Below are 71,736 nucleotides of genomic sequence, written 5' to 3' on the forward strand. Positions count from 1 at the left end.
TAATGAAAGGTTAGGGACAAGCACCTAACTGCTCATCTGTGGATTGGCAATAGAGGCAAACAGTGGATTTTTTACCCATATACTGGTTTTTGTTCTGCACACTTTAAATTTGTCAATTTTCACAGCTTTCAGCTATGAATATGAAACAAATAAATCTTGAGCCTTTCGTGAACAATGTAATTAAAATGTAATGTAATGTAAAACTTGCTTAGACAGTGCTTGGTGGAACATAAACATCCCTTCCACTCAAAAACACAAACTGGAATAGGCTGACGCCCCTAAAAAAATTGATCAAGTAAGAATCAATTTTTTTTGTTCAGGGCCACCTTTTTGTGGCCCTGAACAAACCTCACACTTTTTGAACTTGGTATGTGACTTTTGGCTAAGCAGTTGTTTATTCATCCCCCTAGAGATGAGTAGCAGCAGTTATCTCTCTTAGAGAAAGGAGCTGCTGTCCCTGCAAACCTGCACAATGCCAAGAGACGTGAGGCATAGCTCTGGTGGGTGGTAGTAAGTTTGGCAACAGACAGACTGTGATGCAGCAGCCAGGGGACAAAAGCAGCAATGTGATGTGAAGAGATAACCTGGTTCAAACTCTCAACTGTTCAAGGGATTTTGGTGTGTTCTCTCTGTATCAGCAGGTATTTGTGCTAGATCATCTATTGCCTCTCACCCTCGTGCTAGTTAAAAACTTGAACTCATTCTTGTTGTCCACTTTGGTTACTTTGTCAAGCATATGACCATCTATATGTCAAAAAACCACCAGGTCCAGGTGGGTAAACTGATAGGTCACAGATTTGGAATGAAAAATTAAGACCTAAGAGGCAAGGTCAACCAGACTGTGTTTAGAAAAAATTATAAATGCACTGTTAAGCTAGAGTACCGCCAATAGAGCTAATGAAATGATGCTAAGCTTTTTCAATTATCCAAATATTCTTTTTTTTTCTTGAAAGGGTAATTTATTCCTATAGACTTTCTGTTACAGGGTCATCTGCCCTCCGCTTGCTGATCAGCTGCCACGAGAGAAAGCTGAAGATGACAAACACTGTGTAGCTTCTTCTGCCATTTTGACAGGATGTGGCTGTGGGTTTAGACAAAAGACTCTTTTGTCTTTCCTCTGGGGTGGTGGGAGGGTGCATATTGTTGTGCCTTAGATTGTGAAACCAGGATCATGGTCCTATGTTGTTGGGCAAATTGGCTGGAGAGCCCTTTGAAAACCTGGTGTGCAAGAGGAAATACAAAGGAAGAAAACAAAACAGGGAATCAGCAAACAATTGGTCTGAATCATCTTTTCAAATCAATTTACTTTTACCACTGGAAAATGGTAATAAAAGAAAACCCGTGCACTTCTGGAGAGCTGGCAGCCAGGTCCTTGGCAGAGGAATGAACTCCCTGCAAGGCTGCAAGCAGAGAAAAGGAATGGACGTCTTTCCTAATAGCTGATACTGGCTAAAAACTCATAAACTAACCTACAGAGCATCTGAAGGGATCCAGAGGAGAAGTGTCATTTTTTAACATGGCATTGCTAGAAAATGGACAGAGTTGCTTGGTTTTTTAAAAATTATTATTTCTTTTGGCAATGAGTATTCTTCTTAAATAAAAACCTCCTTATTCTATAGACAGAACTTCTAATTGCATCATGCCAGTGGACTACTAGGTAATCTCATCTCAAATAAAGATCAGATTATGGTGATGTAATCATGAGAAAGATCAACTCAAAGGCAGCTGCAATGTGGGCTTGCAAAGAGAGTAGCACGGGTAAGCAATGTGGCTAAGATCCTTTTGAGAAACAGGAGACACGCTGCCTTCCCCTGTCAGCTCCATTTCATTTGTCCAGAGGAGGCTGTAAAGCAGTTGGTGTTGGGGGACATCATGTAGTAAAAGAACAGAAAATCACTGCAATGTTGTCCTGCTTTAAAAAATAAATTAATAGATTTGTCACTTTGAAAATGACTAAAAATACTAAGTATTAATAATGGATTTGTTGGATTGGCAATCTGCTAGCAAATGACCATCTCTGCGTGCCTTCCTCACAAAGTATGGTGCTCATCTGACCCACATCAGGCAGAGGGACTGGCCCAAGACCTGTGACAGAGAAGGATGACAGCAGGTGAGTGTTCCAAACACCAAAGGCGAGAGACATTTGCTATCCTGCTTGCAACCAAGGGAAGCATCTGTGTAGTTAAAACAAGTGCTGGTACATTAACCCATGTGAAACCATTAGCAGGGTCCATCTGTTTACTCAGGCCTCTTCGAGGGGGGAGAGCTGCTGTTTTACCTTTTTTTAAGCATGAATGGCAACATGATTCAATAGGGAATCAGGGAACTTTTGGTTGTTGCACCAATATTAAAGCTGCGAGGAACCGCATTTTAATCTTTCAGATAGGCAGAGAGGTTAACTGACAGCGGCTCTATTTCACAAACTAGAAAGCAAATACAGAAATCAGCTAGAACGAGTTAACCTTATTATAAAGAACTAAAAAAATACCTTCAATCACTATGTAACAAAAAAATTGAACAAATTATACTTTTTAGGTATATATGCCCATGCCCTTTCTTTTTAAGTACTGGTTCCCCAAACTAGAACTAGAACTAAAACTCCTCCTGATTCCAAGAGGGGTCTGGAGCAGCGTGTGCCAGAAGGCAGCTGTTTGTGCCGCGGTGGGAAAGCTGGGCACTGCACAGCTGGGTGCTGCACAGCCCTGCACGGGACTGACAACCCCTGTCGCAAAGAGCTTACATTTCAACTGCATGTCTGGGGATAACAGATGGGTCGAGATGGGAGACGATGAAAACAGTGGGATACTGGGACAGTCTCAAATCCCAGCTGCTTGCCCACTCTGTAATATTGCCAAGTTAAAATTTCACAGTCTTATTGTCACAGCAGAGTTTATGCTGTTTCTTCCTTATTGAGGAAGAGGAGCAGTGGGACATTTGTGCATGCTGCAAAAGGGCTTCAGGCTGCAATTTGCTGCTGAACCAGATAGTATTGTGATGGACACGATAAAAACTAAAGTTTTCTTCATGTTTCTTTGCAGCATGGAAAGGTGTTTGCAAGGCCGAGTTGTGTGCTCAGTGCTAGGGAATGGCCGAAGCCGGTATGCTGGGCACACAGTTCTGGTGGTCAGCCCTTTAACTCTGAGAAGAGACTGACATTCAGTAAGGGCTTCCATGGGCTTCTGACATTCAGTAAGGGTTTCCATGGGCTTCGGGAGGCGGCCAGGACGCATTTCCCACGAGGAACGAGAGTCTGAGGTGTAGCTGATGGCTTAATGCAGCCCCCAAGAGAAGTTGGCAAAATAAAAGTAAACTCTTCTGGCGAAACAGCCTCCACACCCAAGGACGCTTTTAGACGAGGGATTCAGAAACAAAAACCCCAAATGCCAGTACGGGGACAAGCGTGGTTCAAGGCACTCTGCAGTTGCTCCTAAAATTGCCCCAAGGCTGTGACTCACACTGAGCCACCACCGAAGCAGGGCGCAGCGCCTGGCCGCCGCTCCACCCCATGACCCGCCCGCCGCTCCCGGGGAAGGATGCCGGGCGACTCCCGAATCGCCGTCTCTCCGGACCTGTCGGTGCGGGAACCCCGGGAAGTTTTTTCTCGGCGCTTTCCCAAGCACGAGGCCCGGGCGGGACGCGGCACCTGGGGGCGGAGCGGCAGCGGGGCGGGCCCGGCCGCGGCCGGCGGGAGGAGCCGGGCCGGGGAGGGGGCGGCCCGGAGCGGCGCTGCCGGGATGGGAGCGTGAGAGGGGGCGCGCCCGCGGCCGGAGGAGCTGCGGTCTGAGCGGGGGCTGGTGCCGGCGGCCTCGGACCCGCCATGGAGCCGGTGACCAAGTGGAGCCCGAAGCAAGTGGTGGACTGGACTAAGGGTAAGAGGGAGCCGGCCCTGCCGTCTGGGCGCCGGGGGAACTTTCCGGCGGCATGCTGGGGGTGCCCCGCTGCCGCCTCGGCTCCTCTGCCTGGCGGGGCGGCTGCGGGGGGAACGCGGCCTTTGCCATCGGCAGCCCCGGCCCCGGCTGAGCCCCGGGACTCCCCGGCGTGGTGCTCGGGAGCTGGCGGCTTCCCGCCCCCTCCTGCCGGCGCTCCCCCGCGCCTGCTGGCGCCTGCTTCGCCTTGCGAGATTTTCGGTGTTGTTTTGGTTTTTTCTTTTTCTGACACTGGGAAAGAGAAAGTTTTGCAGCGAGACTGGCTAACTGCAGGTCCATGTGTATATATATATGTATCTGCAGTGGGGTCTCTACCCATGGCCCGGTCCCCTTCTCCCTGTGTTCGTCTTGGCCAGCCTGCTTGCATGGAGAGGGGGGTTAGCACGCTCCTTCAGGCAGGTAGGATCGTGAAATCAGAGTAGCTCACGTCGGAAAAGTCCTGCGAAAGTTAACTTTCAGCTTCTCAAGCGAAATCCATCCACAGTTCGAAAAAACTTCAGGTTTGGAAGTTAAGCGAGGAGTTTTTAAACTAGCTCAACTAAGTAAGAGCTCTTTATCCGGTTCGGATAAAGAGCGGTGATGGGACTGAAGCGCTGGGCTGCCGCTCGGAGAGGTGAATAGCGGCCCCTTCGTCCGCCAGTCTGTCCGTCCATCCCTCCCACCCCTCATCTCTCGGGTGTGTGCTTGTATCTCTCCCTCTCCTGCTCGCAAAAACGTCCTCCTGTGCTTCGACATTTCTCGGCAGTGCTGACATAGAAGCGAAAGCCTCAGCGGGACCGCGGTGTGCAGCCCGTCTACCCCTGCGCCCAGCCCCGGGGGCTCCAGGGGGGGCGGGATGGCTGCGGGCGCCCCGCTCCTGCCCGGGCATTTCGGCAGCGCTGGCGGTTCCGGGGCTTCCTCCGAGGGCAGGTTCAGCCTCGTGCTGTCATACTGCGCTTGGACCCTGCGAGCGCTTTCCGAGTGCCGACCGGGGTGTCGCAGTTCCCGCTCTACAGGGAATGAATCGAAAGGGAAGTGGAGCTATGAGTTAGGTGAGGGATTTATGGCTTCTGGAGCGCACGTCTCTCTTTTTTTTTTTTTTTTTTTTTTTTTTTTTTTTTTTTTTTTTGTGGCATTAGGTTTTAGTGTGATCCTCTTTGGTTACATAAAGTATTTTCGCAGGCTTAGCTGGAGTTTAATTTGATGAGAAGTTGGGAATGTCGTGAGGGGTGAAAGTTTGCCCGCGCTGGGAGCGGCGCTGGCTGGCTCGCAGCAGCCATTGCTGCCTGCCGTGCCTCGCTCGGGACCGGCGCGCTGCTCGCACTGCGTGCCTGCGGTCAGCGCTTGGCAGCGGCGCCGCTCCCAACTCCGGCGAGTTGGGAAAGCAGACTCGTGTTCTCAGACGGCCAGAGATGGATACTCCCAGCCCTCCTGAGCGTGAACATGTGCCTGAAGGGGCCGGTGCCAGTGAGGGACTGTCCAAGCAGCCTTTGTGAGGAGAGGATTCCACACAAACGTGCTGTGAAGTTATGCGTTAACATATAAATAACTTCCCCAGAATGATTTTTTTTTTTTTTTTTTTTTAATGCTTGGAATTGGTTTAAACAGGAGTGCATTGTTCCAATGAAATAAGCCTTTTGCTTTGGCATGTGGGATATTTATATAAAACTTTTCCCTCATTGTGTTTTTTCTCTTGGGTGCTGGAAGTTTGTTGTCTTGCCAGATTAAAGAGTAAATCTGCTAATCATTTTAAAAGCCTTTATAATTCTTAAGCATGCTTGGCTTCCTTTCTTGCATAATTTATTTTACTTGCAGGTTCCTTGAACAGGTAACTCTTCAGCTGGACCCTAAATTAGTGTTATGCAGAATGCTTTGAGGGCTGGCTGTAGTTGGGAGGTGGATCTTCTGACTAATGCAAACACGTGTACTTTGAAATGTAAAGGAATAAATTAAAGACTGCTGGTGACTTTTGTTTGTGCTGTTGTTTTTCAGTTTCTAGGTAAGCGTTGGACTTGTTTAGTACAGAGAGTCATTTTATGTCACTCCCTGCATGACAAGACTGTAATAAAGAAATGACATGTGGAAAATTTTTCTTTATGGTTATACTTTCATCTCTGAGCATGAAAATAGAGGCTTTAATAGCTAGCTAACAGCCTTGTTAGCACAATGTCTCATAGTTTATTTTCAACCTGAAGTAGTTATTTACTGTGTAGTTCACAACCACTGGGTTTCATGTTTGACCAAGACCAATTTAATTTTACCTTATGAATATTTCATTTAATTCTCAAGGTTAGTTTTATGAACAAGTGTTTTGAGGGGAGCTTAAGCTCTTTGTTGTCTTGCACGTGCCTACTGTGAGAAGTGATGCCATGATCTTAACTGAACTGGTTGAACTCTGGGCAAAATTATTTGGCTGGTGATATCTGCTGCCAGTAGTTAGTGCTGTGGTGCCGTGGAGATGTATTTTAGGAGCATGACGTAAAAAACTGCTGGGAGATGCCAGCTCTCAGTGGGGAGATTGGTTTTGCAGATTCTTACTTATCATACAATGATAAAAAATATCTTGGCAAAATGTAGAGAATGGTGGAAATAAGTGATCTAACTCAGTCGATATTAATGTTCAATGTGAAACTGAGCCCCTTCTCGCCCCGCCCCCCATCAAACTTTGATGAATTAAATATTCTTTTATAACTTTTCCAGACCAAAAGGAATCATGGAAACTTACCCTTTTCCGTGAAACAAACCCCTAAAAAGCAAAATCCCAAAATAGGCTGTATGACCACTGCTGGACAGCTTATTTGCTCCTGGTTAGCTTACTTTATTTTTTTTTTTGTTGCTTTTAAGTAACTTTTTTAACAAGGTAACTCTTGTTCTGAAGAGTTTTGCTCTGAGATTTTGAGATGTTCAGTCCTTGGAAAATACTGTAAGAAGCATTTATCTAGCATATAAAATGGAACCTATCAAGAAATAGTAAGCTAAACATAAATATTTTTAGATATTTGTAGTCAGGTTTTAAATAAAAAGGTCTTTGTTCATTGTTACCAACAACAGCTGATACAAAACACAGTTGCTTGTCTTCTCTTGCTAATTCAGACTAGAATGCTGCTATTTTTTGTGAACAAGGGTGTTTTTTCTGGCACAGGGTGCTGTACTGGCAATAGCAGGCTATGCAGCTAATAAGAGCTGGTCTAGTTAAACTGAAACTGCAGAGGAAGACTTGTGCTTTTATTGCCAACAATTTTCTGTGTATGTGAAGCATTTTTCAAGCAAGGATTTAACTACATCAATGTTTGAAAACAAGCTGATTTTTTTTTTTTTTTTGTATGAGCACCACCTCAATTCCTGTCTGAAGGAAGTGATGGTGTAGTTAAGGGTTTCTCTTACAGCACAATGGATTAAGATAGTATTTGGGGGCCATATTCAGCCATGCAAAGGTATGCATTTCCCTACCATGCTGTGTTGATTTACTTGTTTGTGCCTGGGCTGGTGTGGAGTTTGTGCTCTGTGAACTGTATTGTCTGCACTGTTTCCTAACTCTGCTGAGAAGATGTGTTTGAGGGTTTGTTTCTCTGGGTTGTTTTGAGTTGATCCTCGTTGTGGTACAGACTAATATCTGGATAGTGTTGTAGTTGAGCTGTGATCTTGCTTTTGTGCAGTGTAAGTATCCTGGGGGCTCAAAGTACTCACCTGTATATCACAGCACTCTCTTGTGTGCCTGAATTTCTTGGGAGTCCCTCAAGAGATATTCCTAGAGTTATTCAGCTTCTTGCAGGGCAGGCGAGTGGCCATAGAAGTTGCAGCACATTTGCAGTACACTGTATAAGAGTGACTCAGTTTTACTGGCATAATGACAATTGATGGTATGGTGAAACTTTTTCTGGTCTCTGAAGTCCCTGGCTACTGGAAACCCCTCAGCTAAGGTCATTCCTCAAAAGATGTGAGGAGGAGGAAAGCAGCATTTGTCATAGAGCTCCTGTGTGAGAAATATCACTGTTGTCTTAGAGACATTGCTGTGCCTCCTCTTTGTTTACTGTAGCCTGATCTGTCTCTTCCCCCTTTCCCCAGGCTTCACATGCTTGTGTGAGTTGTGACTTCAAGCAAAATTTTACACGGTAAAGACAAGTTTGACATGCTTGTGGTTAGAAGCCTCTGTTGTTGTGAGGCTCCATTACAGTCTGGCCTTTGTCACTGGAGCTGTAGGCTCGGCTGGCTGGGGATCACGCATCTGCTTCGGGCTCATTATTGCACTCCAGGTTCAGTTATTCCCTTTCTCAGTTGTTCATGGACATTACTTATTCCTGCATATGTCATGAAATACTCAGATTTCCATTCCTGGTAAAGCTGTTGGGCAGCTACATTTATAGGTGTGTCTGGGAGAAGAGGGAGAAATATGCTTATTTATTAATAGTTAGCAATTAATCGTGAGGGCCTGGTGTTCTTTTTTTAGAGCTATCTTGCTTACCCAGGGAGATTTCAACAAGGTCAGTCATGTTAACTGTGTGTGCTGGGAGCTGCAAACCAGAGCTGGATTTTAGAACAAGTTATGGGTGATGTCTAGCACCGGAGTTATTTTTTAGCTTTTCTTTTTAGGCATTCTCAAGAAACCCCTGGTATTTTGCTTTCAGTGAGGAATAGCAGGGAGAGCTGCCCATGCCTGGGATACAGAACAATCTCTTTCCTCTTTTCTAACCTTTTCTTGGTTACTTAAAAAATACTCTCTATGAGTATTTGTTAATTAGATCAGAGAATGGTATTGCATAACCACTCTTTGCACATCCAAGCTTGCCCATAATGTTTTACAAGCAAAAGGTAGAATATACTAAATACATCTATTTATATTTATTTGTGGGCTGAAACAAAGTAAAAACTAGTGCAACAAGTTTGTACTACTGCAGTCTTAAAGTTATTCATGCATTGTTGCTAAGATGAGTGAATACATATGAAAACGTTAATCAAAGTTCACCTCAGTGTTCTTGTGTTTAGATCACGTTTTCATGGGTTTTTCTGTGTTGAGCTTTCTTGAGCTGCTTATGGGTTGTGATTTTTTTTTTCCCCTTGATCTTTTTGTATTCACAGTCAGCTCTGTTTATTTGCCATTAATTGTTCAAACTACTATAATCAAATATCAGAAAGTCTAAAAGTTGAATGCCGTCAGCATAATGTTTGGAAAAGCAATATTTTAAGAGCTAAAAATTACAATAGACATTAATGGAAAGTTGATTGTAACGTCATAGAATGTAGTGAAACTGCCTAGCTAAAGGTGCAGGGATTGGCCACTGTGCAGGCTGCTTTTCTCCTTCCTTCTTTAAAACTTGAGGGTCAGGAAGTAATTAGTATCTGGTGTTGGACACTTCTATAGGAAAAGCCTCATTTTTGATGAAATATTGCTTGGGCTCCAGGTTTTCAGAACTCTTGTTATGTGTTCCTTCCTTGCACTTCTTGCCTGGAACCCTGTGTTTTCAGCGTGCAGAACTTCTTAAACGAGAATCATGCCTCTCCTTGTTTTTACACTCATTAGCACATTGCAAGAGCCACAGGAAGACAAAGCACAGGGCACTGGATAAAAATGTATGTTGAAATTTGCCATGATGATTTGTTTTCTTTAGTAAAAGACCCCAACAAAAAGCTGTTACTCAACATGTGCTACAGGATGAATTGCAGCTATGAGTGATGTGTGAATACAGCCCATTATCAAGTACTCAAAAGTATGTGGGGGTTTTTGGGTGGTGTTTGTTTGTTCTTTTTTGTTCCTTAAAACAAAATTTCTGTATTGCCTGGTTTGGAGCTCCTTTCAGGCGTGTCTAACAGATGATGGCTGGTCAGGATTAAGGAATTGCAGAAGAGGTAGTAAGACCGCTCAGTTTTTCCTCTGCTCCATCGTTTTAGGACAGGATTTTCACTGATGCTTCACACAGAAGGCATATTAATAAGTCTAAACAGTGTCTCTGGGAATTAAGTGAAAGATGTTGATTTCTGTATATTTTCCATAGAAGTGATGATGTTGTTCTGAATTTGCACCTTGTCTTTGCCTAATGGTATCACACATCCAAGCCTTGCCTTCCTAGAGGAATAGTGTATCTGCAGTATTTCTCCTTGCTCTGTCCTCCCCACACTCCAAATAAATTCTGTCAAAAGGAGGGGGGAGTGAGGTACTGGCATGGCAAGGCACATTTGAGGAGAGGAATGGAAGGGTGGACAGGAGTTAATTGAACTGGGGTCCCTATAGCAACCTCTCACACATTTATGGGAGTTCTTCAGGCCCCAGCTGCCTGTGGTGATGGGGTAGCTTAAGATTTTAGTGAGTTTGTACACAGGGCTGTTGTAAAATAAAGGAGATTCAAATAAAATTGCTGTTTGACTGTGGGTCTCTGGCTGATGTTAGACTTGGTATAGAGTCCTTGTGTCATTTGGGCTCTCATTACCAGAGTGGGATAACTTTGGAGTCTATCATTCAGGTCCCTGGGCCATGCTTCCTTTGCATGAGGAAATTGCCTGTGGATTTCCATATGCCTGCCTCAATCTTTTCAGAGCACAAGCAATGACATTTCACAGCTTGTAGGATCTGCAGGAGGTGCACTGAATCAGACTGATCTGTTTTGCTGGCTTTAAACATTCATTACCTATTAAAATAGATATTTATGGTATTGTGAAATGTAGCTAATTTTCATCAAGCATCACACATGCTGGACAAAACCAAGCATCTGGGTTTGATTTGGTGAGATCAAATCACTGACCTCTGTAACTCTGGTCTACAGTCTTGTGTTCAGCACCTGGCTGAATTCTGTTATAATAATCATCAGTTCTGTGTTAATTTCTAATATGTGCTCCTCTATACAACCTTTTGAATGAAGAATGTTCTTTGTCACTGTAATGACAAAATATATTTTTGGACTGTTCCTTAGACTAGTAGTTAGGTGGAGGTAAGCAAAGTGTATGGTGTGTTGTTGCAATCAAAGCTTTGTGGCATAAATGTGATCTTATCTTGCTCCTTGATCAAAGGAAAGACCTTAATTGGTGCTCATCAAGGGCTAAGGCTTCTGCTAAGCAAGTGTTGGTACATGCTTCTGGGCTAATCATCCTCATGTCTCTGTCTTGGGTGTGCAAAATGAATGCTGCTTAGGTTGCCTTCCTTTTATCATTGTGTTTATTTATCTCATAGTCTTGTTTTAGTGAAATGGAGTTGGCTGGGTGAATGCTTTATTAAAAGCTCTGCAATAAGCTCATTTTATCATTAAATCAAAGAGGCCTTACATGTGCTTTTCAGGCCAGAAGAGAAGGACTCAAAGTTTTGCAGGAGGCAGAAGGCTGTACCTGAGCAGGTATCTTAGCACTGCACCGCTGACTGTGTGTGCTTGGTCATACAGGTGGGGAGGGAGAAGGGATTAAAAAGGGATGACGACTTATTTCCCCTCCTCACCCCCCCAGTAGGACTTGTCCTATGTAGAGGGCTCTAAGAACAAGTTCAGACATGCCTGAGGAATGTGGCCTGAAAAACATGTAGTGGATGGAGATGTGCCCAGAGAGTATTGCAGAGGAAAAGTGGGAACCTACTGAAATACAGATACCTCCTCTGATGTGAAACCTTTTTTTTTCCTCCTTCCCTGTCTTGTTCTAGTCACTGCTTCACTGCATCCTGTGCAAGGTGTTGGATTCTGTTTGTATTCTGTCAATTTCACCAAACAGATTATGAAAGTATTGTGGCAAAAGTTACACTTAATAAGTGTTGACATTCCTAAGGTGAGCTGTAATGGAAACTTTGGAAGAAAGAGGAGACAAAAGATAGATATGCTATAAAATCTGTATGTTTGTAGTCTTTTTCATCCAAATTTGTAGTATGTCTTGTGGTATTTGGACTTTGTTTTTACTAGAGGGTGAAATGTTATACCTCTTGTGAAATACAATCCCTGTGTCAACATAAAAGCATTGTATTTGTTTCCTTGTATTTCAAAATAGTTCATCTCTTCTCTTAGCAATACCTACTTCACGTCATTTCAGAAAATAACATTGGATTAAATAAATCTGTGTGATTGAAACAAGGACTTGGAAATCAAACCTGTCAATAACATTTCTATATCTTGCTGGCTTTGGTTTTGTCTCTTCATGAGGAACTTACACACCATTAGGCATCACTGCACTAAAAAAAAAAAAAAAAAAGGTAAGAACATATTTTGCCCTCAGTTATGATTACGATTTAAAGATAATCTTGGAGGAACATGTAATATTGGTGTTTGGCTGAGGATGAGTTTCATTGCTTAATTGTGAGGGTAAGTGTGGGTTTGATGCAGCAGTGCCAAAGCTGGAGCATTCAAATGGACTGAGGTGGGTGCTGTCCTTCATAGCAGGTACTCTCTGCCAATGGGTGCTCTGAGGGGTGAGGGGATCTGTTTTTATGGTTGCTCTTATGACAAGTTTCATGCTAATTTAATATTTGGGACTAGGATACACCTAGGCTTTGGGACTAGGTGTACCAGAGTGATGCTGGCTGCTAGGATTCTGGCCAATTGTACTTTTATTCAAATTTTAAAACATCAAGAGAAGATGACAGCAGTAGAGCCTTGAGAAGCAAAGCCTCTGGGAGCTGATGAAGTGTTCTTTTGTTGCCTTATGCAATTCTTGTCTGAATTTAAAATTAACACATTGTTATCACGGTGTCCCTGGTGTTAACCCTTTTTTAATTTTATTCTATTTCATACAATAACATTGGACAAATAAATATATATTATATATGGTTGAAACAGGGACTTGGAAATCAAACCTGCCAAGAACATTTTTATGTCTTGCTGGTTTTGGTTTTATCTCCTCATAACACGTCTTTTTAGACCACAGCATGGTGTGTAAGTTCCAAGCTAGTTAGCATCTTTGGTGTATAAAATCATCTCTTCAGACAAGACAATTAGATAATCCCATTGGATGGTGCCATGGCAGTAGCAGCAATGTGTGCCATTTTTTATTGTAGTAAGATTATTGCTGCCTTCTCAAGGTGATGTATTTGGAGAGGAATTCTAGCTCTCAGTAGAGTCAGTCATGTGCTAGGCATGTCTGGAGACTTTTGCTGAGCTGCCTTTCATGGAAATGATAATTTCCAGGATGGTCAGGTTGTATGCACGCTTGCAAGTTTGCTCAAATTAACATGGCTTGGTTGCTGCTGAATGGACTGTGTGGTTTCTAACACTTGTAAAATTGAGCATAATGCATGTAAATTTTATTGTCCAATATCATCCTCAATTTTCCAAGGATTAAGAGAGCCTTGAAATGATAGTTGGAAACTTAATTTCTTTTGTGGCTTTACTGAATTATATTTTGCTCTTTATTATTCTACCCTGTTATTGGGTGTTCTCAAAAATGTGTTAACTTCTGAAAACTAATTTTCAGTTAAGATTTAAACTATTTTAATTCTGCCCTTTATCCCTCTAGCAGCTTTATTAGTCACATATGCATGGGTCTTCCCTTGAGATGCTTCTTGCACCTAGGAATTATGCACTGTCTGGAAGTTGCACCAAAAAAATTGTACTCTGTAACAGATTTAACAAGGAAAAAAGAAAAAAATAAAAAGAGCCCAAACCCAATTTAGCTGTGAGAAAGAGGCAAATAGCCATCAATCAAATTGCCTGACTTCCCAACAAACACCTGATGGTGCTTAATACCAGTGCAAATACCTGTGGCTTAAAAGTGTCAGGGACACTTGTCTGGAGCTTCTGCAGAGGGTGAGAAATATCTTGACACCACCCCACTAGGAGGGTAGAATATCTGCTCACACTCTTGCCTCTTCATCATCACAAAAAACGAGGATGTAGATGGACTGGCTGAGGTCTTTGTAGGACTCTTCCCTGCCCTCTCCTGTTCTACTTTTTGTCTGGGAAGGTGGTAGGTCTCCTGATCAGTTTAATGATATTTTAGACTTGCCTAGGTTTCAGACAGAGTCCTCAGCTTTGCCACTGATGATCTTAAGACACCTTTGGCTTTGTTATGGTTGGGGTGTTGCACTTGAACTCTGAGGTCTCTGCTGTTTTAGGAAGTAGCATCATAGCTAGGGCTGAAAGTTATGAAATAATGAAAATGGGTCAGGCAGCTAATTGCTTCAAGCAATTACTTTAGATGTTTAAAGTGATTATAAAATTATGGAGAAGCTCAAAAGATTTGGTGTTCAACTGCTCAGTTGATACACCTTGTTTTTTGACCAAGTTGTGACGTGCTTTGAAATGCCTTTTGTATTTGGTGCCTCAAGACAGTATGTCCTGGTTCATGGGCTGGGTAAAATAATGCAAGGAGTAACTTTTAAGAAGATAGAATTCCTAATGGAAATATTGCTGAGCTTTTTAAGGGGAAGTAATTTGTGCATCCAAGGAATGACAGCATCTCCTAGGAGATTCCAGTAGTGACTCCTGGGGATCTGTCCATGATGGAAAGGTGTATGCACCATCAGCTTCTTTCTGTTAATGTGTCATTCAGCTTGTAAATGTCATTCAGTTTGTCATTCATCAGCAGGTGCTGATGGCTGGTGATTCTCATGTGCCTGTTCTTATTCCTCCCCAGTGACTGTCAGACTGTAAGGTGCTAGGCATCCGTGTTTGGTAACCGAGTAGGAGGTTGTCATCCGAAAGCTTGGCTATCTGGCAAGTGCATCAGCTGTTGCCTTGCAGCAGGCTGCTCCCTGACTTGCTCATGGGTGGAACGGTAATCGCGGTGTTTGCAAGGGTGCACACACAAAGGAGAGGCAGATGTGAGTAATGGACCTTGCTGCAATCTGCCAAAACAGTTCCACATGGTGCTGCGAGAAGGCAGCCAAACCAGATTAAAGGGATCGCCCCATTTCTTCTTGGGAGATAAGAGACAGGCAGTTTTGCAATGTTTCTTTTTGTTTCCACTGTGGGAACAGGCAACAGAGTGTTAATCGCCTGAGTTCAATAAAAGGAGCTCTTGTGACTAATGAACTGCTTCTTCAGCCGCAGAAACCTTGCAACTTTCAAATGGCAAGCACTTAATTGTGTGGTGGCTGTAGGGCAGGAGGGGTTGTTGCTTCCTATTAGGCACATAAAGTTATCAGGAACACAAGGTTCATGTGCTAGACACACAAGTAATTTTGCTGCTTTTGGAAAATGAAATTACTTTGTGCTTGACCTGTTGAAGGATGTATTTATTTTTAGGGCTAGCAAAGACCAATAATGAATATAAAATTTATTCTTGCTGCAAAGATGTTGACTTTTTTTCCACACGGAAGGGTCATAACCTAATACAGCTGACAAGGCATGGAAGCAGCCACCTTCAGCAGGAGGCATGCTTTGGAGGGGACAGTGCTTTTGTGTTACCTGCAATTATCATGTAAATATTGTGATTAATATTAATATTGCATGTGATTGAATTCTGTGCTCCTACTTACTTTCATTTTATTCCTTTGGAAGTGTAATTCTCAATGCTATTGTGAAGTTCTTTACAACAATAAACCAGATGGGCAGAGGCTTGGCAATGAGAGGTACGTATGGGCTGATGAAAGTCCAGCTCCGGATAGAAAGGACTGAAGGTTGTTTTTTTCCTCCAGGTGGGATGGGTTGTCTGTTTTTCAGGTTGAGTTTTGCTTTGCCAGGAAGTTTTGATGTGCAGTTATCTCTAAAGGCTTTCCTTGCTAGGGGTTTTGGCAGGAAGGTGGATGGGGGTCTGGCCTGTCCCCTCTATCCATAAGCTCTCCAGGCCTCAGCAGTTTACTGTCTAGGACCAGGGACTGAGGAGCTGCTTTTAGCTCTGGCTTGCAAGTAAATGCATGCTTTTGGTTTCTGTGGCTCTCATTCCAGCATCTTTTCAGCAGGATTAGTGTGTGTGCATGAGATGGGTAACAGCAGCTGAAGTTTAGCGTCTGCAGACCAAGAGGTTGATGACAGTTTTATATCTCTTAGGACTGAAAACATTGGGCTAAAATAAATGTCTTTCATATTTCACATGAATGGGATGGGATGTCTAGAGAGAGTAACTTTGGGACAAGAAGACTTCCATGTTGCCATGTTTGTTATAGGCTTGTAATGTTCTGCTGTGGATTGCTTGCTTTTGAGATACTGCTACTTCTGTTGATTTGAAATAAACATTAAGAGGAAAATAATGCAAAGAAATTTTTTGTGCTTGCTGCAGTTGAAGCAGCATGGCTGTCTAAAGGTCTGTTAAATGGCCACTTTGGGGTGAATATCTACAATGAAAACTTTCAGTAGTTATTTCTGATCAACTTTACTCTTTTGGCTGTACTTCCCATTATTCTTTGTATTTTCCTGTTAATGTGATCTTTCCTAGATGATATTCTGTCCTGTTCATCTTAATTTGGGTAACTTGTCACTTACTTGACATAACTTGCTTGTCTCCTGGCTTTTTACAATAATTTTCAGACGTATTTGGACTTTTTCCCCCCCCATTGTAAAGAAGATGCTTATAGATGTGACAAAAGCAAGGTTTGTTTTTTTTTTTTAATTCAATTGTTTTAGTCCTTGTAGGGAGAGCCCTTATTCTTTTCCAACTAATGGTAAGAAGAAGACAGGAGCGCTTGGTGGCTTCTGTGATGACACCTTGCAAATAAGTTGTTCACAATTTTCTGCTTATGGGTCTCTATTACTGGTACAGAGGGTATTGCTGGAGCTGGTGGGTTTCCTGGAAGTTTTTGGAGAGGGAATGTGAATGTGGGGAAGGTGTCACTCTCCGCAGCGGTCTTGATTTGGGGTTACGAAGCCAAGTCTGCATAAACAGAGATTAATGTGTGAGACACTTTCTTTGCTGTTCAATAGCTTCTAAATACCACTAATGCCTTTAATTCAGAAAATAAACCCTCCTCTTTCTGCCTCTGCCCCCCCTTCTCTTCCCTTCCCCCAGTATAAGGACCTAATGATTAACTCGGGTGTAAATAAGGTCACTACAGTGCCTGTAAGAGAAGAATAAAGAGTGATCAAACAAGCTTCCATAAATCACCATCTTAAAAGTCCATTTCCATAAAGATGACAAATAGGGGCACTCTCAGAGGTTAAAGAGGTTCAACCTGGTTGCAGGTTCTGTCTTCCCTTGTGAAGTACTGCACCAAAGTATTACTTCTGAATTTATGTTTGCAAGTACTTTGGGCTCAGTGAACAATTTCTTATAATTTGATAGTTTGAAAAGTCAGTCACTGACTGGAGATTGCTACACAGCACTGAGCTTGTTGCAGATTGATTTGCAGAAGTCCAATCTGAGGACTTTAAGAGGTTATTTGATCTCCTAAGGTAGCTTGAAAATAAGGCTCTGTGATACATGAGATACAGAATGCATCCAGGGGAGAGGCTACTAAGACAACTTGAAGTTGGTCAAAACAAATAAGTGCATATAAATAAAACTTCTGATATTTCTAGGTTGGATGTAATATCTTTTTATTACTGGGCAAACATCTGCTTCTAAGTTTCTGCACCTTCCAGTTTCAAACAGCCCTTATACCCATTAGACGACGTTTAAAAAAACAACGTAACTGTTAGGAATAAATGTCCTGGCTTCTTCTAAATCAGAATTTCAGGGACCAGAAAAGCATTGAATATTTTACAATGCTCATGAAGTATAACCTAATTCTTCTTTCTACCCCATTCTTCAAGTGTAATGTTAGTCACAGAGCTATACAGAACACTCAGTTTCACACGAAACCTTGTGTTTACTGCTTCTCATTCCTTATGTTCTTGATACTGATTTGCAAAAAAATCTGAGCACTATGAGGGTGCTTGATGTGCTTCTTTAAGCTTAATGCTGTTTGAAGTGCAAGTGGAGCAGAAAGTAGAAGAAAAATAAGAAAATGTCTAGGTGACCCTAGAAATAAAATTGGGGAGGAGAATATATTGTATTAAAAAACAGGTGTAAAAATTATCACAACCATTGTTTTTAGGACAGCATTTGCATCTGTATGTTTCCAGCCTGTTTTCTGCCTGTTTATTGCAGCAGGGGGACAACAGGTTATTTTTGGTGTTTCAAGTAATGTTACAGGTTCAGCATCAGGGCCTTATTGTGAAAGATTGCGTGCCATCTTCCACATAAATGCGCGCACGCATGTAGGGTGCTCCCAAACGGCTAAATTTTGTTAGGCATTGCAACTGCAAGCCATTTATGGGATTTTCATCCCTTCTTGCATCTGTTTTGCAGATACAGAACTCAAAGCTTTAAGGGGAGATTGTCCATTTAATAATCTCTCGGAAGAGAGGCTGTTAAATGGTTATGTACCACTTCCACAAATCTTATCCGATCCATTCAGCCTTATTTAAAATCCAATTTAGAAAATCCTTCCCCTTGGTTACTATATAGCAGTAGAGTGGCTGATATGAAGTTTGGCATAACTGAAATAGAGAATAGTTGTTTTTAGAATGCAGCAGAAATATGGTGCTGACAACGTGGATCAGCCATTAGAGTAGCACATTTTCTCCATTAATGGCTTGAGGGTTTTAGGAGGTATCTGTCACTTTGTGCTTCTTGTAAGGGTTTCTGTTATCTACCAGTTCATGTTTACCCTAATAAAAAAAGTTAACTTACAGAGAAAATGATATTTTGCTAAAAAAAGCTTTAAGTGTAGCATTGTTCTTAAAATAAGAAAAACCAAACAAAAAACTCACACAAAATCATACAGATCAAACACAAAAAAACCCCTCCCAACTGTATAGTGGCACAGGAAAATCTCAGTATGAGGAAAACTTTATTATTCATAAGAATTCAGTGATGTCATGTAGAAAAAGAGAATATGAAAATGAATGCATGAAAATAATGAACTGAAAAAGCACTGCTTTGAAGTGTCAGTAGGTGAAAGATAATATAGGTGGAGATACAGGTGTCTGTTCTACTGAGGTTACCTCTCTGTGAAGCAGAAGCACTTCCTCTTTCAGACACCTTTGAATTTTTTACACCTTGAAGTTTCATCTTGTGATGGTGCTGGTGTAAGCTTCATGTTACTGTGAATGCATTAACATTACAATAGAAATTCCAAGAGTCTATAAGGGAAAAGGCTCATTAAGTTGTCCACGAGTGTTCCTATGTCTGCTCTTGTGAAAATTGTTTGAATTTAATTGGGAATTACTTTATAGTAATAATGAAGTTAGGTAAACTGGAAAAGTACAATGGTAGGAAGATGCCTTTTTGTAAGTTTAACTTCAGTGTCTGCTGCTTGGAAAACTGGATTAAGGATATGTGAGAGTTGGAATGAAACCTGCCAAAGGACGTACCCTTTCGTAAGGAGTTAGATGGTTTTTTCCAAGTGGTTTTTTTTTTTACAAGCAGTGTAATCCTATGTCCTCTGCCACATTGTGTTCCTCACTGTCCTCTCTTTTGTAGCATTCACTGTTGTAGAGGAGTTCTTGGCAGAGCAAGGCAATGCTGTACCACCTGCAGGGACTGGACAACCCTGGCCTGCAGATTACAGAGTTACTTTGAAGACCACGTACTGTCCCTGAACAGATAGAGCAAAGAAGAATGAATATTGTGCAAGGACAAAGCCAGAGGCCAAGCAAGATGTGAAAACCGCTAAGTTAGCACACCCTAACTAAAGCGCTGACAGCGTGGCAACCAATCAGCAAGTAACATGTAGGCAGGATTGCAGCCACTCAGCCAACGAGCATTAGGCAGTAGTTGTGTGAAACAGTGTACAGAAGCATAAATATGACAAGATTGCTCAATAGAGTGGAAGGACGTGTAGCCATATTGGTGTGATTGTCGTTACTCGTCTGACTCTCTGCAGGACCCTCTTCACACTGTCTTTTGTCCAATGTCCTATCAATCATTACAGAGCCTTATATTCCTTAAATCCATGGTGCCAAGGGCAGTCCTGCACTAGTTCCCCCCTGTATGGCACCCATAATTCCCCAAAGCTATGCCTAAACCTGTGCCTTGCATGGTGTCATTTGCTGCCAAGTGGTACACTAGTGTGCCAGGCATGGGGAATGTTGGTCCAGCCTGATGTTTGCAGTGTTTCTCTGGTGCCCTGGCATGCCTCCCAGAATATGCTCAGATACAGCCAGAGCATGGTGAGACCCCCTCATCACCTGTAGTTTTCCTCCCTTTTGCTATGGACCTGAAAGTTTTTCTGGCAAGGGGCAGGTAGTACAGTGCAGGGATGTTGGATCAGGAGACCTCACCATGGTGCCTTCCAACTTTACCTGTTCTTTCATTCAGAGGTGAGAAAGTAGGGGACTAGGGGTGTTGGAGAGAGGAGTGATACTGGACAAGGGGAAGAATAAGACCGAAGAGGTGGTCTTCAGCCATACATCATGAACTACAGACCGAGTCCAAATTCCATAATTTCCACAGCTTCTAGAGTTTTTGCCTCTGGAGATTGAAACAATTTCCTATTCCTGCTATGGATTAAGCTGCAATATGTATTCCACTTTAACAATAAAACAAAATAAATTGTTTCCTTTAAACAAAAAAACAATCTGGTTCTTGTAATCTTGTGAATGACTCCATATCTAACATTGTAACTATTTTATCTTCAGTGCTATTATACTTCTGTAAGCAAAATGGTAGTGTTTTAAAGACTTGTTTTGAGTAAAAATTCTCCTGTAAGATGTGTGTGTTAGAAGAGTGGTATTAAAAAGAAACCACACAACACATTCAGCATAGTTGTGTGAGCTGGAAAATTCTGGGAAATGTATTTCCTCTGCGGTTGCATTGATTTAGTGAAAACAGCTGTATCTGTTAGTAGCAGCAGTGAGGTCTCTTTTGAGCTTCTCTTTGGAGCTGTTAATGGGTGTGAGGAAATACATGTCTCTGAGTGGGGTCTGCAGCCAGTCTGGTGAGGAGTGTGTGGGGGGTCTCACAAAGCACGAGTCAGGTCTCAGATAGAGGAGCTCTCCTGGTCGTAGTTGTGCTATTTTCTGCTGTCTGTCCCCCACCCCCTGCATCTTTCTGTCCTTATGTTTTGCAGTAACTCCACAGCAGAGATGGCAGTCTGGGTTGTGTCCTCCTGTGTGTTTTTCCAATTTGCAGCCCATTATACTGGCTGAAGCTGCTGCTGCTGCTGAGCTTTTGGAGTCCTATTGCATAGCTGAGGCACAGGCATCCTCATGGCTTGCCTTCCGCTTGCGAGATGTTGATGTTACATGGCTGGGACAAGTCTCTCTGGTGGTGTGGGGGAGCTTTACCTCAGGTTTTGGTAAAAGTGAGTTGGCAGTAACCACCTGTACATCTCTTTGTGCTATCTGGGATCCAGTGAATCTTTTGAGGTCATGTTTGTCCTCCTGCATGAGGCCTCCTCACTGAGAGAGTGAATCAGGGTGCTGGACCAGCCTGAAGCTGACATGGCAATTGTTCTCCCACCCCTGTTCCTGTTGCCACCCAGCTGCAGAAGGGGACAAATGGGGCTGTGGTGTGCCCCTGGGTGCTTTGTTTCTGCAGCAGTCATCCTGTGTGCCCTGTACAGGAGGGAACACATGGTGAAGGGGAGTGATTCCCTAAAAAGTCAAGCACTGTGTGGAGGGAGGGACAAAGGCCTTGTTTGTAGATTTTCCTCAACTGCAGCTTTCAATGGTCAGATATCACTGTGCTTTCATTCTTGCCAAAACTCTGCTGTGCCTAGGTAAAGCTTTATTGCATCAATGAAGCAAAACAGTTTTTTGGTGAACACATCTACTGGAACTATAGAAGTTGCAAGCTCCTGTCTGAGTACAATTTAAAATGCCTTGACCAGCATGTCCCAAAGTGTACTTAGTGTGGGATAAAAGCCTTAGTGGGCTGAGAAAAATGAATACCAGAATCATCTGGTTTTCTCTGCTCTTTTGATTTTACCGCTTGTTTTTTTTTTCTGTTGGAGAAATACTCAGTGATTTTTTGAGTTGTTGGGAAACAACTTGTGTGTATCCAAGAGGAGTGTGGTTTTCAAACCCAGAGTGGAACAGATTCCCCACACTGAAACTGCGGTGAAAGTTTCATTGTCAGAGTTTTGGCACAGTCCATGAGGATGATATGTTGTGTCACTAGCAGTCCATAGGACATATTAATATATTCTGATGTATGTGGAAGAGTTCTCCCCTCAGTGTGTGAGTGAAATTGATGAAGGTGCTGTATGCTGGTGTAATAAAGTAACTCACTTCTGGTGATGCCCTGTTTAAGCAACATCTTTTTGTTTAATCACCATATCAGTTGCAAACCACTTAAGAAGAGTGGGGTGTAGGAAGAAGCTGGCAATATTTTAAGTCCTGTTGCATCTCTCTCAGTACAGGTATTTGGTTGTCTTTCTTGCCTCACATAATGTATGCAACTGTAAAGTCACCCTGAGTGATTATCCTTCTACTGTGCTGAAAGCTCTGTATTTGCTGACACTGTCAGTCATGTCTTCACCAGCAAAATGATTTTATTAGGTTGTGACAAACATAAGGTTTGTTTCACTGGGCATGATGGCTATCAAAAATTTGCATTAATTAGTTCAAGAACAATCTTTTTTTGTTTAAAACCCCCTTATCTTTTATTAAAATATGCATTTTTTTCTGCCATTGCAGTAGTCTACTACAATATGTGGTGCCAATCTCTGTGGGTTTAAAATAATTTTTTTTGGAGGGGTGTAAGTTGGTTGTTAGATGTAATGGTAAAGAATTAGGGTGAGAAAGAATAACAAGATCTGGGTCATGCTTGTGTGTCAGTTGGGGGCCATTCTAAAGCCATGTAAGTACCACTGTTTTAAATGAAGCCAACAGACAAATAGGCCACCTCTGCATGTATTAGTATATTGGGGAAAAAAAAAGATGTTTCCTTGTTTCAGTTTGGAGTTTATAGTAGCTCTTAAGTGATACTGGAGCAGCAAATAAAAGGGCCTCATTACAGCTACAACATACTGCCATTGTATTTGGTTCATATTGCCTTGCTTGTGCTGCACCCAGCGAATGAATACAAGTTGCACCTTGCCACAAGTAGGATATTGTTTTTACTGTGAGGTGGGGGAGGATGTTGTCAGAAGTGTCCCTGAAGACATCCTGTGGCATTAGCTAGGAAGATATTTGGGCTTGTCTGCCTAAAGCAGGTGTATTCTCTGTTTTAATGATGTGTTTGCATGCGTTTGCTGAGTGTTGGCTTTTATTGCATGTTCTGTTGAAACTAAGAGTGCCAGGTCTGTCTGCACAGAACATGTGGATATACTCTGCTTCCATTTAATTTGTGTAATGTGCCAAACAAAATCTGTTAAAACATGGAAAGATTGATTTTGCAACACGTAGCTGGTCAGTGAATGATGCAGTTAATTCTTAAAAGGGAAAATCAAAGAGTGAGTGTTGCTCTGTGTGAAGCTACTGCATCATGTGGACCTTAATCCCTGATGCATACAGAGCATACAGCAAGGTCAGCAGGAAAAAATAGTGTGCTTTGGTTATCTTCTTTTTTTATCCTTCATCTTTCTCTGGTCAGGAGTCCTTTTTCTGGTGGTGTCTGGGATTAGCAAAAAGTTATAGCTGAAATGCTGGGAGCAATATATCATGGTGCTGGTTGAGTATGAACCCTTATTTGTGGTTCCTGTTCTTTCTTGGAAACCCATTTTTTTCCCAGGATGAGTATTTGGGGTAGCACTATGGAGTCTGACTGCCTGGGGCTGAGTGGTAACTCCTCAACAAGGGGGTGTCTCATCTCTTTCTTCTCTCTCCCAGGTGAGTGAAAATTTCACCCCTGGAAGCCAAATGATATTTAATGGCTGAATATTCACAGATGAGTCAGTCTCTCAGGGAAGTGGGTGACACCAGGGAGTGTGATGGCACCAAAGCCCCACGGGGTTGTGGCCTAGGGCTCCACAGCTTTGCACAAATATCCGGTCCAGTTCTGCTAGTGAAAAGCATGACTGCATGTATATTCTGATACCTGCCTTTTCTGGTTAAACCTTTATGATATTATGCTGTATTCCAGTTGTATTTTCACTCTTCCTTTTTTTTTTAGATACATGACATGCTATCACTACTCACTTTTCTGTAACATTGCATTTCAATTTTGCCTTTAATGTGAAGTCTCAAAGCTATGTCATAATAAGAAACCCCTATGGAAAATGTTAGAAATAAGTTGCTTTCTTCACCCCAATTTTTTTCATGAATTATCTGAAAAGGAGCTATTAAAAAGAAACAAAAGTCAACTCTACTTTGAATTTTAGTTGAAATTTTGGAATTAAATACCATTAACTTCTCAGCTATTACAGAGTTGCCTTTATCACTGCTAATTGTACACTACCATTTCTCCATGTCAAATCTCTTTTTGGAGTTCTGATGAAAGTTCGCTCGTTGTCAATCAAAGCTACAATTTATAAATTAATTCACTCTAGCAATTTTCCATTTGATGTTAATATCTCAATCTAGATTACTAAACCCATGAGAGCAGCTGTGTGATTCACTGTGATCTATTTCCAAGTATTACTAAGGTAAATTTTTGGCTGTATTTTTTTAAACCAGTCTGTAAAAGCTTTGGTTCTATCTTTGGCTTAAATTGATATCACAATTCTGTATTGGTGTATAGCTTTTTCTTCTTCCCCTCTACCTCCCCAACTCCAGTTACTCTATGTAGAGTTTTTCCTTCATGGGAAAATCTTGTGTCACTCTTAGAGAAAAATGTTAAAACCAAGAGTAGCTTTCACAAGTGAATAGAGACAGTTTTTTTAAGTCTTAGAATAGGAGCTAATCCCTGCTGTGAGAATGGTGAGGCACTGGAACAAGATGCCGAGAGAAGTTGAGTGTGCCCCATCCTTGTAAATGTTCAGTGGCAGGTTGGATGGGACTTTGAGCCATCTGGTCCAGTGGAAGATGTCACTGCTTGTACTGGGAGGGGGCTGTGGAGAGAATGATGTGGAAATAAATGATCTTTAAGGTCCCTTCCAACCCAAACAATTCTATGGTTCTAAAAGTAATTAAAAGTGAAGCTGCCATCTACATTTTGGGGCTGTGTATGGCACAGCTGTGATAATCCTGTGTTCTGTGCTGCCTAGCTAAGTATCCTGTCCAGAATGTTTGCCAAAAAGGAGTAAATTAAGCAGTATAAAAGGAAAGATGACACACTATATTTCCTCTTGCATTTCCCGTTCCTCAAGCCTTAAACCATCTTTATTTGAGTCTGTCAGGGTCAGACTTGGCTTCTGTGGCACTTTCTTTCGTGAACATTTTCACCTTTCCTTGAATCTGTGTATGGATGTTGAGCTTTCGTTGCATACTGCTGTGTGAAGAGTCATTCCCTTATGACTTGTTTGGACCTGTTGCATGCTTGCTTCACTCTCTGATTCCTGTATTAGAAGAGATGGTCGGCAGTCTGTGTTCTTTCTGGCCATTTCTGGCTTTACAGGCCTTTATCATGTCCTTCTCCTGAGAGTATTTTCTTCTGTAAAACTTATTGCATGTCTGCTTAGTTTCCTGAAAATATTTTTGAGGAAAATTTGAGTTAATTTTTCTGGCTTTTGTAAAGAGAAGTCTTGCCTTATAAAACTTCTGGAGTATTGGAAGGGTTCAGCAAGCTATTTTGACTCTTCCTGAACATCCTTTATGATTGTCAAGTGCTAAAGCTTAGAGTTGTCCTCAGATTTACTGTCAGGACCAAGATAATAGGCACTGCCAGAATGGTTGCAATCAGTGCCTTTGTAGGGAGCACTGATATAAAGTGTAGCATAACACAAGGGCTGTCAGTCTGAGATTGTATCTATACTGAGCAACTAAAGGTTAAACACAGTCTATGTTTCCCTTCTGGTCAGGATAGCTTACAACCCAAATTTACCCACGAGTTCTTTTATAACAAGGCAAAGCTTTCAGTTTTGTGCTTAAAAAAAAAAAAACCAACAAACTAAGGGATTTATAAATGGATTTGAATGGAATGAAGGGATTTATTTCGAGGTAACATGAATGCAGGAATATGGAGCCTGTTTTTCCAGGCTAAATATATTAGTTGAAAATACTGAAAATAGAAGCGTGTTGCAAAAGCCTTTCTGTGCAACTGTCAGTCAGGGGGGATTACAGAGGGGACAGTAAAGCACTCATTATCGAGGCTGAAGGCTTCACCATTTCCCTCTGTCCTGCTGTGACCTTGATGAGAGAGCTGCCCTTTGCATCCTGGCTGGCAGGCAGAGCCCAGCAATTTGTCTGGTACCATCCCTGTGTGATGGGGGAGACTGACAAGAAACTTCTCTACCGTTCTGGCTGCTCTTGGCAATGCCTGTGCTCAGCAAAGCTGCACCCAGTGCCTGGTGAGCCAGCACGTTGTGCCTGGTGCTCAGACAAAACCATAGAAGAGTTACTTCAATTGACTACATGAGAAGAGCTTACTTAATAAGCAATCTGGTTAGGCAGGAGACATTTTTCCATGGTGCTAATAAGAAGCTTTTGCTCTCTGATTTTGTGTTGTTTTGTTTTTTAAGTGATTGATACTTCAGATGGTGGCAGTGTTATGACTAATTTTAAAATTACATGAGAGTAAAAAGTGGAATGAGGACGTTTTTTCACATTTGTACTAGGCAATAATACAAAGATCTCTTTTTTTGAAAACTAAGACCTTTGAGATCTTTTCTGGCCCCTAAAAGTGGCTCTCACTAGTTGATAACTAGACTTTTGTTTTGGAAACTTTTGGAAGGTTAACATGAAAACATTGATGATAGCTAACAATCAGGCATATGGATCCTCGGAAGTCGTTTCTTACCTAGGATTAAATTATTAGTGAAATAAGTTTCTACTGACTGCTCTAGATTTAATTTTTTATCCTCCTTTAAAAGAACCTTGAATTCCTCTGTTAAAGTTATCCCTGGTTCTGTTTGTGGTACTGCGGTAGGAGAATGGTGGCATCTGTGATGTTACTGTGTAAAACCTTCCCACTGTGTTCTATATTAAAGAAAACCATGTATTTATTTTCTTCTCCTTGAACTTTTCTTACTTCTTTTCACCCTGTATCTGTCCTACTGAGCTGCTTCAGCTTTCAGCTGCCTTGCAGACCCTTTTTCCTTATTTTCATTTGCCTTCTCAGGTGCTGGTTCATCTGCTTATCAAGTAGTTTTCTCTTTCTAGCATTTGCTGTCTTGATTTCCTCCTGCTTTATCTTTGATTAATTTCTTCCAGTCCTGGAAATAGAGGAAATGATCTCTGATAGAGGAAGCTATCCCACTAACTGTTAGAAAATGATGTGGAATGTAAATGACAGTATAATGGCACGTACCGTGGGGTATGCCAAAGATTCTCATGCAACTGATTATCTTACAATGCTTGGGAGGGATGAAATCGATGCGGGCAGGGAATCTTTAGATACTAAAAGTGTCAACTCTATAGACCCTGAAGAGGAGACCAGAATAAGAGTGACTTTTTTAGGTGGGAGGGTCAGTTTTAAGGTGGTGAGGAAAAGATGACTTTGGCAGTCCTATCCTAACAGGCTATCCGAGGTCCCAGGGAGCCCCTTAATGGGATGAGGGTTGTAGTTGAACCTTGGTTCTGTGCTGAGATGCCAGGTGCTGCCTGCTTGTGAGTGGCCCAACAGAGGAGAGAATGTGATCATAATAACACTTTGTGTCTTTGAGGCAGTGAGCAATGATCCCCATATTCCTGCTCGGTGAAGGAAAAGCTTTTGTACTTGTGAGTTCTTCCTCTGTTCAAGTGGCTTGTGCTCCTCCCGCTTCCTGCTGTCAACTTTTGGCATTTTATGAGCTGTCCTGAGAATCTGTTCAAGTTCTTGAATGTACAGAAAGTAATCCCTGTCACATTCCAGCTTCCCCTCCCCGTGCCTTCCTCAGTCCCTTGCCCTATCTGTCTCTTCTTCCTTGCTCTCTGCCCTGCTCTGTCTGACAGTTGGCTGTGGTATCACAAGAGAAGAGAGTGAGGGAGGAAAAAAAGAGGTGGTAAGTTAGCTGTGCCTGTACTGAGTTAGCTAATCGGTGCTTTATGGTAAGTAAACTGTTCGGTAGCGTCCAGCCAGAAGTTGAGCAAAAAGCATGGAACTGCTTAAGGACTCTGCTCACAAAACACTCCTCTCTAGTTTTTGGGGAATCAGGTATGCCCCTGCTGGATGGCTGACTATAGAAATGTTAATTCTCTCTGAATAGAAAACCGATAGTTATGGCTGGGACCCAGGCCTCACCCTTAACTCCCTCCAAGTTGTCTCTTTCTTCCCCTCAATTCTTATACAAAATCACTTTCTTAATTGTGGAAACAGACTGAGATTGGTATCAGTGCAAATCCTTAAGTGTAAGCTCTGTCCTAATGTTTTTGCATGAATGCAAGGTATTGAATGTCTTCAGGGGTGCTTTGCCTGGTGGTTATTTTAGACAGAAAAGTCTAGACAGTTCTTAGGATCTGTTGCACATCTCTACACCTGCCAAAATTTGGGAGGCAGTTTTGTTCAAATTACACTGCTGTTCATCAGGAAGGTTTTCACAACACGCATAGCACTAACTGAATTAGTCTGTTTCTCTCACTCTCCCTCCCCCAAAATAATCTCTGCTATTAGTGTTCTAAAACTTGAATAATATTTTGCAATTGCTATTTTTATTTATACCTTTCCTCATTCTCTAACAATTACATAAATAGAAAGGACATTCTTTTGTGCATGGTTTTGTTGTATGTGCAATAATGTAAAGATTTCACACACGGGATTGAGACAAATGCTTTTTAAACACATTTTGAGCTGAAAATTAATAGATAAGCTTTGAGAAAGGCTCTTCAGTGGATAAAGGAGATAAATATAGATACCTTTTTTCAATGTCAGTCTGAATTGTATTTTTTCAGAAATACAGAAAACAACTTTCTTGCTTGAATCTGCTAATATTGCACTATTGAAAATGACCTGGCATGTAAGAAAGTATCTAAGTAATGAAAGAAATTATCTAAGTAATGTCGACTTGCTTTTTTTGTTTTTGGTTCATCTAAGTTCTTCAGCAATATCCAGACATTGCAATTGACGATACCAAGTCTCCATAAGGCTCTGAAGTTCATGGAGAAAATACATGGAAAGAGTATAGATGTGTGGAAGAAGGGAAAAATTAGCAGTTCATTTAGACTACTAGTGACATTTGAATGCTGATTTTAAAACTTTGCTTAAATATTATTAAAATTTATTGAGTTGGGTTATGAGTCCTTCTTCCTCCCTTCTCCCTTCCCTCTTGGAAGTGTGGTTTGCACATAATGTGTTTGATTCACGTGTGATTAGACATTTCATTCATTTAATGGAAAATTAAACCATAGGCTATGAAATGTGGTTCAAATCTCAATTAAAATGTTTAATATTTCCCCTTAGGTTTCTTAGTAAAAATAATAACAATTTTCCTAATGCTGGTAAGGTCATCTTAAACTATCTACCAATACATGAGTTCGTGGGTCTGTCTTCACTTCCTGCTTTGCATAGTTTTGGTCATTTAATCTTAAATACGAGTCTAGCTAAGCAGTTGTGCCACTGAGTTGCCTATTTTGAGTCAACATTTGTGCAATTTTGTAATATCTTATTTTAAATAGTCCTACAGTGTGCTTATAAAAGTACTGTTTTTAAGGGCTCTTGATTAAAAAAAAAAAAATTAAAGTAGCCCTTCAAGTTTTTAATAGACCTTCAAAATGGACAAGCATGAGTTAAAAAGAACGCAGGCAAACAAAGAGCCATAGCTGTATTTTTTGGGGAGGATATATACATTTGAATCTCCATATTTTAGCATAGAATGAAGTTCTAGAAAGGATAGTAGGCAAAATCCAAACTGCATAAAAAACCCGTAAAACATAAAGCCTTGACTGCATGCTGAATGAAGTGTTTTATTTTAGGTGCTTGTGTAGTTTGTAATGGAAATGCTGGGCTTACAAGAGCAAATGATGTGAAACAGTGGTCTGTGAGGCAGCAATAAAAATTGGGAATGCCAAATATGTGCACTGTATGTCAGCCATGGTTGTGAATTTGTCTGAAAAAATAAATTGTTAAACAATGAAGGCCAGTTATTTTTTTTTTATTATTATTTTTCCTGGGAAAAGAGTTTGTATAGCCTAAGGAGGAATTTGGTGCCTGTGGGAAAGAGAACAGTGGGCTCAATTTTCAAAATTTGTGCTGCTTTGCCAAGACATATGGGAAGAAACAAGAGTGCTCCCTGAACAACTGTAGCCCTGGGAGACTCTGCTAGACTTGCATGCGGGTTTTTCCATTCATAATTACACTTAAAAATCGAGCTGTGTGCGCTGGTAGCTCTGCACAGGGAGGAGTTGAGCTTGTTCAGCCAGATGTTGATTGACTCTAATAATTAAGCTTGCCCGAGTCGTGTGAAGGGGGGTGTCTGTCCTCAGTGACTTGGAAGGGTGAGTGGTGTGTGTTCAGTCAGGCCGTGCCTTTGGGAGCCCATCCTCTGCACATCTGCTGTGAGCAGGCACTGTGGGGAAGCAGTTTGGGCTGCATGAATATGTTTCATGTGACTCCTCAAACCCCCTTTGTGATTTGAGTCAAGTGTTTTCTTGGTGGTGGAGTGTGCTGGGAGTGCTTGTTTTCCAGGCTGCTGCTGCAGCTCCACGAGTGGAGCTGAGTGCTGGTGTTTTGGCTCTCATTTCTCTGTAGTTCAGGATGCTGTTCGTGTTTCTCATCTGCTGCGTTCGATATCCTGTCCATCTCAATGGTTTCCTTTTGAACCGGAGTTGTGCATAAACATCCTTTATTCAAGTAAAGGTTCAACCTTTTTTTAAAAAAGGAATGGTAAAACAATGTAGCTGTATTGGACAATACGAAGAAGACGTCAAATGTGTTATTTGAATTTTTGCTCATGTCAACTGTTTTCAATGAGTGTGGTGTATTCCTGTGAAACAGACCTAATTGGGTCTTTTCCTTTTGCTCCAGCCAAAATACTGTAGGGGAACAGAGTTACAAGAGCACTGAAACATTTAAAAAATAACACATCCATCCAAATTCTCCCCCAGACTGTTGCTGTTCATAGGCTCTTAAACAACAGAGGAAATAAGGAAAATACACAAGGAAACAGGATTAACACATGAAGCTTAGAGTAAAATAAGATGAAAACCAGAAACACTTTCTGTGATCACTTGGGAAATCCTACTGTAGAGAACATAGAATCACTGTTTAAAGTGAGGATTTCAGGGATATTGCTGGGACAAAATAGTCTAAACTGTTTTTAAAATACTTCTAGGTAGAAAAAAGAATTTGATTTCTTACTGGTCTGTGTTGTTGGTCCTCAGTAAGGGGAAGCAATGGCTGCTTCAGGAAGCTGCAGGCTCTTATAAATCAAGGTAATAATGAGATTTCAGCCAAACATCCTTTTGACTGCCTTGCCTTTGTGTTTTATTTTTTTGGTCATTTTCCTTCTCATCATTTTATGCTTTTGTTCCTTGCTTGTTTAACAGGCTTTGGGCAAGATCTTTTTTCTTGCCTTGCTCTGGATATTTTTTTTTTTTGAACAGTTATTTTTTTTGTTGTTGCTATGGATGCCCCTCAGGGTTTGAGTTACCCTGATGTGTATGTCCCTTGGTCACTTTGCCTGTGCAGACAACAAAGGCACATTTTTACTGGCTGAGTTTGATCCACAAGTAGCAGGCAGATTGTGCATTGACTTAGGTGACCCAAAGATCCCCATAACTTATGTGCTCTATTTCTATGCTCTTGTGGCACAACCTTAGTCACCCTGCAAGTTTCCTTCATAATTTTGCATTGTATATTATATGAACTTAAAATTTCTGCCTTTTGCAAGGTCTATGGGGGTAGAGGGGTTTGTTTGTTTGTTTGTTTGTTTGTTTGTTTGTAATGTCCCCTTGTCTCTCTTTTGTGTTTTGGTAGGCCTGGATGATTGCCTGCAGCAGTATGTCCATAAATTTGAACGGGAGAAGATAAATGGTGAACAGCTGTTGCAGATTTCTCACCAGGACCTTGAAGACTTGGGAATCTCAAGGATTGGTCACCAGGAACTGGTTCTAGAGGCTGTAGATCTCCTGTGTGCGCTGGTTAGTCATGTTGTGAAGAGATATGCAAAGAATTTCTAAAAGGGCTTTTTTGGGTGAATAACCAAAGCAAAATGGATCAGACCAGAATACCTTTGTCTCTTGCTTTCTGTTGCACATCACAATAAAAGAAAAAAGTAAGAATTTGTTTAATTCTTGCAAGTTTTGTATTAATAGCTCTCTAACATTTTCCTGGTAAGAGGCACCTTCAGTTCGTTTGCTTACACTTCCAAAGGAAGAAGTTGTCTGAGTGATGTTTTTAGATCTTGGGGCTCCCGTTAGTGAACAGTTTGTCTTAGGAGATAGAAAACACACTGTTTAAATGACAGGTGCTACAAGTTCCTCACATCAGTTGAAATGGGTTTAGGGTAATTCTGTAGCAAACCTAGGAAGTGAATAAAAACTCATTCTTGAGATGAGGGATATTTAGCCACCTCAGTTGCAGTTTAGCTGAACTCTTCACTGGATTCAGAACTTAAGCTGTTCTTTTGTCCTACTCCTGATATATAATTGCAGATACTTTGAAAACAAACATGCTTTGAAAAGCATATATATATTTTGGATTGTTTTACTAGTGCAGGCTTTATTTAAAAGCCATAATCTGGTTACAGCCTTGAAGGCCTGTTTGATGTAGTGCAGTGTAATGAGCACCAGAGGTATATATAATTACATCAGGGAGGAGGGTGGGAAAGCCTGCCTGCTGATTCCTTGGCCAGCAGTGACCTGTCTTCCCTACATGTGGCAAGGTTTGGAGCAGTGAGCGCATGCTTCTTAAAATGGAGAGTGTTTATTGCCTGTGTGATATGTGCTTTATTTGCTGCAGAGAGGTGCTACAGGCTGTGTTCCTACTCCACAACCTGGAGCAAGTTGAACTGAAAGAAGCATGTTTAATGAAATCTCTTCAAACGATCTAAAATGTTTCTCAGAAAGTTACTCTTATACTTGAAAGACATTTTATTTCCTTTAGGTATTTGATCTACCAAAAAATTTTAACATTAACTTGAAAACCTAATAGAAGAATGTAGCTGGACTGAAAAGCAGTTCATGGTGTGGGAAGGAACTTGTTGGGCAAGTGTGGGGGTCTGGTGAGTTAGTAAATGTATTTTGGGCTGTATATGGTCCTGACTGAAGTCATCTATGTGGTAGTCCCCAAAGGCACTTTTTTATTCTCTTAAAAATGTTAGAATAAAGTGAACAAAGCTGGACAACTGCCAGAACCTAAAGCTGTGTTTTATCTCTTACAATTTCCTTCTAATTTCCTTTGTAGACAAAAGTTTTGACCTCAGACCCATTTCTGGAAATCCTTTGTGAAATGCAGCTCAAGTTAATGCATTAGACAGATACTGCATATTACAGCTGAAATGTACTTGTTCCCTTTTTAAGAGGTGAAGGAAGAATTCCTGTGTTTTCAGTATGCCCTTTGCCACCTTCTTGATGCCTGTTCCCTTGAGTTTTTGAAACTGCATAGAATCACCGCTGATTTTGTTTCCAAGAGATATTAAATGCTAATGACAACTAATTTTTTTTGTTGTCTCTTTTTGTGCAAGAGAGAGGTTTCCTGATTCCATTTGCGTTAGTTCTTTGAAAGTGGGAATGTTTACTGTTTAGTGCATGTTTTGTACATATTCTGACACTTCCCCAACTTTTGGGGCCTTGTAAGCAAAGGAACTAATTTTTTTTCTTTTTAAATATTTTTTTTCTTTTTTGTTGCCCCTTTTTCAACCCCACTGCCACCCCCACTAAGCTGTCAGCTCACGCTGTGACAATGTAGCACTGGGCCAGCCTGATGTCAGTCTTCACAAGGTTGTCATTCGTGGTGGAGAATGGCTGAGAGGGGATTTTGGTGGTTTCCCAGTCCTGGAGTTCCCAAGAAGAATTTCCCCTTTTATCTAGTTTTGCCTTGGCAGTTTCCCAGCTAAGTTTCCTTCAGCTCAGTGCTTTGGTTCCCTCACACCACAGGAATATATGTGGCTCTACAGACAGTGAGGAAGCTCTCTTTGGAACCTCTTTCTCCTGCAGTATCTCTTTTCAAGCATTCACCATAGAGACCTTTGTTCCAGGCTCCATGGATCAGTCACTAAATAGAGTGTGAACATAGTCCTTGCCTTGAGAAAGGACACCAAATGCACCTGATTTTTAAATGTGTGTTTTTAGTGTTTCTAGGGGCTGAGTAGTATTTGGCAGCACTAAGCTAGAAAAATGTCTGGAAGTTTCTGGTGTGAAAAATAAACTAATGCATCTTTCTCTGCTGCTTTGGTGATGAAGCAGTGTTCCCTCATGTCCTCGTAGCAGTGGCTGCATATGCAGCATCTTGAAGAGTCAGCAGGAGAGTGTAGACTGGAATACAACATTTCTGTTGCTGTTGAGCTGGTCTGATAGAATTTTCTGAACAGGTGTTGAAGACTTATTTGAGGAATTTAGAGGATATATTAAGGGACCTGAATTCCCCCTGAAAAGGGGAAAAAATCATCAACTTGAGTATTTCAACTTTTTGTTGACAGTACTGCTTGGTGGGGGGAGGGAAAGGGTTGGAAGAAAGATCATGTTTCTTTGTTGATTGAAGTATTTGAGGGAGGGGGGAACAAACATACATAGCTTTGCTGTTCAAACCACAAAAGCAGGGACAGAAAACATGCTTTTGAGGGCTTAATGAATATAAACCAATGTAAGCAAGAAACTATGCAAATATTTTCACTTTTAATGTGTTCTTTGGATTTGATTTTTGAATCTTTGCCTACACTGTATCATGGGAGAGTTTGGAAACAAAATGCAGTGGATTTTTCTTGAGATTAGAACAAAGAGATACTAGTTATATGCAATTTAAAAAAACACCCCAAACCCTGAAAAATTCCCTAAACCAAAAAAGGACATAGTTGTGCCTTTCATAATTTTACTGGTGGTAATGTTCTGCCAGCATGTTTGCAGCATAACAAAATATAACATCATAACATGAAAAAAAAAAGGTATTCATAAAGACTTACCCTTTGGGTCATTGTCAATATTCACTGCCACATAAGATTTTAGTTTTTTAGAGGCTTCAAATTTTGTGCTGTTTATTAGGAAATTTGCAGCTTCAGAGGATTCTTTAGAATGCATTTTTTGTTAAAAGGAAAAGAGCAAGAATGGGTGACTGTGACAGTACCTTGTGTTAATTCTTTATATAGCCTGCAGTGAGTTGGGGCAGCATCTGAGCAAGCATTTGAACTGGTTTTATTCTTTTTTTTTTTCCCAGAGCAGGTTTTCAGTTCAATCAGCCAGCATGCCCAACTCATCACATTGCAGCATGTGAACATGGCTGTGAAAGGGAAGAGGATGCTGTCCCTGGGCAGTAGCAGAGCTCTTCACCAGCCCAGTTCAGCTCTGACACAACTGCTCTGCTCTTTTGACTTCAGTTAGCCACATTTGGGTTTTTTTTTTTTTTTTTTTTTTTTTTTATTTTATTGTTTGTTGGCTGCCTGACCTTGAGCCATTATTTGGTCAGATTACTTTTTCTCATTAAATGTGATGGAGATTAGAAGGAGTGAGCTCATGTGCTCTCTCCTGCACGTGTGGGTGCTGCCTCTCCTCCAGCCCTGCATGTGGCTCCCCAGGTTAATGAGTAATAGCCTGGGAATGTTTGACATCAGGTGCTCTTGACCGCTGGCTTCAGCCTGTGTTTAGGTTAAAACAACTTTGATGTTTAAAATCTGGAGCAACAGTAACGTGCAGCCTTTTTTTTTGGTTCATGAGCAACATCTAAAACCTTTTGGTTGCTTAAGTAATAATTTGTTAACTCTTGTAGCCTTAATCCTGTGGAAATATTTCAAGAAAAGCCTGCTAAGCTTTGCACTTCAACTGTGTGTCACTGTGAAGGTTGTTTGGTGTGCTGCCACAATATCAGCATTCCTATCTGTCGTGGATTGGGGCTACAGTTCTATGGCAAGTTAAATTAATCCAAGTCAGCTGCTGTCTCCCCCCACTCCTGTCCTCTGATTAGTGATCCTTTGTGCTTGCACTCACCTGACCCTGAAGTGAGCTACTTCAGGGAGTTAAACCAAGGGATTAGATTTCTTTGTATTGTTTAGATCCCCAAGCCAACCCTCCCAACAGACTGGGCATTACAAGTGAAGGAGAAGAATAGTTGTTGATGTGAGAGCTGGTCAAGAGAGTTTCAGCTCGGATGAAAGCATTGCTGTACCTGGTGAAGGGGCAAAATGCTTTCTGTGTATTAGAGCAGACAGTGAGAGAATTGGTGGAGCAGAGGTGGCTTGGTTTGGGACGACTCCTATTTCTGGGGTAGTTCATCCACTAGGGCTGATCCACAGTTGTCCAGTTTGCAGTTCTTGAGTACCAGGACACCATACTCTGTGTTGTGCTGGGTAAGTGTAGTGCTTGGTCAGGACCTTTCCTGAAGCACAAAGTGCTGGTTTAGCAGTGGATGTGCACTCTGTAGAGCCTTTGGGGGAAGCTGTAGGAGGGAGCATAGAGCAGTGACTTGGAGCTTGGCTGTGATGTGCTCTTGAGAGTCTTTTGGGGACACAAGTTACAGTTATGAGCTGGAGCCCCTGCATCTCTAGAGGCTGTGCATGTGTTGCTGAAGTCACCCTCAAAACTGAGAACTACTTGACAGAATTATTTAAAACCTACCTGAACTGGAAGAGTCACATCAGACTAACCCACGATATAAATAAGGTGAAAGACGTGTGATAAGGGAATGTTTTAAGGCCAAGCCCAAAATCTTACCTGGTATATCAACACATGTCCTCTTAAATGCTGGTGCCACCTCTAATCTCAAGTACCCACAGGTGGTTGGCTGAGTTTCTGCATCTGAATGACAGAAAGGAAGACCTGGAGATACTTAATTACATGAAAACTCTCAAGTTCTGATCAGGGTGATTAGGTTGTACCTCTGCACAGAAAAAGTATTTTCTGTTTTCTGTCTCTTTATGAAAGTAGGGGATCAGCATCCTCTAGTTCCCCTCTTTAAGGGCAGGGTTTCTCATATGTGGCTGCTTTCTTGTGGTCATAGGAACTTGCCCCACATCCAGACCTGTTTGTGAAAAAGTATTCCCTCAACAATAGACTAATATTCAATCCTCTAAGTGGAGGATAAAACTAACTGCAAGAAATACATCCAAACAATGCCCTTGGAGTGCTGTGTTTTTTTGGTGGTTTTTTTTTGGGTTGTTGTTTTTGTTAAAATTAAAAGGTGATAAGTTCACACATCACGTTGTGCAAGTACTTTAAAGTTGTTTAGTAATCCAGATCTTTCCCTTTCTGTAATCCTGGAAAATTTAAGGATATCCTTTGCTGTTGCAACAGTGACATTTTTTAAAATTGGACATATCCTTTCAACCCCTGCTCCTGGCTGCACTGTAAGGGTATTTACTTGCCAAGAGCCCTGAGGTGGGGGAGGAAGGCACTTGTGTAACTTAAACCGACTGGGATCTTACCCATAGGAGGCAGTAGTATTTTAAAGGTAGCTGTGTAGCTAACACCTCTCCATGCACTGGAGACGTGTGTTTCTTTGGGTCAAAGATTCTTACATTTTGTACATTACTTAATCTGAAATGTTCCAGCCTGCTTCATAGGTGCTTCACCCTGGAGGGAATGGAGCTACAAGCCAGCACTGTGCCCTAGTAGCATCCTGGTCTGCATTAATGGGAGAGGGAGGGAATTGTTCATCACCCTTTAGTTGTCACTCCTCAGTCTAAATTTGTCCCCTGCCCCTAAGTACAGCAAAAGTACAGGGAAACTAGAGCAAGCTCAGTGAAGGGCTCTCAGCTTGGTCAGGGCTGGAGTACTTGCCCTTGAGGAGAGGCTGAGGGACTGGGACTTCTTCAGCCTGGGAAAGAGATGGCTCCAGGGTGGCCCAGCAGCCTCAGCTGGATCTGGAGCTGGATGCCCAGCACCCACCATGGTGGGGAGCAGTTGTCAGGATGACAGAGTGCATGGCATAAGTTGAAACAAGAGGTTCAGGCTGGATATAATGAAATATTTTCTTACCTTGAGGACGGTCAGGCCAGGTGGATCAGGCTGCCCAGAGAGGCTGTGCGCTCTGTCCTTGGAGGTTTTCAAGACCTGACAAGATAAAATCCTAAATAAGCTGGTCTGAGCTTACAGCTGAGCCTGTTCTGAGCAGGAGTTTGGTCTGAAGCTCCCCTTCAGCTGGGATGGTGATCCTGAGTGGAGGTATTAGGAACTCCTGGAAACTAGGAATGAAATGAAATTAAAATTTGCCTTAGTTGGTTTCAGTTTTTGAATAGGAAAGTAGGAGCATGGAGTATATCTGACTGAACTATGGAAGTTGGAGTTTCGTTGCAAGAATCAGCAGCAAAAGAAAAGTGAAGGACAGGACTCTTGTGTTTTTGTGTGTTTGTTTTGTCCTGGTGGGAATGTTTTTTTGTTGTTTGGTTTTTTTTTTTTTTCTTTTTCTCAATAAAAGTAGGGATTTGAGTCTATAAAGTTGAAGTTGTAGGCAAGGCTCTCAGATCTTTGTTTTGTAAATGAATGAAAATTTGATGCCAAAAATTGGGTTTAATTACCATGTATGATGTTAACACTGTCCTCAAGCTTGCAAATAATTGCACTGTTTTAGTCAAGGAGCACAGTTACTAAAAACTGGTGATTCAAATATTTATTTAAGCTTTTGATTGCAAAACTGCATTTGCTTCCTGTTGATGTTTTAATCTCTTACCAGATTTAACTTATCTTTAGTTGTGAATGAAATGTTTCTTCAGTGTTTATTTGCCACCGGATAGAAAATGTTTTAAGAAAAACAAAATGCTTGCTCTTCTTTAACCCAAAGAAAAACAACACAATCCAGTTATTAACTAGTACATTAAATCTATTAGGATGTTGGGACTTGATTCTGATTAAAGTGTCCTTAAATCTCGTTAATGACAGAAACTGAGGTTTGGCACTTACAAAAGTATTCCTTACTGGCTATAGTGTAGAACAAATCTTTCAAGGCATTTTTGCCAAAAAACCACGAGAAAGTTGTGCAAATCATCAAGGCTTTTCATCCCATGTGAGCTTTTAACTTGTTTTAAAATAAATAGGAGAACTCAGCAAGGATATTTATCAAGCTTCATGATGTTCCTTGCAGAACTATGGCCTTGAAACAGACAATATGAAGAACCTGGTTCTCAAGCTACGAGGGTCATCCAACAATCTGCAAAACTACATCAGCAGCCGTAGGAAAAGTTCCAATTATGATGGAAATACCTCTCGTAAGCCCCCCAATGAATTCCTTACTTCCGTCGTAGAGCTTATTGGTGCTGCTAAAGCCTTGCTTGCATGGCTGGACAGGTAAGGATGAAATGGTTCTATTTCAATTTGCTGCTCTAATGAATTCCTTCTCTTTGTAGGGCCTTCCCTAGATGCCTGGGTGTAAAGATCTTGATGTTACTAAGCCCTTTTTTTGGTGTTGCTAGAAGACCTCTAGTGGATAAATTTAACCTAGGGTATCTATTCTTGCACTTCCACTCTTGCTAAAAGCAATGAAACTGTTGCACTCAAAGTGGTATTTATAAAAGTAGGACTTTTTAGGTCAGTCTCTCATAAACATGGTTTTCCCAGCTTCTAAATTACTTGTCATTGGCAGATCCCTTCCTGAAAGATTTTTTTAATGTTCTGCTGAAATTGTGGCCTTAGCTATGTGATTTGAAAACTGAGCAGTGGAAGAGATTATCCTTCTGCTGTTTCATTTTCTCCTTTTTTTTTTTTTCTTTTTTTTTTTTTTTTTTTTTTTTTTTTGCCTGGAAAGAGAGAGTTATTTTGTTATTTTGTTACAGCTGCAGCAGGTCAGGTTCTGGCAGGGGTGCAGTCCATGATAAAAGATGAACATAAATTCTCAAAACCCTTGCTAACTTGCCTGAGAAGGAGAGTTAGGAGAATAACTGCACAGGGACTGGCAGCAAGGTGCACTTTTATTCTTTTTCCTGCTCTTAAGTAAAGACTTGATCAGTGTCTAGGCAGCATTGTTAACAATTTGTGCCTCTCACCTGGTCCTCTCCTCTCACTCTGTTGCTGGCAGCTCACCCTAAATGGCTTGTCCATTTCAAGACCTGCTATGGTTATTTCTCAACCCCTCTTCCAGGCTTTGAAACTGTCTGAAAGGTCACAGGTGGAACTCTTCTGGTCCTAAAGCTGCCCTACCTGTAATGATTCTTCTCTAAGTCTCACTGTACCTCTGTGTGTAAAATATGAAAATCTATTTTTCTTCTTTTGGAGAATAGTTTTTTCCTTGTCCAGTCAGAAAGTTGAAGGTTCCCTCACTGGTAAACCCAAGGACAGGGCTAGAAAATTCCCGGTTTTAGTGTAAGAGTGGAGCAGGAGTATGCAGTCAGGAATATTTACATTGTAAAACTATCCTCACACCTGTGTCAATGTCAGAGTTGCAGCCCTTACTCTCTTATGCTCTTCCTCACTGGTAAGGTAGGATGGGAGAAGGCTGGTTCCTCCAATCTAAGGGGAATTTTCTCTTGTTTAGGACCCCATTTACAGGTATTGCTGACTTTTCATCAATGAAGAACAGAATCATTCAGCTCTGCTTGGACCTCACTACTACTGTTCAAAAGGTCAGCTGATTTCTTTTCCTCTCTGCTTTCCAAAAGGGAAGGAAAGGAGATGTTGGGGAAGTAATGTGATTGCTTTGTGCTGAGTGCTAATGAAAGGCAGTTCTGGGAATGAGAGCTTACTTTTAGCTTTGAACGTCCATGAAGGCCAGTTTCAGTTGTCTGTGTTTCTGAATTGTGGGGTTTTTTGTTGTTTCCCCTGCCCTTCAATTTAATTATTAATTTTGGTATTGCTGGCTGTGTCTTAAGTGACTGCAGCTTAAAGGCTACTCTTATTTTCTTGAGCTTTACTGGAAAGAGGATTAGTCTTTGCAATAGTTAATCTGCATTTGAGGTTTTTCACATTCCAAGCAGCATGTTGAGAAACAGTTAACAGTGCTAACTCTGAACAAAAATACGACATTTGTTTTTGTACCTATGTTTGCAGACTCCATAGATCTTGTCCCATGCAGGATGTTTTAGCCATCAAATGGGAAATGCTGCATGTTGTGGAAGAAGCTGCCACCTTTATGATACAGATCCCACTAGCCAGACTGCTTCTGCCACGACTGCAAGAATATTTTTCAGAACTTTAATTTACCAGCTGTATGATAAGTGCTTGTATAAATAATAGCTAAAAGGATATGTAGCAGCTGTGGCAATCTTGGCAGCTGACATAATTTTGCTCTTTGAATAATGCTGACTGGTTTTGAGCCTGTTCTGAGAGCGTGGCACTGCTGTGGCTGTGAAGCACTGTGTGCACACTTCAGTGACTGCCAAACCTGCTTGTAGCCATTATTCTGTGGCCATATGATGTTTGAACTCCGGAGGACCATGCCTTGTGATATGGGTGGTTCCATCCCCATGCTGAAGGGATGATGTCAAAGGACAGAAACATCCTGAGTTGTCAAGCTGTGATTCCACCCAACTATGTCAGTTGTCATTGTGAAAGGATGGTGTCTGGGTACCCCAAGGTGCACGTGTCTGCTGCTCAGTGCCCTTCTTGCTGGGGCTCTCTGTGTGCAATGACACAAAGGCAGTGATTTACAGCTACAGATGTGCAGAGGAACAGTTCGTGTTTCTAGCAGGAGGTGGTGTTCACCCAAGAGTGCTACAGGAACTGAGACAGGAGATTGCTGAATGTATGAATAAAGCTGCTAAAAAGCGTGTCTAATCTTTCTGTTAGGTCAGCAGTTGATGGCAGGGGAACGGAAGTTGTGAACAGCAACCCTGGCCTTTTAAAAAATATCAGACTACTTCTCTGCCAATTTGATATGAACTAATAAAAGATGGGCTTGGTGCATATGAGAAAAGCATTAATGGGGGAAGAACCAACAACATAGTTTGTCCTGGGACAGGACACATATGCTAGAATAGTCTGAAGGAATCCCCTGATGTGGAAAAGGGATACAGTGGAAAAATCTTTAGGAGGGTTTTTAGACTTCAGATGTATTTCTTATTAAGACATAGACTACAGAAACAGATGGTCAGTTCTAATGGTGAAGAGGCCAGAGTGGCTCTTGTGGAACCAATGCTGCTCTGCATAATCATAAATGATGCATAAAAGCATGTCATAATAAAGCAAGGCAGGAATGCAAGAAGATTCTGGTTACCTTTGATGATAGCTATGTAGATTCAAGGACAGGATTTTACTCCACTTAAAGTTCCATGTCAAACTTTAGGGCTGAAATAATAAACAGTATAAACAGAAATGAGCGGGAGCAGAAGGACTTTGCAATATTGAACATTTTGGCTGTGTGATGATATAATCATAGCATTTGCTATTGATTTGTGCAGATGTATTTAGCAGAGAAAAGCAGGGGAAAGTCCTCCACAAACTTCTCCAACACGGCTCCTCCTTCAGCCTATTAAAATGCTTGGGGGTTTTCTCCTTGTAGATATTGTAAATCTTGGTCTGTGATTAAAACTTGCTGTTTTAACTTTTTAATCTGAGAATGATATCTTTCTCCAGTTCAGCACTTCTTGCAGAAAACAGTGACAACTTCTGTAGATTTTTACATGAACTTGTTTCATGTCAAAGGCTTTTATACCTGGACTATGTAATGCCTTGTGTGCAGTCCTCTGTCCCTCAGGAATGTCACTGATGGCATATTTTTTAGAAAATCACTTTCCCTTCTATTTTTAACAGTATGCTTTAGATCCATTTTGCTGCCTGGGGCAGAGGAGTACCTCTGAGTTGAGGTTTATCAGTGTAAGGCAAGCACATCTGCCTGGCCTTCTGAGAATCTGATGTAAATGTGCAAGGTTTTACTTTTCTAGAAAAGTCAGCTGCTGTAATTGAATCCCACATTCTCTTAGTTTTCAAGGTTTATTATTGCTTTCTGTCAGGGCCAGAAAATAGTTGCTTAATAGTCCTTTCGAGCCCTACTGGGTGAAACTAATCTGACTAATCCCTGCAGCATGAATAACTCTATTTCTATTTGAGGTTAAAATGGAAGTTTTGTAGAGTTTTCAGAGATGATTTGTTTCCATGTTTATTGGTTAATGTAGGGGTTTTGTTCTTGTTTTATTTTTAGGACTGCACTGTGGCTGACATGGAAGATAAAGTCCAGAGTGTGGTAAGTTTATGTTTCTGTTGAAACTCAGCTGTCTGCATTCACATTCATTTTGGTTGCTTCTATGCTGCCTGTATTGACAACAACCTTTCGGTCCCAAGTGCACAAGCATATCATGCAAGTAAACATTACTATGACTTGTTCTGTGAATGTTCTTTCCTGTAGAGGAAATCACTGAAATTTCAGCAGATGGATAGTGTGCAGTGATAGCATGTAGTCAAGTATCCCTTCAAGTTTCATTACACAGCTATATTTCCAAGAGAATTTAGCTTCAGATTTGCAAGGGAGGACTAGTCCTGTAAAATGATGACAGGCTAAATAAACCAATTATGCCTGTGAAGTGCATATAGCACCTTAATAAGCAGAAGTTCTACCTTATTATGCTTCTTCATGTAGAAGAACTGCCCTGCCACGGAAATGAAGCTCTGGCTCTGTACTTGAGCTTGAGTTTCTAGGGCTGTTTGAAGCAGCCTTGTGACCAAATGCAGAATGAAATGGAATGCTTTTTATATTTTGTAACAGTTAATCATCGCTTCCTGCTTTTGACATGAACCAGGCTGTGCTCTTTGATAAGGCCTTCCGGTTGCTCATAGATGCTTAGGAATTTAGTAGCACAATAACTAAAAATAATTTTGTTCATAAATAACGAGACCATGTAAAAGGGAGTTCTCTGCATCTTTCTTTTTCCATTTGTGCACACCCACACTGGAAGTAGGTATTGTTGTTTGGAATTCCCTTGTTTGAGCAGTTCCTCGCATTCACACTTAAACATTGTTTTGATTTATTTTATTGCTGCTCTAGAAATCTGACGTAAAACGAAACAGAAAAGGTTGGAGCTATTGTTTCCAGGGACCATTGTAATCCAAACCAATGTCTTCCTATGACACAGCTCCCCCCTATTCTGTAGTTACATGTGTCTACTTTGACTGAAGGATTCAAGCCCCATGTGAAAGGTGACTTACCTTGCAGGTTCCCAAACTGTTTATAGCTAACTACTGTATTGTGTAGTAATCTTCTCTCCCCTCTCCTTCAAGATTTTGTAGCCTACTTGGAGTGTCAGCCTTGCTTCAGTTGATGTAAAAGCGGAAAACACAGTGGGACATAATGAAATTTGTGAGTGTAGAGAGGGCACAGATTTTTTTTACCTTTTTTTTTTCTTCTTCTTTTCTCATGTTTAATTAGACATTCTGATAGTTATGTGTTCTGCAAGGCAAAGCCATTCTGCCCCCAACTTTACTGACACACACACCAAGGTCAGAATTGGCCTTTATTTATAATGTTGGCTTAGATCAGTTATGTTTTGGTCAAAGGGAAATATGAACCTTGACTGTCTAAGCATTCCAGAAGAGGTCAGTTCAGAGGCACAATGGAGAGAAGTACTGCAGAAACACTTGAGTGCTGGATGGTCCTACCTTATACTGTAAAGTTGTGTGCAGATATGTTAATGGCCAGCACCTCCCTTTTTGTGACCCATGGCTAATTGTATTCTTATAGCAGAAATACAGAACAACATGAAAACCTGTCAACTGTTCCCACAAGGAATCATCAAAATGTTTCAATATTATAATGAGTTCTGTTTTGGTTAGAGCAAACAAACCCCAAACCCAGTTTTTTGTTATATTTTGTGTGTCTAATTTTTCAGACAGAGGCTGTGTCAGCATCTGTTAGTGATGGTAAGGTGGCACTAATGGAAACAGATTGTTTCTGTGCTACAATAAGGGTGTAAACATGCTGTAGAATAGATCTGTACAAATTAATCTTCTATTTCAGTGATTTTAGAACTCATTTCCTTTATATATTTTGAAAACTAAAAGAGGAAGAAGCCAGGAGAGAATTTTCCTAACTGTTTTTCGTGTGCTCTCATTGCAGGCCAAGACTTTAAATGGCATTTGTGATAAAGCCATCCGATCAACTACAGACCCACTGATGAGCCAGTGTGCCTGTCTGGAGGAGGTCCATTTAACCAACATTAAACCTGGGGAAGGCCTGGTAAGAAGCAATGCTGGAGTGTCCTGATGTTCCCTGTATTTAATAGGTAGCCCTGGGAGCCAATGCAAATATGTATTTATAATGAAGTATTTCAAATCCAATAGTAACCTGTGGGGAAAAGAAAGAGGCATGAGAAGGAACCCTACAGGTCAGTTGTCAGGTGGTGTGCTGGAGTGGCTATAAGGGACAGATATGCACATTAATAGATTTGATCCCGAATATAATTTCGGATTCTAAATTCTTGAAGGTTTGTGTGTTAACCAGGATATTGCAGAATTTACAAATGCTTATGAAGCTAGTTAGTTTTGTTTTTTCAGGTTACCATAACCACTTTTTTTCTTGGAGGGCTGGGAAAGGGATAAGGCAATGAGAAATTATGTTTGTGTTTTGAAAGATGCTTTTTTATGGGTGTTATAGCAAGACAGAGATGAATGGGAGAATTTTGGAGGTTTGCTGTTAGCAGGAAAATGAGAATTTTTTAGCTGTTTGGTGGCCCTGTCTTATTACTGATTCCTGTTTGTTCAATGGATTCTGCTTAGCTGAGTGCTGGTTATGAGAAACTTAATTTGGAATCTTGGTGGATTTTCTGTCTAGGGAACAGATGTGTTAGAATGAGTTGGAGGGAATTTAAATTGTTACATGCATTTGTATTCACTCCTAGCCCTGAAGGCAGGAGAAATGAACATTTTTAGGGAAAGCTGCACAGTCTTACTAGTTTTACCTAGACCAGTGGATTTGACTGAATCAGTCATGCATTTTTGAAATTATGGGAATCTCTTTGTTAATACACTAGCTACATCAAAGCAGAGTCAGTCTAGCTTGGCCTGAATAAGAAACAAGGAGGTGGGTGCACCCAACTGGATACTGACAGGAAAACAGGCAGAGAATTGGCTGGAGAGGAAGGGTCAAAAAGATCATCTAATTTTCCACCTATTTTTAAAGTAAGTGTGGTAACTTCAGGCAGCTAAGCTGCTTTCAGCTCCTGAGTAACATCCAGTTCTGTACTTCTCAGTGTGAGTGTTTCTAACAACAGATGTAGAAAGGAAAACTAGTTATGTATTTGTTCATAAATGATGAAATCAATGTGCTGGTCACCTCTTGTGGGAAATCTATGTAATTATTAGTTAATAGCCTGTTCATGATTTTCAATTTGGTGCTCTTATAGTCAACACCCACTTCATCAAGTTTGTCCTTGTGTTCACACTCAGCATTAGCATTCAGAGCCACAAATACTCAGCTGGAACTTTAGTGCTTATGTAAGCATTGTGGTTATGAGGCTGTCTGTGTGTTGACTTACCAAGAGAAGCTGTCAGAGAGCATGTCAGCAATACTTGTAGCCCACCAGTGTGAGTCTGCTCTGTTTGGAGAGAACTGGTGGCCACCTAGTAAAACCTGTAATTCTCTAAAGCAGGCTGGATAGTAAAGAAATAAAATTCTGTTCAAGGCCAAAGTCTGACAAAGCAGAAAAATCAGCAGTGTTTGGTATTAACAACCAGAGAGTGTTTCTAAGTCTTATTCCATACACTAGGTGTTTTAAGTCATTATACATATTATACTAAATTACACTAAAAGTGATCTGTGGAGAAGTTTAGAGTGTTGTAATATTAGACTACACACTTTTAGGGAGAATATACAAATTGTTAACTGGTTTTAACAATGTTTTGAGTCTGTTGCCAACAGTGTTTTAATCAGATGAGTTATGTGGTTTGTTTTGCCTTTAAACTTGTTTTCCATTTTTTCTTCAGGGAATGTACATCAAATCAACTTATGATGGATTGCATGTAATTACTGGAACTACAGAAAACGTAAGTGAAGCAAATGTAGATTATCTCAGACAGCAGCTTTGACTGAGTTAGTTTGACATATTACTTTGTTGTTTTAGGCATGACTTGCATAGCATTACTGCTTTAAGTACTGCGTGATCCATCGTTTGTTTTTCCACAGTTTGTAAATATTTTGTGCCTGCATGCTTCACTGTTAGTCTCATTAAGCCAGTTTCTGCAAGTACACAAATTAGTTCAAATGCATGGCATTAAAGTAATTGCTTTAATAAGTTACTGTATCTGCTGTTCTGAGCTCTTATGGTGTCTTGCTTAACAAATTCTTGGGTGTATCTGCTCTCCACTGGCAAAGGCAATCTCCCCTAATGGGAGCATTTAGGTGGTAGTGTGCTAAATTCAGTAATGAGTATTTAAATCAATGAGCTGTCCCATAACAAAATTACCTTGCAGAGTAAAATGACTATGAACAAGTAAGACTTTAAGAGTGGTCAGCTGGAAAGAAGTAGTTGGCAAGAGAGGCAACTAGTTTTTTACTGCAGGTGGTTCCTTGTTTTATTTGTACACTGAGTCCTTTGCAGCTGAGAGTTTATTGAAGGCTTCTGGGCAGCCCTTGAAGGAGTAGACCTCTAGCCAGCAGCTGAGACAGGCAGGTGATGCTGTGGTGTTTTCAAACAGGCTGCTACTGTCCAGGAGCAGTGACTGAAAGAAAAAAAGAGCAGAGAAACTTGGTTTTTGCAGCAATGCTTCTTCTTTTTTTTTTTTTTTTATTTGAATAGGAAAGAACCAGTGGTTCTAGTTGCTTCCCCTGCCAGGGACCAGGCAGGAGAGTGTGGAAATCTGTGCTTGCAGAGTGCAAATTGTAAACTTCTATAGCTTTGATGCTATTGTCCCGGCATAACTCTGTATAGGATCTGCCACAGAAACCATGTCCACTTCTGCAGCAATTTGAACATCTGATAAATGCAGAAGAATGTGTTGTTGGCTGCTGACAAGCTGCTTCTGCATGTAGGTCTTGGGTCTCTATTCCTTCTGTAGCTTTCAGTGTTGTCCTAAGTGTCTGCTTTTTGTTATCAACACTGGTTCTTCCTTTGTGGAATCTTCTTCTTGGGGGAAACTCCTTCCTTTGGAGCAACAGAACTTGACAAACAACTGAGAGATCTGCGAGCAACTGATGGCTCTATGGTGGTGTGGTATCATTTAGATGACCCAGGCTGGATCTTAGCTCAATTTTCTTGCTAGATTTGGAATGGTATTTTAGTAGCTATCCCCAGGAGCTGGTATATGGGAATGCAATGGAATTGCATCCGTGAATTGACGGTACTGAGCAATGGAAGAACTGGAAGTCCATTTGGTATGAGTCAGCCAAGAGGATCCCTGAGTTATGCCATCCTGCGTGAGACTTTGCACGTCGTTTTCGCCTACAGCTAAACTCTGCTCTTTCCTCTGCTCTCACGATGTGATCCCAGTGCTGTGACCTGTCACTTGCTGCAGGAGTTCTCTGTGCAAGGGTCCTCCACCCTCCCTCAGATGAGCTGTTGGTCACCCAAAGGACAGCTTGAAGGGAGCTTTGTTTTTCACAAACTTGACTCTGGCCCAGCATTTTTTCACAATCTTGGTTGACTCCTATATATGCAGCTTTCCACAGAGGCATTTCCTCTCAGAGGAAGCAAGAAGACAATGAAGAAATGGGGTTACTCATGATAGCTGAAGCCTCCCACAAATTCCCCATGTTTTCTTCCTTTGTTGCACTGTTTATTCTCACAGTTCTTTCTCATAACAAAGCTACATGAGGTCTAAAGGTGTGATGAGGTGGAGAAGGGAGTCCTTAATCCCAGTGCTTAGTTCTGGAGTCACTAGGAAGAGCTGGCCTGCTGCCTGGTGGTTACTCATGGGGTGGAGGGAATGGGAGGAGTTGCTCTCCTGTGACCAGGTGCAGGATGTAGCAAGGTAGCATGTCTGTGTGCTTTGGGTGATGTCAAGGCTGGTAGGAGTTGGTGTGTTTACAGCAGTGAGAGTGTTTTTAATAACCGCAGCAAAGGCTGGTGCATTGCACCAGCTGTTGATAAATCTAAATGTTGGCATACTTATCCATTTCTTGCTAATGGCTCCCCAGAGCTTAGGTTTCATTCCAAGAAAATTGTATTTTAAAGTGTATTATTATTAGATAGGTATTTGAAAAAATACCTGTCTGTGCAAGTATTTTTATCTGCTGACTTTGGTGATTCAGGCAGGCAGTTTCACATTAAAGTCAGAAGCTGTTATTTACATTGGAAAACAAAAAGGGTAAGTGCAAAGGATCTATCTTGTGGATTGGAGGGGTTTTGATCCTTTGTTCTGTACATTCAAAGTTTTGAAATATTTTTTAACATAAATACACATTTGTTTAAAAGTTCTTTAAGATGGTTGTTGTGTTAGGGCAGAAATCCTCCTCAGGATTTCCTTGCCTCTTCCATTACTGTCTAAAACTATAGTACGAACTGGAGGGAAAAGGAGAGTGGAGACTGTCCCATGACTTAAATACAATTTGATCTTTAACAGATGGAGGCTATGCCTTCTCTTTCTCTTTAGCTCCCCCCGCATAAAAATAAATAATTCAATTCATTAATTTTCATTTCTCAAGTCATCAGCAGAGTTGAAAATTATGTATAGTGAAGATCATTGCTGATGCAACCTTTGCCTTAGATTGGTGGGTGTTGTTATGGGAGGGAGGGCAACCTGATGCAGCACATGACTCTTGTTTTCCTCTTTGTAGTCCCCTGCTGATCGCTCCCAGAAGATTCACGCTGGTGATGAAGTGATCCAGGTTAATCGGCAAACTGTGGTGAGTAACTTCCCTTATGCTTGCTCTGTACACAGGGGGTCAGGAGGCAGTTCTGATGTTCGAGGCTTTTTAACATTTTATTTTCAAGATAAATTTTATTATTTCCAATATTTTGATAAATATACAGTCTTTCATGTTAAAATGCTTTATGCATAACATTAAAATAGTTCATGTTTCATTTAAGACCTGTTTAAAATGTCTTGTTACAATCCATTGATATGCAGAAAAAGAGCTTTAAAATGCACCCCAATAATTTGCAAGGGATTGTCCAATCATTTTAATGGTTGCATTTTTGCTTAGCACATTGGGCAATGCCTTTCAATGTGAGAAAGAAACATGAAAAAAGTAGTTCACTGTGAATCCCTGTGTTAGTCAATTTGAGCATATCCATGTGTCCTTCTAGGACTGGAACTCAGGTATAATGAGCACTGCTTGATATCTTTGTATTTAGTTTACAGCTTAAGTAGAGAACTTGGAAAGAAAATGAAGAACCTTGCAAAAAAAGAACCTTCCATTTTTTTTTAAATTCTTAAGATGGCTTTTTTGGATCCCTTTTCTCTTCTAGGTTCATGCCAAAACAAGCTGTCCAACTTGGGAGATTTAGGTTTTTCTTGTTCGTTTGTTTTCAGAAAAGAAATGCTGAATAAAAGATGTCTTTATTCTCTTCCAGGTTGGCTGGCAACTAAAAAATCTGGTGGCAAAGTTGCGAGAGAATCCTGCTGGAGTTAGGCTGCTGCTTAAGAAACGTCCTACCGGCTCTTTTCATTTCACTCCTGCTCCTCTGAAGAACCTGCGCTGGAAACCACCCTTGGTGCAGGTGAGAGCCTGACAGCTCCACTCTCATCTCAGGATGGGAATGCCTTGGTTGCAGCTAGAAAAAAGAAAAATCCCAGAAATGCCCCAAAGTACTCATGTTTGAGTATACGACAAGGCAGGTTAGGTGAAATGGCTGTCCTCCTATGGTTCCTGGGTAAAAAGGAAAATGTTCTTCTCTTTCTTTTTCTTTTTTTTTTTTTCCTTGCTACCAGATAATGCCCTCTTGGTACACAAAGGGACTAGGTGTGCTGAATATTTTAATCAGTCTGTGTGCCACTGGGAGAACTTATCTGAGGCCAAACTGCTGATATGTATGGAATTCATCAGCATGGAGCAATAAATAAATGCTTTCTCTGTTTATCACAGTAATATGTTTTTGCTGAAATAGCTTAAGACTATTCCATATATTTGTCCTCTTTTTAGTCTAGTGAAGGGGGAGAAAGAGTGTTTTTCTAAAAAAAATTATTTAAAACTACTTGTTTAAATAAGATTTGGTTGTTGGGCAATTCACAGATTGGGTACTGAGCAGACAGAGAAAGTTAGTCATTCTTAAAAAACCATCTTGAGGAATGGTGTGTTGTATTAGGAAACTTAGGGCTTAATGCTTGCAAGAGCAAACAACCTAACTGAATTTAAACTAATTATCTGAAATTAATAAAACCAGGGAGAGTTCCCCCTCCACTTCCTCCTCCTTTTGTGATACAGGTCTCCCTAGAGCCATGGGGATAATTTAAACCTGTGAAGTGCTGGTGGCTATCACAAGTCTCCATGAGGGCAGATTTCTCTCAAAACGGGTAGAAGATGTATACTTGACTACTTGTTCATCCTTCCTTTCACCAGTGCATGTGTCCTCTTTGTGGCATCGTGCCAGTGTGAAGAGCTGAGGTGGGCTGGCTTACAGGCTGTGCCCAGCAGTGTTTCCTTAGGGGAGGGAGTGATTGGAGAAGAAAGGTCTTCAAAACCTTTTCTCTCCTATAGGCAGACAGGATTCTAGACAGATGCTGAGAATATATAGAAGTGAGGTGCAAAGATGAGCAATGGCAAATCTATTTTTAGTTTGCTTCCCTGGCCCTTATATACACTGATCCAGTCTATGGTGAACTTTACTATATTCCTGTCTGTGCCGCAGGCATTGGAGTGTATGGAATAAAGGTAGCATATGCCAGTTTCACAAGGCTTGCTAATCATATCTGTATTAAACAAATTGCTTTCTTTTAACACATCTAAATATAGAAGAGGGGGTTTTGTCTCAGTTGCTTTTTTTGTCTGTGGAATTTACATGAAAAATAGAACTGGAAAGAGCAAAAGATTCTTGAGCAATGCATTACCCATGATAGGACTACTGTGGGAGGGCCTGTAAAGCTAGCCAAGACTGGGGGTGGAGGAAAATGTGGACTCTTAAGAATTTTTGAAGTCTCCATATATCACAGAGATAGTGGTTCACTGGGGGATGAAACTGGTGCTATTGATTATTAAGTTATCTTTTTGTGAATGATAATTGAATGTTCAGATGTTTGATAGCGGTTTAACATTTCAGACCAGTCCCTCACCAGCTTCAACTCAGCCACCAGAAAGCACCGTGGACACCTCACTGAAGAAGGAGAAGCCAGCCATTTTGGATCTGTACATACCCCCTCCACCAGCTGTTCCATATTCTCCTCGGTACGCAAACTAACCTGCTCCACTCAACAGAAACCGCCTTCACTGCTCTTGTTTCTGAGCTGGCCTGCTGTTAGAGCTCTGTGCAGATTAGCTTGAGGAAACTGCAAATCTCAAACTTTCTTCTAGCTGCCTAAATGAGTTGCATTGCTTGAATTTATGCTTAAATGTGTATACTACCAGGATCGTAACAGATTTTATTACTGGAAGATTGTGTGCCACAGAGAGCAGAGTTGTTCCCAGAACATGACACCAATGTCATCTCTGGTTTTGTTTTGACACTGTTTTGTTTTCTCTGTTTTGTTTCTGACACTGTTTAAATCCAGCTGCACACAGCAAGAAATAATTTTTATCCCTAACATTTTTCACTGTTCATTTTTTCTTTTTTAGCAAGTTGAGTAACTGTTGTGGGAGTTAGGATAGAAAAGAATGTCACATTAAATGACACCTATCACGTTAAATTTTTATATTTGCAAGTTGTTTAAAACAAATATGTTCCCACTGAAGGCGAGGGAGAGGCAATACATCAACTCTTATTTTTTTATCCTGTGGTGTAAGCTATAAAAATTCAGACCTGTATACCCAGTGGGAGGGAGAATGGTGTGTATGGTAAGGCTGACTCTTGTTCTTCTCAAGTCCATGTTGACTCATGCCAGATCCCTGCCAGCTGATCTGAGAATGTGATGGAAAAAAGCATTTCCAGGCAAGATGTGAAAAGCAGGCATGTTTCCTGGCCTTCTCTGACATTTTAGGTTACATGTAGGTAGCCCAGCACAGAAACTGACCTTTTGCTGCAGGCCTTGTGGGAGGGCACTTGCCTCTTGCCATGTAAGGGCTGATAGAGAGACAGAGGGGGTGTTACTGCAGTTTTTGGGGCTGGACTAGGGTGGGGGCTTGCTTAGGTAGGGTCTCTTTACTGAAGTTGGACCCACCTTACCTGCTCTTGCCTTGCTTTTATGGTTACACATGCTCACTTCTTATTAAAAAACCCTCAAATCTTTAAATCTTTGTCACAATAACATGCATATAGATTTAGCAGATGAATGCCTTAGTTGTTTCTTCAAATCATTAAATATCTCAAGCACATTGGTGAATTATGTCCATGTGCTCAATTTGTTTATCTTTCCTAAAGAGATACGAAATTATATCGAGCTTCAAATGCCTTTAGATCTGAATCCCTGTTGAAAAGGATGGAAATCACAATACAAGATGTAATACTTGTCCGGGATGATGGGTGGAAAGGGAAAGGCATCTTGACTTTGACTTTTAAAGAAAGCAAATGTGGGAAGCTATAGCAGGCAGGAAGAGCAGAAAGGACATTCTTTTGCCTTCTCTTTGGTCATTTATTTTGACCTCTGCATGTTTTGCTTTTCTTTTGAAGCTGTGGTGCATTTGTGTGATGGTTGCTTTCCTGCCCCCCGCCACAACATCCTGCTCTCTTCCCTTCCTGGCATGGATCTCTTCTGCTCCACACTGGGAGTCAGAGGGTAGTGTTTGGTTTCCCTCCCCATGGCACTGTCTCCACATGGTGGTGGTGTAGGAGAGCTCTCCACGTACATACATTTCTGGTGCAACACTTGAGTGCAATTTTTGATCTCTGCATCTCCATAAATAGCTCCTTCCTATTCACTGAGCTGTAATATTCTTGCTGGAGAGCTGGACAAGTGGGATGTGCTGTCCAGGGACTGCTATGAACACTGGGGTGTATGTATGCTTAGGCAGTGGTTTTGTGCCTGACTTGGCTAATGGTTGCTTCAAGCAATAAGATTGTAACTTGTAGGAAGGGGGAAAAAACCTCCAGGCAAATCTTAACTTGAAGAGTAGCTTCTCTTCCAAAAGTACTTGCAGAATTTAATCAAAATCATATATATGTATATATATATATATATATATATATATATATATACACACACATAGACACACTATGAATCTGTTGCTGAAACTCTCAAGGGGGGAGGGAGAAGGTGGTAAATATTCAGTGACAGGTATTGAACTCCTATAATGACTGAAAGGCAGAGACTCTCAGATGGAGGTAATAGCTGTTACCAGTACACATACTGAGATGGATAAATTTATGTAGCACTCCCGAGTCACAGCTATGTATTTGAGCAGGCAGCAAATCAGGGGCTTTGATGCCCTCAGGACAGAAAGGTCTCATTTTTCAAAATCTTTTGGATTTTGGAGGAATGGACCCTCTGAATTTCTCAGTGTGTTAAATTACTGGCTCATTAAGAGTGAATTATCATGAGGAGGGTAGCTTTCTTTTCTGCTTGTTAAATATAATGAAGTCTTCTATCACCTGACTTTCTTGGGGGTTTCTTCCAGCTTGTTTGCAGCACAATGCCAGTTGTCACGAGCATGACTTGCTGCTAGAAGCATCTTTCAGACCTACTCATGTCTGTAGCTTTACACTCTTTCAAGCCACTAACTGCAGTGACATGTCCTTTCAGAGATGAAAAGGGGAGCTTTGTGTATGGAGGAGGCAGCAAACGCAGCCAGCCACTGCCTGGGTCCAAGGGCGCCGAGTCTCCCAATTCTTTTCTGGATCAGGAGAGCCGGAGGCGGAGGTTCACTATTGCCGATTCAGATCAGCTGCCTGGGTATCCCATGGAAGTAAACGTCCTGCCAGCCAAGATGAGAGAAAAAACACAGTCCTATGGTGAGTTCATTCCTCTCTTGTTATCACTGTTGTGGTAAGGGCTTTGATCAGTCTGAAATGGTTTGTCTTAGAAAACTGCTTGTCAGACTTGATTGAATTAAGGCCATTTGTACAAATTGTGAATCTGAAATTCTATATCTGAAATAATTTCTCTTGAATGCTGTTATTTCTCTAATGAATGTCATTTAGCTGGGGTCTGCTGCTACAGAACACCATTTCCACATGTGATTTGGTTATAACATTATGTCCACTCCTGCTCTAAATGAACAAGAGTGTGGCTGTTTAATCTCAGCGCACTGATTTCTTATATGTCACCAGTGGAATTGTCTTCAGATATTTTTTTTTTCCTGCAGTTTGAACTCCTTATTGCTTCTCTCTCCTTTGTTTAACTGGGAAAAGCAAAAATTTAAAAATTGTAACTCCTCATAACCTTCTATGTTGTCTCTAGGAAAACCTCGTCCTTTGTCAATGCCTGCTGATGGAAGCTGGATAGGAGCTGCAGAACCCTTCTCTAGGCCACGAGGATCAGGGAGAAAAGGCAAGGTTTAGGTTTTATCCCTCATTCTCTTCCTCTCCAAAATTTCCTTGGGGTGAACTACATGAAAGTGTTTAAATTAGGAATGGAGGATTATGGTTTGCATATTGCTGAACTGATGCAAGGTGACCATTGTTGGGTTTGGCAGAAATGCCAGATAGTAACTGAAATTTCGGAGGCTATTCAGTGACAGGAACTCAAGTCTTCTGCCTCAGAGTTGTAGTGAGCATTAAAAGTTAGCTAGAATGACTAGGGCAGATCTGTACTTGTGATTTTATAAGCACAAGTTACCGTTTAACTCTTGCTCACAGCCCTTTCGCTTTCCTGCTGTGTTTAATGTTGATTGTGAAACTGCTTTTTTGCAAAGTCTTTCACAAAATGTAAAATGTAAGGTCTTTTAGGAGCTGCTTTCTATTGCTAGTGCTGTTAAAAAGGAACATATTCTGCAGGCATCACTGAATGAGAGGGAGACAGAAGCTCATAACATTTTATGTTCAGTTGGATGGCTTTTTTTACTTCCCACACTATCCTCTTCCCACCTTCTGCATCTGAAAGACTATTTGAATCCTGTTAGAGTGGGAAATAAGGATGACTAGTTTATTCTTGGAATCAGTTATGAAAGCCAATGTCTAATTCTAGGTAAAATCAAAGCTGGATTCTATTATTTTCATGTAAAAGTAGAAGTTGATAACAATAAGCATCAACCTGGAGGGATACTAACAGAGTGATCACCAGGTGGCAGGGCTGGTTTTTGTGTGTATCATTTTTTGTTTGGTTTTGCCTTTTTTTTATGCTTGAAACATACCTAAGTGCTGCAGGCTTGGATTTAAGCTGTATTGGATCAGAACCAAAGGCCTGCCTAATCCAGCAGGATTTCTTTAGCAGCAGCTGCCTTGGTCAGGTGTCTGGGGAAAAGTTAAAACAGAGAAAGCAACACAAATCACTGGTCAAAATCAGGGAGGGATCTTCACATGCAAAATTAATTTCTCTTGTCCAAAGTTATATTAGTAGCTTTTAAGTTACTCATGAATTATACTGAGAAGTTTATGGATTCAGCTCTGGTCTCTTCAGCATTTTGAGTAACACATTAGAAGAAGATTTGTTACATATCACTTATGATAATGGTTTGCATGAAGGTAGTCTGTATCATCATTTTTGGTGTGTGTGAATCTGGAATATAACAGTCAAGTGGTATCTCCTCTGTGTATGGATTTATTTCATTATTGTGTCACTTAAAAAACATTAAAGATGCAAAAAGCTGTGAATCTATTGATAGCTGCTTATGTCCAGGTGATTTATTAACAAAACCCCAGATCTAGGTATTTGAAGTGTAACAAGAATGCTTTTATAAAAATACAAAATGTTAATGGAGGGTTTTGAAGTCAGCAATAATTGGTTTTCCCCCTCCTGTTTGTACAGGTGAAGATGTCCTCTGCAGGTACTTCAGCAATGAAAGGATACCCCCAATCATTGAGGAAAGCCCCTGCACACAGCACCCGCTCTCCAGGCCAGTGTCGGACAAGCAGTTAGTGAGGGGAACGGATTATATTCGAGGCAGCAGGTGTTTTATGAATACAGACCTCCACAACAGTGCCACAATTCCTTTTCAAGAGGAAGGTGCTAAAAAGTCATCAGTTACATCATCCACAAAATCCTCCTCGGCAGAGCCCTCACTGCTGGTCAATTGGTTCACGAGACTGAAACTGTTGACTCACTGACTTGTCCCCAGCGCTGTTACCAAGTGCCTTTGCTCATCGGTCAGACCTCTCTACTCTGCAGCTTAACTGACACACAGTGACTAATGCAGTATTCTTCTCCTGGAGAATCTCACACTTGAGCCTTTTTGTTTGTCATTTTTGATGGATCAGAGGGTTTCATAGTGCAAGGAGCGACGAAGATCAAGTTCCTCTTCCTGGCCAAAAACCGAAGGCGTTTATTCCCATGGAAATGAGTAAAATTTCAGTGAGGTAGAGGCCACAAGTGACCTGGAAAATGCGTAATGACTCAGAGGAAAGCATTGCATTACTGTGAAATCCAGTGGCACTTTAGTTGTCTGAATGCTCAGAGGCTGGTGCAACTGGCAGGGTGTCAGAGTATGAAGAGCTCACAGAAGTTGTCACTCTCCTGACTGGGAAAATAAGCAGGGAAACAGCAGTTTCATGCAACTTGGTGAGGCTGTTTCAAGTACTGCATGAGATGAACCTTGTGAGGAAGAAGTAGTGGTGTTACCGTTCTTTCTCTGATATCCAGAGTTCCTATGAAGTCTTAGGAAGAGAGTTCTCTTATTCAGAGATTTTAGGAAGTTGGACTAATTAATTATAAATCAATCCAACCTTAAATATATATAATCTATTTTATTTGAAATCACAGTACAAATAAGGAGCACTGAACAACTGCAGTGCTCACCTGTAAAGGTATATGGATTGCTACAAGCCAAGGAGATGCATCTGTAGAGGTGGTGAAAGAATATATATTTTCTCCTTAATTGTTTAAGAATGACTTGCTGTTAACCAAAGTAACTTTTAAAGACAGTCCTGTTGGACTTGCGAGAACTTTTACAGCGGTTCAATTTTTGAATGATGTGTCGTTTTTATGAAAAATATACACTACAATTGTAAGACATCTTGCTATTTTCTAGATAGCTCTAATTTTTACCCCTTCAGAATTTTAAAGTAGCCTTGGGTATTTTGTGAGGAAAATAAAACTTGTTTAACAAAAGAGGAGGATATTAAAGAGGTATTGTTTAAGAAGGAATGTACATAAGATTGTTAGTATGCAAACAGTTGTGTTTAAAGTTATTTAAATGTTAAATATAGTTGTATATATTTTTACCTTTAAACAGATAGAGTTTGTACCTTCCTGTATTGAAATATTGGGCACAGCTTAGTCAAATGAAAAGAAAATAAGATTTTGTATTACCTTCTAATTATAAGACTAACTATTTTTGTAGATGATACATTGCCGACAGCCTCTACTCCTTTGCTCTTGCTGAAAAGAAGGATTTTTATTTAATGATTGGTGGGGAAGGAGGGGAGTTAAATGCTAGTTTGCACTCAGGACTGGGGCAGGAATCACATGTGATAACAGGATATTAAAAACACTCTGTGTCTATGAAGATGTCACCATTCTCCTGCAATGAGCTGATGAAGTTGTGCTACAGCCCCACAGAGAGACAGAGTGTTTCATTCACTTCTCAGTTAATTGTGTTTGATTTTGACTCACTAATGACTGGAAAGGCTGGTTTGGACCTTTCTGATCAAAGCAGACATGTCTGTCTTCTGCCACTCTCCTCCACTCCCCGAGATGGCAGTCTGTACTGACATGAACTGCTGCTGTGCAGCTGAACCCTGCAACAGTTTGGTCCTGCCTCCAAGAAAAGGGCTGAAACTGCCATGTTGTAGGCTCTGTGGTATATAGTCCTGCCTCAAAAAGGCTGAACTGTTCTAAAGGTGTTGTCCAAACGTGACTTTTAAAATGGAAGTTCTGTTCATCTTCAGTGTTGTGTTTCATTAAGAAATGAATGGGGGTCATCGTGCTTAACCTCTTGTTGTGTGTAGTGAATATAGAGGATGCTCTACAGTTTAGGGGTAAAAAAAAAGTCCCACAGATCTAGGAATAAATCACAGCTGATATCCTTCTGGCTTAAACTGTAAAAAATTCTGCAATTATGCAAAAACTTGGCTCATCTCTTGATGTTGAAGGTATGTGTATCTATCCAATCAAAAACTGTATCTAGGCTGACCTCCCTAATGAGTACCATGTACATTTCCAGATATCCTGCCATGGTACAGTACTCCACAATACTCTGAATACTCTGTCATGGTGGCAAAACAATGCAGTTCATTGGAAAAGATCATAAACCCCACAATATAGTGGGGATCATGCACTTTTGGAGTATTGAGCAGGCTTCTGTTGAAATCTGTAGAATACGTGAAAGCCAATACTTTTGGTTTCTCTCACATAACTATTGCAAAAAAATAAAAGTCCTATTTTGGATGGTAACGTGTGAGAGGAAATAGGACATAAAAATGAACACTAACGGCTTGTGGAGACAGAGTGCAGGGCAATTCTCCAAGCCATGTGTTTCCTCTAGTATTATGGACAATTAAATTAATCAGTGTTTAAATTCTGGATGACCAGCAGAGGTGAGCACAGTACTGAGAGCATTTTACTAATTTTGTGCTAATCAATGAGCCCATAACTTTCCCTTCCTCATAAGGAGGGCTTGTTTTACAAGCATCGTGCTCCATAGTCTTTGTGCTCATTGAACAGAAAGGAGAGAGAATAAAAATCCAAAACTTAACCAAACCAGGAAACAGATGGTAAAGACTAGCTTTAGAGTTGGAGAGGATAAAGAATTTTCTTCTTGCATAAATGTTTCTTTAGTCCAAATCTTGCATCCTGTTTTATTACATTGCCACCAGGCAGTCTTCACAAACTGCTCTATATCTGCAATCAGCTCCTGAACAGATCAAGATAAACCCCTCATCGGCTTTAACTTAGATCTTGATGAATTCAATTCAAACCCTTTTTTTGCAGGTTTTACTTCCCTAGGAGCTTTCCTGCATTCATCATTCAGTTTTTGGAATGTCTTACACATGATCCGAGCAGAAAGGCTTTCATGCTCATGCATTCTCAGAAATGCCTTTGCCAGCAGGATTGGTAGCTCAGAGGAGTGTGAATGTTGGCTTCTGCTTGAGTTTTCTGCACTAAAATATTCATCCCCCAATTTCCCCTGTACATCCTAATGCACCATCCCAAAGTGCGGACAATTGGAAAATGTTGTGTCCTTTGGAGTAACCTTTGTCCTGCTGTACAACTGTGGCTTCTTTCTTTGCTGTAGCCTGAGCTTTACTTTGCACATGCTGTGGCTATGGAGCACATGCTCTTTCTGGCTGTCACATAGGAATGCTTTTGTCTCCTTGCAGGCTGTAAGGTTTTTATAATGGACAAGAGCTCTTGAGGAAGCTACTGACTTAAGTCAGCATATTCTGTGATTCACTTAAAATGTAGAAAAAGCACTCCAAAAAAACTCAGTTTGGAGAATGAAAAAAGAAGGGATCAGGCTAAGCTAAATGTATGGGTCTGTGTTGTGTCAAATGCTGCTTCAGCTGAGAGGCAGTAACTCTACAAAGAAAGCACCCCACACAACTGCAGCATGCACATTTGTTTCTACCACTACATTTGTATGATGCTGGAATATGAAACAAGGGCAGTCTTTCAAAGCAGTTATATATAGTTCCACACACCACACTCGAGCTGTAAGATATATTGTCAAAAGTGGTAAAGAGCTGCTGTCAGTGTGTAATTTCATCAAATTCTGCTGCCTGTGCTTCTGCTGCATCAGTTTAAAATAGCAACCTCTCTTTATCCTCTTGCCTGCACAATGCAAGTCCCTAACCATCAGTTTTGTCTTCCTTTATGATAGCAACTGCTGGTAAGATTGTGTCATTCCCATGGGGCCTCGTGCAGTCGTACAAAAGCTTAGTTAGTTTGGGTTATTCTGGACTTTGTCCAAAAGTGGAAAGTCAAATTTAAAAACAATATTACTGCTCCAACATCACTCAGATTTATTTTTTTTTATACATATCAAATATGAAACAGGCAGGAGTTGTCTGTTGCACATACTTTGCCAGTGGAAGAAAAAATAAGGATTACAAACTCAGTGGAAGAAAAAACCCCAGACCTTTGGGTGCCCTCCAGTTCCTGCCAGTGGAAGAAATGTGTTTGTTTTAGCATGACATAGAATAGATGTAAACATTTCTTTTTAAACCTCCCTGTGTGGCCACCTCAGTTATTCAGGATGATGTAAGCCACTGACTTTCTCCCTTAAGTGGTTATGGAGTTATCCAATATATTTTTTTGGGAGAGGGTAAAGGTATCTTAGACAATTATGTGATTGATTAACAGAGTATGGAGATGGAGTAATTAAGCAGAAAATAAGTGCCAGAGAGTGCTGAGTTATAGGGGAAATCCTTGGGGTCAGTTTATGATTGTGGTTGCTGTTTGTTCTCTGGTGAAGGTGAATGTTCTCTATGCCAGACAGGAGCCAAGGAATCAGAGGACAAGAAGGCCAGTTTACTGTGCCATCTTCAGCTGAGAGGGGCAGTTGGGCTTGGGCTTTTTTTGTTGGTTGGTTCTGACACCCCACACTCTCTTTGGTAAATGTAGCCTTTTTTCAGTGTTAGTGAGCCAGAATAGGAACTGTTGAAATGTACCTGTGGAGCAAATCTGACAAGATTCTGATGGATTGCTGGGCTGTGCTGACTGATGGTGCTAAGCCCCCACGTGTTTAGATGTGCTCTGGGAGTGCCTTTGCTGGTGAGGAGCCTCAGACCCTTTTGACCTTTACTTAGAGGCTTTTTTTGTTTGGGCAATATTTACTGAGAGGCATACAATATGCCACAGTCTAAACTGATATTCATTGCTTTGGCCATGTTTTGGGGTTTTTTCCCAAGTAACTGCATGCTTCTCAGTGCTACTTCATAATGTGTTTTCCTCTTTCATCCCCCATTAGCTGTTTTCAGTACCAATGTTCCTAATGAAATCCTCCCATATTTCCAGTGAAAATGTTCATAATGCCAAGTAGTCACAAATGAGCCATAAAATTTTAATCTGTAAACTGTAAAAGAGCCCCAACCAAACAAAACTCCATTAGCAAAACACAAGTAAAAAACCCTCATTTTCTGCCTTGTGAATAACAACTTCATGAATAATAATGAAACTAAGGATTTTCATCCAGATAAAAGATCAGCCGAACTTTAGTGGCTGCATCTTCAGTGATTTTTTTGATTTTATTACATGATAGTGGAAAGTGAGGGCTGTAGTTCAGGTATTGTAGATTCTTGTAGTGCAACTGAGGTGTTTAAATGTGTCTCCACAGAATGTGACCAAAGGCTTTCTTGGGTGAAGCACAGTTTTAGCTGAAACTCTCCCACTTCACTGAATGTCCCATTGAACATGCAGAAGTCTTAATATTGTCTGGCATATTTCTTGACCACTGGTTTCTGTGGGGAGTTGGTATAAGTTCCTATAAGTTACTAGGATGAGAGCAAAATAAATTATGTCCTAAATTAATTATTTCCCTTTTCCTATGTCTTTCTCTTTGACTTTTTCCTCCCTACATGAAGGCTAAGGGACTTTCCAAGAATTTATTTCACAAACAAACAGCTATAAAGTCTTTAATATTTATAGCATAATCAGTTTGTTTTGATCAGAGCCTTCCAGCAAAAATAGTGCTGCCCACAAGACAACATTTCCAAGTTCTTGATTCCTCTCTGCTTAGTAAGCTGTTGGCTTAGACTCCACTTTGAAGTTACTCAGACCACCCCAAGCAGTCCTTGGTCCTTTAGGTCCAGACACATCAGCGTCTTATCACTGGATAGGAAGAAAGGTCTGTTTTTTTCTCCTCTTTCTAAGTTTTGTAACATTGGATTCATAGGCTGCCTTGGAGAGATAGGTGTGGACCTCCTGCCCTTCCCTGCCTGCCCTCTCCTGCTGTCTGTGCAGTGGCTGTGTGGGGTGGAGAGACAAGAAGGTGAGGGGAAACTCATCAGCTAAAGCAGCAGCCCCTCTCTTCCCTCCCTCATGCTCAGGATATGAGTGACAGGCCTCCAAATAAAAGGCTAATGAGACAAGGTACATGATTTACAAAGTTGGTTTTCCTGTGGAAGTGTGGGAACATTGAGGAGTGACATGATGTGTCTCAGAGTGTTAGCACAGAGGTAATATGAGGGAGCCATTATCTAAGAACCAAAAAGGTTTGGCAGCATATGAGCTCCCTGTATGGCACAGGCATGTTTCACCTAGGGCTGCACAGAGAGGCCTTCACTAAAGCAAAGGGGACAAGTGAGCTGGGGCTCTCTGGAGGGGCAGTCAGGCAGATACCCCGGGGTGCTCACACCTGGGTGAGTCTGGTCACAAGAAATGCATGTGACCTGTACTGACCGTGGCTGGCTGCTGTGCTGGGAGTGGATGTGGTCTGTGTGGGAAATTAGGCTTTTAGAAGGATGTGGAAGAGGCTCAGGTTTCAGCATCATGACTCATTTTCCCAGTGGTTGCCCAAAGCGAGGGGGAGGTGTGATGGGAAGCTGTGATGAGAAGTACTCCTGCTATCTTTCTCCCTATCAAGAAATGCCAAGGAGTGAAAACAAACATCACCAGAAGTCTGAAGTTCAAAAAACCTGAATCACAACACGGGTACCAAAGCGCATGGCTTCTCCCACAGGTGACTCTTGCAAATGTGGAGTTTTCATCTAGTTTGCAATGAAGCATTTGGTGTGTTTTCAAAATGCAGAAGATTTTGGACACCGTCTGGTCTCACACAGTATTTGCTGTTCATGTAGCTAGCCGTGGAAAGGGACATCTTGGCTAGTGAGGCTGGCTCTGGCAGTGTTGTCTCAGGGCAGGAGCTGTGAGAATTGCATCACCCTGACTAGTTTGATGCAAGCTTTTGGGGTTTGATGTGCATAACATGCCTACATTTTAAAATGAAGTGAACGTCAGTTATAAAATTACAAAAACATACAAAAGCCGTTAGTGGGAGAAGAGATGCTGCCAAAACGCTGTCCTCTGATTGCTCTCCAGTACTCTTGCACAGTTTGCACCCCCAAGACAAAATTCCAGGTGCTGCCCTAGTGGAAGGTGGCACACTACATGACCCCAAAAGCTCGTTTCCATTGTTGAAAGCACAGGCCAAGCAACATTTCTGTTGTTTTTCTCTAGGTCTTCTGTGATTTCCAGTGATGACTAGTCTGTTCAGTCTGTTGCTACCTCCTCCCTTTGCTCAAGGTGCCCTTGCTGAGCACCTCAGGCAGTTTTGGCATTGTCACACTTGGGTGCCTGGAGAAGGCAGTGCTGTGTTCAACATGCTTGTGCTGCTTCTGTACTTCAGCATAAATAAGAAATTCTCCCACTAAGTAAACAGAGTTTGACAGGCAAGAGGTTTTGTCCTCAGCACTAGGTCTGAGTACTAGGTTCCTTCTACTTTTTGTGTCAAATCTGATTGGTTGATTAGAGCTGTTTCTGATTTATGATTGAAAGGGTGAAAGAAAATAGGATCTTGTTGATGAAGGAGATTCAAATGAACATTTGAACAAATGAATAAAGGCCAAAGAAACTAGAGAAGTAAGACCAGGCACTAATTCTTTATTTGAGCAGTGCTAAACAAAAAATACACGAAGTAAATGTGTATGTGTTTTGCATTTTTGTGGGGTTTCATATCTCAGCCTACTGTCTGGAAACTTTTAATATTATTCTCCTGCAAGTTTCTTGACCATGAAAGGTAACTGTGGGATGCTTGTGATCAAGCTGCTGCTGTATTATTGTGCTGTTGTATTTTGGGAGAGCAGACTGCCTGCTACACCTGGGTTTTCTGTTCCTTCCCAGCCCTCCCACTCTAAACCAATGCACATCACATCAGGTGGCTTTCAAAATTATAAGCTCGTCATTAGATCCTCTTTTCACTGTCCTATTCAGTTCAACTTTTGAGAACAATAGGAAATGTATTTTTAAAGGCTGAAGAAGCGCAATACCAGAAGCACAGGTAGATGTAATTTTTGATTGGTTTGAGAACTGGAGCCATTGTAAGGTAACAGATATGCTACTGTATTTAAGATGAAAAGTTTTTCTTCCAGCAGAAATTGTGTTATGTTCTTGGACTATTAAATACACTCTTGATTCAGAAATGCACAAAGCACCATTTGTGCCACTTAAAGTTCACATGGAAAAGCTGAATCATCCAAGCCATCTGAATGATGCACACTATTTGGTAGTTTCTTCATCAGGCAGCTGGTGATCTCTCTTCCTGTATTCAGGCATTGGGTGGGGGAGGAAAAAAGGAAGACAGGAAGGAGTCTCCAGGGTGGGGGGAAAAGCTATTGCTTCATGTGTGCAAACTTTATGGTTTTCCTGAGATCTCTCTAAATTTTTGGTAAGTTACAACTATATTAAGAGGATTGAAGAGGCAATATATATTGCAATTAGGTTATAAAGTGGTTTAATTTTAAAGTAGTAATGTTTTATGAACATTTTAGGCATGATTTGTTTATTTTAAGTTATATTTCAAGCAGTTCTTCATGGGGAAGACATGGGATATGTGCTAGGGCTAGGGGGTCCTTCAGACTTGGTAGCTTCTGTGTCTCCTGCTCCCCTCTTGAAATAAGGAGGTGAACTGTGAGATTTGTTGCCTCAGACACCAGCCAAGAAATAGTAACTCAATTTCTCCTATGCTGCTCATGTTGTAAACTTAACACCCAATTTACATGCTTTCCTACTGGAGCTCAGTGGTTATGAAGTGCTGTTTAGTGCCAAAAAAACTCCCAGGTCAGGAGTGGGACAGACATGTGACAGGGTTGGGGGAAACAGTAGGTTTGCAGAAAACCCCACATGTACTCCCTGCAGCTACATCCTTAGTTTTCTAATTTAGGATGTATCTATTTTTTTTTTTTGGGTATTTTCTTTATATTGATATTGGTGAAGAAGGTTTTTTCTTCTTTTTTAATGCTCTAGCTCTTTATTACAGTCTGTCTTACCTAGATGGTAAGATTTTTTTTTAATCAGGTCTTATCTTCTAGCTTTAACTTCCTGAGTGTAATAGGTTGGGGATTTAATTGCTCTGTATTGTATTTATTAGTACAGTTGAAAGGGTCTAAAGAGCAGCAGAATAGAAAAAGCAGTGCAGAAAGGCTTTGCACAGATCTTGTTTGTCTGACTTTTCTTAGGGTTTTCTTTTTTCCAAAAGCTGAAGAGGGACACAACCAGCAGGCATTCAAATCTTTTTTTGAGTCTGAACCAAACTGTGACTCTGTCAGTGTGAGTAATGAACTGCCTGGGAATTGATGGCAAATCACTTGTATTTCTAACCAACACAGAGCAGGAAAAAAGGGCTGGGGCTCTGATTCTCAGCAGATTCTTCAAGAGAGCCTCTCATTAACTGTGCAAGGGGGCCACTTCCATTCCTTTGGTGACTGTCGTTCTAGGGCTGGCAGTGCCTGCAATAACCTGAAGTACTTACCACAGCAGGTAGTTTCAGCAAGGGGGCAACAGCCCCTCTTGCTTAGAAAACATTGGCCTTTGAGAAAATATCAAATCAAACTATGTTGCATAGTCTTAAGAAAAGATGAATGCATTGGTGTCATAAGAACAAACATTAAAGATTTATGTAAGAAATTTATAGGACAAGAGACACTAAGGTTAAATTACAGCAGAGAGCTTGAATTTGATTGAAAAACCTGATGTCAAGGAGAGTTAAGCACTGGTTTAAGATGCTGAAGGGAACTGTGGAGCCTCCATTATTTGAAGTCTTAAAGAACGGGTTAGGTGGCCTCTGAGAGAAATAGCCTGAGTATAATAGATCCTGCTGGGAGGGACAGACTTAATGATCTCTTGATATCTCTACAACCTTGTGAATCTGCAGAGATGTGAGTAGGCTGTGTGTGATTGCATCCTGCTAGAGTTCATCAAGTGCTTTCAGGCCCTTCTGGATAAAAGCCACACTTCACCATAACCCTGGTGAAATTTAGAGGTTTAAAGGACCCTGAAGCAATCAAATGAATGCATGAGAAGATGCAGTTCAGGGCCACCACACAGGAAAGAAGGACAGAGAGCAGTAGCATTCAGATTCAGTAATTTTGCACTTTTGTACTCATCTAGAATAAAAGCATAATTGAAAATTACCAGTGTTGTTCCTTCAGTTGAGGCTCTTGCAGAATGTTACAAAACCACCACTTTCTGTTTTGAAGAACTGTGGGGGTTTTCCTCTTAATAGAAGGAAGTAATGGTGCTACACTTCTGACAAGGGAAAGCATATTGATAGCTCTAAAATATAGTTTGGCCTTTTAAAATCAAGACAACAGACCTACAAAACCTGCTCTTTTATACTGCTTCCTGATAGAGTTGAGAGACACATTCCCACATCCCTGCCATTTCAAATGTAATTTTTAGTTTTTAAAAAGGAAAAAAAAACTTGCAGACAGGTAGGGCAGCTCAGTGCTTATGGAAGTAGCTTGTTTCTGTATATAAGTTCCTTGTTAGAACAAGCTGTGAAGGAAAAAAACGTACCCACCTTCATTTTCTTTCAACCAGTGGGTGGCCCAGGGGGATGGACTTTATGGGGAGACACACGTGCGTCATGGTACCAAGAAATTAATTTCTCATGCAGTGCAAATCATCAGTGGCCAAAGTCTCCAGAAAGCAGTACCAGATGTCCTGAATATTTTGACATTCAAGTCTGCAGAAAGCTCCAAAGAGGAGGAAGTGAAAGAATGGTGGCAAGTCTCTTGCAAGCAATTTTAGGGATGTGGGACTTCATTTGCACATGAGTATGACAGCTCTTTTAAGCAAAAAGCATGGTGGGAAGTGGGATAGACTTTTTTCTTTACTACCACTCAAAGGACTGAGCCATCTGCTTTTCCGTGTCATCAAGGAACACTGTCTGGTCTGCTGCCTTTATCTCTTCTGTGGAATATTTACTCTTTCCATAAGTAACACATGTGCTTCTGCAGACCTGCCAGTATTGCCCTCACTATGATTCAGAGTGCACGTAAAGCCAGTAGTTATTTTAGGAAGCAATAGCTGAGTCTCTGCATCAGATTTCAAGATACATTTTTGGGCAAGTTCTCAGATAATCCATTTATATGCAGTTGAAGCGCTTTGAAGATATAAAGTGCCATGTTACAGATAAGTACTGATTAGTCATGCAAATAAACGGAGATATTTTAATTAGGGCAATTTCAACATGACTTGTGCTGTGGAAAAGAGCCTATGTAAACATATTAAATAGGTAATTTATTAGTGGGAGCAACCTGTGATTAAGGGAGTTGTGTTTTAATTTTTGGGGGGGAATAATATGCTTTGCAAAGTAACAATGCGAGAGAGTAGCAGCCTGATAAGCTAAAAAACAATAACAAATAGCCTCTGTTTTTCAAAGTATTCATAAAATTATAAATGATATATTTTTGTCTCTTCATGTCTGCTTGAGCCACAGTACAACTCCAAGTAAACTGGGCATGCTGAAGTAGGTACTGCCTGAAATGTGGCAGTCTTGCCAGCTGGTCAGTCTGAGACCACTTATGTACCCTGTGGTGCTATAATAGCTTTGTTCTGGGATTTGCCATCACTTTTCTGCCAGGACCCTTTCTTGCAGTAAGTTTTTTTTGTGCTTGTGTGATCTGTCAGCATCCTGACTGGGAGAGACAGCAAGTGAGTGGGGTGTTTGCCACGAGGCCTTCTGGTGTTACGTAGGAGGTGTGGTGAAGTGCTGCTGGGTCATTCTATATCTACTTCAGAGTCACTTTTGTATGTGTGTGCAATCATATGTAAGGTGAATAGAAGTGGAGGCCAGGATCAAGGTCCTGTTTTGCTATACTTGCTCAGGAAGGCTTCTGAGAGTTAGAGCCAGACCTTTCATGTTCTTGGATATGGTTGCACACTGCACTGTTGCTTTCCTTGGAATCGGGATGGGTGCCTCTGTGATGAGGGATGGAGCAGAACATCAGACTACTGTTATTGATATGTGTGTGTTTATCACCTTTGACAATATATCTGGGCAATGTAAGTGATGAATATTTGATGAACTACAGGAATACATCCATGAAATGATTCCTTGCCCCTTTGTTTTTAGTGCCAGGACTTGTTTATAGTGGAGTGTGCCAAAGTTAACCTCCAATTAAAACTCAGGAGAGGAAACAGTTTACCCCATGGTAAACACCACGTAGTAGCTCAATTTACTCTCTGTCAGTTAGTCACAACACCCACAGTCTTTTTAATTTATGACTAAAATGCAAAGGTGTAATGTAAGTGGATTTTCCAGTCTGGTTTCCTAGTTTCAGTGGAATTTGCCTGAGCTTTATATAGGTATAAAAGGATTTACATGTGTGTATGCCTGTGGGTGAATGTATATACTCATGCACTGAATTCTGTTTAAACTACTCAACCATAATTTGAGATGGAATGGCATGACTTGCCAGCTCTTTCAGATTCAGTCTTTTACCTTTGCTCAAAACCTTCCAAAGAGCTTAGACTTACAAACTATAGTCAAGGAAAATGGGTCTGCTATTGCCATATTTCCCTGTTCACACAGCCCCCTTACCTAGAAAGATGATAAAAGCAGTCTCAGGAGAAAGTTTACTGAAACAGCTTTTGTGTAACTTTTCACTTTATGCCTATATGAGGTATATTTGTCTTTTTATTTTCTTTTCTTTCAACTGAGAATATAGAAGAATAAATTTTCACAATCATTGAGGTTGCAATCCCTACTCAGTAGGTATTTGAAGTATTCACAAAGGTTCAGTGCAAAACCTATTTTTAATCATTGCTATTCTCCTTCTAGTGCCAGAGTTAGGCTTCAAGTGCAGCTGTGTGTATCTCTGCCTTTATAAAAAGAAGTCAAATTTCATTTAGAGTTGTGCTTTGAAAAAAAACCCAAACAACTGCTGTGACTTCATGACCTTTCTAAAATGTGTTCTCTGCCTTTTAAATAGGGACTTTCACTTGAAGGAATTTACAACAGATTTTCCTCTGAGTCCTTCACACTTAGATCTTGGCTTCATTCCAGAGTGTAGAAACTAGGTTTGTAATTGCCTTATTTACAAGGTAGGGTTTGCCCTTCTCCTTGTTTGCTTAACTTGTTGGATTGTAGACTATTAGGCGTCATTTAACCTTCTAAAATTTTTTTATTTCTATTTATTTTCTGATAAATAACTATTTATTCTCCTGAAAAACCATCATCAGAATGAACAGAAAAAGTAGATTATTCTGAATTTAATTTGTAATGTAAGAGACTGGGTTTAGCAGAATGGAAGAAACTAGATAAAGTGTTTCTCAATTTGTTTAGAAGTTAATTTGACTTAAAATTGCTATTGTACTTTTTTCCCCCCAAAATTATTGATTTAGATAAAATTTGGGTAAAACAGTGGTCTGAAGTTCCATTCCAGGCTTTAAACAAAGCTCAAGCACAGTAAATGTTTTGAGGAACAAAACCATAATTCCCCATGGCTTTTGGCTTGAAATTGTTCATTAATTATTTATTTTTTCCATCAGTCTCTGCCTCTTGCATACCTGACTGGCTCTAGAACTAGCTTCTGGTACACAGAACCAGCACAGGGACACTTGTTGGGAACACTTGTGCTTTCAGGACACGCTTGAGCCTTTCTCTCTCAAACATGCCATCATATGCCCTTTGGCTTCCTCGCTATCCAAAACAGCTCCTTGTCTTTTTGACTTTTGTTTACTCTTCCCAATGATCCTATCAGTAGGTCCAGCATTCTCTTTAGGAAGAGAAAGTTAATGGGTGAGACTTAATGTAGTCCAGAGAGTGTTTGGGGACCAACTGGCTTTAAGAAAGATCCAGAGTGAGGTGTTTATCTTCCTATTGTCTGTCTTCCCCACTGGACTCTTCCCACTGCAGGAAAGGGTGGCAGTAGCTCCAGGTCCTGCTAACAGGGGTGGAGGAGGAGGAAGAATGATGCCTCTTCCTTTCCAGGGTAAGGCTGTACCATGGATCCATGCAGAAGGCTAGCCCTCATCTGGAATTTCTGGACTATGTTTTGCTGCTGTATTATTTAACCTTTTTTTTCAGATATTATTGTGTGAGCAGCTGGCACTTGCTGTCTGACTGGTGGTGCCATTAGGCTTTTATCTGTGTGACTCTGCTGTAGAAGAGCACCACAGGAACCACTCAGCTGGTTGGGCTGCTGAGGGCTTGTCAGTGGTGACTAACCCTGGTTGGATTTTCTAGTCCTCTCAGCCCTCTCTTTCTTCTTATCTCAAAGAGATTGTGAAAATATTCTGAATTGTAAAAATGTACTTGTCTGTAACAGTGCAGCAAGCAGATTATGTATCACAGCCTGCTGTACAAGTCCTTTGGAAATTGTTTGCTCACATGGTTTCCTATGTGGATTTTTTTTTTGTGGCATTTGACTGCTTGGCTGAGCCATGTGGGTCTCTGCTCCCAGACAAACTTTCTGCAGTGGGAGAAAGACGTTTTATTGTTCTCTGTGGATGAATGCTGGTATTCAGAAAAATGCAGCCTGTCTAGTCATGCACATAAATAAAAATCCATTCAGGATAATGATGACAAAAAGGGGACATTCATATGTCAGATAGATCATATTCTGTAAATACAGACAATAACGAGGCTTGTAGAATCTACTTAACTTAGGTCTTGGTCCTGCAGGCAGTTATCAGCCTGTGAATACATTTATGTGGCACCGTTGACTTTTAGGACTGCTCGAGTTTATGAGATTAGTCCAAAGGCTGCAGAACACACGCAGTCATTTCGTTAAACTCGCTTAGTTTTATGTGTTACCGTCTTCAGGCTGTGGTCATTCCTGTTTTGTATTTCCTCACTGGGGGAAGGCCACCCCCAGAGGTGCCTGTAGCTTTAACTGGGGGCTGACAAGTTGTGAGAGCAGGTCCCAGGGCTGCTGCAGCCTGCCTGCCTTCCCTCCCTGCTTCTCAGCCTTAAGAAAAGGAAGGTCATGGTGGAGAAAGTAATGTTTAACTCTCATACTGTAAAGTCCTAGAAGAGTGAATATTTTCAGAAGTGTGGGCCAATCAAGAACTAGCCCCGGCTCTTTGTGTTTCCTATTTGGGGCCAATAGGGTGAC

General features: G+C 41.1%; 1 protein-coding gene across 1 annotated transcript; it reads left to right on the plus strand.

The window, feature by feature from the left end:
* The first annotated feature begins 3,699 nt into the window (after window positions 1–3,699).
* Window positions 3,700–58,625, plus strand: CNKSR3 (CNKSR family member 3). Its single transcript, XM_059841948.1, has 13 exons — window positions 3,700–3,869; window positions 31,596–31,759; window positions 38,844–39,046; window positions 40,230–40,317; window positions 42,831–42,872; window positions 44,739–44,858; window positions 46,604–46,663; window positions 49,392–49,460; window positions 50,131–50,277; window positions 51,814–51,938; window positions 54,386–54,594; window positions 55,043–55,132; window positions 56,549–58,625. Exons 1-13 carry the CDS (start codon window positions 3,818–3,820, stop codon window positions 56,845–56,847), a joined length of 1,668 nt encoding a protein of 555 aa, XP_059697931.1. The 5' UTR covers window positions 3,700–3,817; the 3' UTR covers window positions 56,848–58,625.
* The last annotated feature ends 13,111 nt before the right edge of the window (window positions 58,626–71,736 follow it).

This window comes from Haemorhous mexicanus, chromosome 3 (genome assembly GCF_027477595.1).
Source record: "Haemorhous mexicanus isolate bHaeMex1 chromosome 3, bHaeMex1.pri, whole genome shotgun sequence".
Classification (NCBI taxonomy): domain Eukaryota; kingdom Metazoa; phylum Chordata; class Aves; order Passeriformes; family Fringillidae; genus Haemorhous; species Haemorhous mexicanus.

Bases quoted from the DNA above. Each gene is read 5' to 3' on its own strand.
- CNKSR3 (XM_059841948.1), top strand. From the start codon at position 3,818: ATGGAGCCGGTGACCAAGTGGAGCCCGAAGCAAGTGGTGGACTGGACT. The intron at 39,047-40,229 runs GTAAGGATGAAA...TCTCTTGTTTAG, and splicing joins TTGCTTGCATGGCTGGACAG to GACCCCATTTACAGGTATTG. The intron at 49,461-50,130 runs GTGAGTAACTTC...ATTCTCTTCCAG, and splicing joins AGGTTAATCGGCAAACTGTG to GTTGGCTGGCAACTAAAAAA.